Genomic DNA, 72089 nt, shown 5'->3' on the forward strand with positions numbered 1-72089 from the left:
TAGACAACACCAGTCTTGGAGTACATCAGAACTGTTTTTTATTTGAGATATCACACACATTTATACACCAGGCTGACTCAAAGCTAACCTAATTAACATGAGCTAATTATCTCATCCTTTATACAGCCTAGGTGGCTGAGACATGACCTTTCGCCCAGACTTGTGGTCACCGAGCTTCACACAGGAATATAAACACAATAGCTGGAGCTAATTACAATTAACAATACAAACATAACCTAATTAACCTAATTAACATGAGCTCCAATAGGAGTCGTCCCGTCTCCTACATTGTATAGAGGACAATGTGATCAGCTCATTCAATTAACACACATTACCATAAACATCAACACAGGGTTAATTAGAACAAACAACAATGAGTTGAATACCTTTAGAACCTAGACTAAACTTATTTACATTAAACCCATTATAGCTGACATCAGACAGGTGAGTGGAGATGATGACATTAGCATCTCCTCACAGGATGTGTCCCAAAAGTATAATTCAGTCTTATCATTCTAATATGGCATATAACGGGTTCCAGAGTCTGTGTGTTTTGGGGGGACATGGAGCTGAATCCAAAGTAACACCAACCCCAGGGTCCCCAGGCATACAGCTCACAGAGAGCACCATTCCCCCAAATGCTAGGGCCCATAATCGGTGGGCAACAGGCTTGCATACAGTCCTCTCCAACAGCCTCTGTTCTGGCTAGGTCTGTGACAAATACCAGCTCTTCTGCTGGAGGCTCATCAGGTTGTTCTTCCTCAGCAGAAAAGTCTATTAAATCCCCTATTTCTATAACTGGTGTCTGGGGATAGAGGTTCACCGTCTCCTGTTCATGGAACCCAGAAGATGTTATCAGTGCTGGACAGAGGTTAGCAGAACTCTGCCCTGTGGTCAGCACTTCAGGTTTGGGGACGGCAATCTTCAGATTTTCCACTGCTGATTCTCTGGCATGCTGCTGAACGTGTTCTAGCAGTTTCCTGTATGCCCTTTCCAGATGCTGTTCCTCCTTAGCAAATGGTCCAGATCAGGTTTGAGCTCTGAGACCCCTGCAAGACTGAGCATAGCCTCTCTATATTCTCGCAGGTCCTCAAGGTCAGGTTCCCCTTCATCACCAAACATAAAATGATCTGTAAGGCTCTCCCACAGCAATCCAGGGCCTCCAAAGTCATATCCCTCTGGAGAGCATTCTGTTGTCTCCCCTAAATATCCCTCCTCTGCGTGCCATTGCAGAGCCCGATAACGAATGTCCAGCTCTATCTCCTGCTGGACCAGCCTGTCCAACTCAGTCACCCATTGCTCCTGGGGCCGCTCTCCCAGGAATGCCATCCGCAATGCCCATTGGTCACTGGCCCGTTGCTCTTGGGTTGGAAAGCACTTGCCCTGTTTTATACCAGAGAGCTGAAGGGCTCCAATACAGAGCTTCACCCGAATCAGCTGCCTGAGCTCCAGGTATTCATCCTCAGACACCATTCTGGTGTATGTTGAAAGGATGATCCGCAGCAGCCCAGGAACTCTGATGCCAGGTCCATATCTCCGCTGGGGTGACTGAAGTCTGCTATGCTGATCTTGGATCCAGTTGGAGGTTTGGATGTCCCAGACTGCAGGAAGCTTTCCCGCTGCTTGCCACCAATGTCACAGAACGTCCCACTATCTGTTTGAGTGCTTCCGTCAGTATACTGCTTCCTAAGTTCTGGAACACAAGTCCAATGGATCTGGCTATAGGAACCCCCAAGAACTAGACAACACCAGTCTTGGAGTACATCAGGACTCAATCTTTATTTGAGATCTCACACACATTTATACAGCAGGCTGACTCAAAGCTAACCTAATTAACATGAGCTAATTTACTAAAAAATTTACCCAGACCAGATGACAGACTTGTGGGTACTGAGCTTCACACAGTAGTATAAACACAATAGCTGGAGCTAATTACAATTAACAATACAAACAACAATCTTCCCCTTCCTCAGCCTAGACTGTTCATCTCCTAGCCAGTGCTGGTGGCTAATGTGATCAGCTCATTCAATTAACACACATTACCATAAACATCAACACAGGGTTAATTAGAACAAACAACAATGAGTTGAATACCCTTAGAACCTAGACTAAACTTATTTACATTAAACACATTATAGCTGACATCAGAAAGGTGAGTGGAGTTGATGACATTAGCATCTTCTCACAGTATGAGCCCCAACAGTATGGCTCAGTCACTATTGCTACTATGGCAAATACAGGGTCCCCAGAGTCTATGTGTTTTGGGGGGACATGGAGCTGAATCCAAAGTAACACCAACCCCAGGGTCCCCAGGCATACAGCTCACAGAGAGCACCATTTCCCCAAATGCCAGGGCCCATAATCTGTTGGCAAGAGGCTAGCGTTCAGTCCCCTCCAATAGCCTCTGTCTCGGGTGAGTCTGTCACAGCAGGGTTCTGGCATGAGCCATTTACAGAGTGCAGGGTTCTGGGTTGAGCTATGTACAGAGTGCAGGGTTCTGGGTTGAGCTATGTACAGAGTGCAGGGTTCTGGAATGAGCTATGTACAGAGTGCAGGGTTCAGGGATGAGCTATATACAGGGTGCAGGGTTTTGGGATGAGCTATATAAAGGGTGCAGGGTTTTGGGATGAGCTATATAAAGGGTGCAGGGTTCGGGGGTGAGCTATATACAGGGTCCAGGGTTGTGAGATGAGCTATATACAGGGTTCTGGTATGAGCTATATGCAGGGTGCAGGGTTCTGGGATAAGCTATGCACTGAGAGCATGGTTCTAGGATAAGCTTTGTACAGAGTGCAGGTTTCTGGGATGAGCTATGTACAGAGTGCAGGGCTCTGGGATGAGCTATGTATAGAGTACAGGGTTATGAGATGAACTATATACAGGATGCAGGGTTCTGGGATGAGCTATATAAAGGGTGCAAGGTTCTGGGTTGACCTATATACAGGGTCCAGGGTTCTGAGATGAGCTAAATACAGGGTTCTGGGATAAGCTATATACAGGGTGCAGGGTTCTGGGATGAGCTATGTACAGAGTGCAGGGTTCTTGGATGAGCTATTTACAGAATGCAGGTTTCTGGGATGAGCTATGTACAGAGTGCAGGGTTCTGGGATGAGCTATGTATAGAGTGCAGGGTTCTGGGATGAGCTATATATAGAGTGCAGGGCTCTGAGATGAGATATGTACAGAGTGCAGAGTTATGGGATGAGCTATGTACAGAGTGCAGGGTTCTGGGATGAGCATTGTACAGAGTGAAGGGTTCTGGGATGAGCTGCAGTCATAGTGCAGGGTTCTGGGATGAGCTATATAAAGGGTGCAGGGTTCTGGGATGAGCTATATATAGGGTTCTGGGATAAGCTATATACAGGGTGCAGGGTTCAGGGATGAGCTATGTAAAGAGTGCAGGGTTCTTGGATGAGCTATGTACAGGATGCAGGTTTCTGAGATGAGATATGTACAGAGTGCAGAGTTCTGGGATGAGCTATGTACAGAGTGCAGGGTTCTTGGATGAGCTGTATACAGAATGCAGGTTTCTGGGATGAGCTATGTACAGAGTGCAGAGTTCTGGGATGAGCTATGTACAGAGTGCAGAGTTATGAGATGAACAATATACAGAGTGTAGGGTTCTGGGATGAGCTGTGTACAGAGTGCTGGGTTCTGGCATGAGCCATTTACAGAGTGCAGGGTTCTGGGTTGAGCTATGTACAGAGTGCAGGGTTCTGGAATGAGCTATGTACAGAATGCAGGGTTCTGAGATGAGCTGTCTACAGAGTGCAGGGTTCTGGGATGAGCATTGTACAGAGTGAAGGGTTCTGGGATGAGCTGCAGTCATAGTGCAGGGTTCTGTGATGAGCTATATAAAGGGTGCAGGGTTCGGGGATGAGCTATATACAGGGTCCAGAGTTCTGAGATGAGCTATATACAAGGTTCTGGGATGAGCTATGTACAGAGTGCAGAGTTCTGGGATGAGCTACGTACAGAGTGCAGAGTTATGAGATGAACTATATACAGAGTGCAGGGTTCTGGGATGAGCTTTCTACAGAGTGCAGGGTTCTGAGATGAGCATTGTACAGAGTGAAGGGTTCTGGGATGAGCTGCAGTCATAGTGCAGGGTTCTGTGATAAGCTATATAAAGGGTGCAGGGATCTGGGATGAGCTATATACAGGGTCCAGAGTTCTGAGATGAGCTATATACACGATTCTGGAATGAGCTATGTGCAGAGTGCAGAGTTCTGGCATGAGCTATTTGCAGAGTGCAGGGTTCTGGCATTAGCTATGTACAGAGTGCAGGGTTCTGGAATGAGCTATGTACAGAGTGCAGGGTTCTGGGATGAGCTATGTACAGAGTGCATGGTTCTGGGATAAGCTATGTACAGAGTGCAGGGTTCTGGGATGAGCTTTGTGCAGAGTGCAGAGTTCTGGCATGAGCTATGTGCAGAGTGCAGGGTTCTGGAATGAGCTATGTACAGAGTACAGGGTTCTGGAATGAGCTATGTACAGAGTGCAGGGTTCTGGAATGAGCTATGTACAGAGTGCAGGGTTCTGGCATGAGCTGGTACAGAGTGCAGCGTTCTGGGTTGAGCTATGTACAGAGTGCAGGGTTGTGGGATGAGCTATGTACAGAGTGCAGGGTTCTAGGTTGAGCTGTGTACAGAGTGCAGGGTTCTGGGTTGAGCTATGTTTAGAATGCAAGGTTCTGGCATGAGCTGTGTACAGTGTGCAGGGTTCTGGGTTGAGCTATGTACAGAGTGCAGGGTTCTGGTTTGAGCTATGTACAGAGTGCAGGGTTCTGGGATGAGCAATGTACAGAGTGCAGGGTTCTGGGATGATCTATGTTCAGAGTGCAGGGATCTGAGATGAGCTATATACAAGGTGCAGGGTTCTGGGATGAGCTAAATAAAGGGTGCAGGGTTCTGGGGTGAGCTATATACAGGGTCCAGGGATCTGAGATGAGCTATATATAGGGTTCTGGGATAAGCTATATACAGGGTCCAGGGTTCTGGGATGAGCTATATACAGAGTGCAGGGTTTTGGGTTAAGCTATGCACAGAGTGCAGGGTTCTGGGATGAGCTATGTACAGAGTGCAGGGTTCTAGGATGAGCTATGTACAGAGTGCAGGGTTCTGGGATGAGCTATGTACAGAGTGCAGGGTTCTGGGATGAGCTATATACAAGAGTGCAGGGTTTTGGGTTAAGCTATGCACAGAGTGCAGGGTTCTGGGATGAGCTATGTACAGATTGCAGGGTTCTAGGATGAGCTATGTACAGAGTGCAGGGTTCTGGGATGAGCTATGTACAGAGTGCAGGGTTCTGGGATGAGCTATGTACAGGATCCAAGGTTCTGAGCTTTGCTATATACAGGGTTCTTTGATGAGCTATGTTCAGGGTGCAGGGTTCTGGCATTAGCTATCTACAAAGTGCAGGGTTCTAGTTCGAGCCTTGTACAGAGTACAGGGTTCTGGCATGAGCTATATAGAGAGTGCAGGGTTCTGGCATGAGCTACGTACAGACTGGAGGTTTCTGGCATGAGCCATGTACAGAGTGCAGGGTTCTGGGTTGAGCTGTGTACAGAGTGCAGGATTCTGGGTTGAGCTATGTAAAGAATGCAGGGTTTTGGGATGAGCTATCTACAGAGTGCAGGAATCTGAGAAGAGCTATATACAGGGTGCAGGGTTCTGGGATGAGCTATATAAAGGGTGCAGGGTTCGGGGGTGAGCTATATACAGGGTCCAGGGTTCTGAGATGAGCTATATACAGGGTTCTGGGATGAGCTATATGCAGGGTGCAGGGTTCTGGGATGAGCTATGTACTGAGAGTATGGTTGTGGGATGAGCTTTGTACAGAGTGCAGGGTTCTGGGATGAGCTATGTACAGAGTGCAGAGTTCTGGGATGAGCTATGTACAGAGTGCAGAGTTATGAGATGAACTATATACAGAGTGTAGGGTTCTGGGGTGAGCCGTGTACAGAGTGCAGGGTTCTGGCATGAGCCATTTACAGAGTGCAGGGTTCTGGGTTGAGCTATGTACTGAGAGGATGGTTCTGGGATGAGCTTTGTACAGAGTGCAGGGTTCTGGGATGAGCTATGTACAGAGTGCAGAGTTCTGGGATGAGCTATGTACAGAGTGCAGTGTTATGAGATGAACAATATACAGAGTGCAGGGTTCTTTGATGAGCTTTGTTCAGAGTGCATGGTTCTGGGATGAGCTATGTACAGAGTGAAGGGTTCTGGGATGAGCTGCATGCATAGTGCAGGGTTCTGTGATAACCTATTTAAAGGGTTCAGGGTTCTGGGATGAGCTATATACAGGGTCCAGAGTTCTGAGATGAGCTATATACACGATTCTGGAATGAGATATGTGCAGAGTGCAGAGTTCTGGCATGAGCTATTTGCAGAGTGCAGGGTTCTGGCATTAGCTATGTACAGAGTGCAGGGTTCTGGAATGAGCTATGTACAGAGTGCAGGGTTCTGCAATGAGCTATGTACAGAGTGCAGGGTTCTGGCATGAAATGTGTACAATGTGCAGGGTTCTGGGATGAGCTATGTACAGAGTGCAGGGTTCAGGGATGAGCTATGTACAGAGTGCAGGGTTCTGGGATGAGCTATGTACAGGGTCCAGGGTTCTGGGATGAGCTATGTACAGAGTGCAGGGTTCTGGGATGAGCTATGTACAGGGTCCAGGGTTTTGAGCTTTGCTATAAAAATGGTTCTGGCATGAGCTATGTTCAGGGTGCAGGGTTCTGGCATTAGCTATGTACAGAGTGCAGGGTTCTGGCATGAGCTGGTACAGAGTGCAGCGTTCTGGGTTGAGCTATGTACAGAGTGCAGGGTTGTGGGATGAGCTATGTACAGAGTGCAGGGTTCTAGGTTGAGCTGTGTACAGAGTGCAGGGTTCTGGGTTGAGCTATGTTTAGAGTGCAAGGTTCTGGCATGAGCTGTGTACAGTGTGCAGGGTTCTGGGTTGAGCTATGTACAGAGTGCAGGGTTCTGGGTTGAATTATGTACAGAGTGCAGGGTTCTGGGATGAGCAATGTACAGAGTGCAGGGTTCTGGGATGATCTATGTTCAGAGTGCAGGGATCTGAGATGAGCTATATACAAGATGCAGGGTTCTGGGATGAGCTATATAAAGGGTGCAGGGTTCTGGGGTGAGCTATATACAGGGTCCAGGGATCTGAGATGAGCTATATATAGGGTTCTGGGATAAGCTATATACAGGGTCCAGGGTTCTGGGATGAGCTATATACAGAGTGCAGGGTTTTGGGTTAAGCTATGCACAGAGTGCAGGGTTCTGGGATGAGCTATGTACAGAGTGCAGGGTTCTAGGATGAGCTATGTACAGGGTGCAGAGTTCTGGGATGAGCTATGTACAGAGTGCAGGGTTCTGGGATGAGCTATATACAGAGTGCAGGGTTTTGGGTTAAGCTATGCACAGAGTGCAGGGTTCTGGGATGAGCTATGTACAGAGTGCAGGGTTCTAGGATGAGCTATGTACAGAGTGCAGGGTTCTGGGATGAGCTATGTACAGAGTGCAGGGTTCTGGGATGAGCTATGTACAGGATCCAAGGTTCTGAGCTTTGCTATATACAGTGTTCTTTGATGAGCTATGTTCAGGGTGCAGGGTTCTGGCATTAGCTATGTACAAAGTGCAGGGTTCTAGTTCGAGCCATGTACAGAGTACAGGGTTCTGGCATGAGCTATATAGAGAGTGCAGGGTTCTGGCATGAGCTACGTACAGACTGGAGGTTTCTGGCATGAGCCATGTACAGAGTGCAGGGTTCTGGGTTGAGCTGTGTACAGAGTGCAGGATTCTGGGTTGAGCTATGTACAGAATGCAGGGTTTTGGGATGAGCTATCTACAGAGTGCAGGAATCTGAGAAGAGCTATATATAGGGTGCAGGGTTCTGGGATGAGCTATATAAAGGGTGCAGGGTTCGGGGGTGAGCTATATACAGGGTCCAGGGTTCTGAGATGAGCTATATACAGGGTTCTGGGATGAGCTATATGCAGGGTGCAGGGTTCTGGGATGAGCTATGTACTGAGAGGATGGTTCTGGGATGAGCTTTGTACAGAGTGCAGGGTTCTGGGATGAGCTATGTACAGAGTGCAGAGTTCTGGGATGAGCTATGTACAGAGTGCAGAGTTATGAGATGAACTATATACAGAGTGTAGGGTTCTGGGGTGAGCCGTGTACAGAGTGCAGGGTTCTGGCATGAGCCATTTACAGAGTGCAGGGTTCTGGGTTGAGCTATGTACTGAGAGGATGGTTCTGGGATGAGCTTTGTACAGAGTACAGGGTTCTGGGATGAGCTATGTACAGATTGCAGAGTTCTGGGATGAGCTATGTACAGAGTGCAGAGTTATGAGATGAACAATATACAGAGTGCAGGGTTCTTTGATGAGCTTTGTTCAGAGTGCATGGTTCTGGGATGAGCTATGTACAGAGTGAAGGGTTCTGGGATGAGCTGCATGCATAGTGCAGGGTTCTGTGATAACCTATTTAAAGGGTTCAGGGTTCTGGGATGAGCTACATACAGGGTCCAGAGTTCTGAGATGAGCTATATACACGATTCTGGAATGAGCTATGTGCAGAGTGCAGAGTTCTGGCATGAGCTATTTGCAGAGTGCAGGGTTCTGGCATTAGCTATGTACAGAGTGCAGGGTTCTGGAATGAGCTATGTACAGAGTGCAGGGTTCTGCAATGAGCTATGTACAGAGTGCAGGGTTCTGCAATGAGCTATGTACAGAGTGCAGGGTTCTGGCATGAAATGTGTACAATGTGCAGGGTTCTGGGTTGAGCTATGTACAGAGTGAAGGGTTCTGGGATGAGCTATGTACAGAGTGCAGGGTTCTGGGATGAGCTATGTACAGGGTCCAGGGTTCTGGGATGAGCTATGTACAGAGTGCAGGGTTCTGGGATGAGCTATGTACAGGGTCCAGGGTTTTGAGCTTTGCTATAAAAATGGTTCTGGGATGAGCTATGTTCAGGGTGCAGGGTTCTGGCATTAGCTATGTACAGAGTGCAGGGTTCTGGGATGAGCTATGTACAGAATGCAGGGTTCTGGGATGAGCTATGTACAGAGTGCAGGGTTCTGGGATGAGCTATGTACAGAGTGCAGGGTTCTGGGATGAGCTATGTACAGGATCCAGGGTTCTGAGCTTTGCTATATACAGGGTTCTTTGATGAGTTATGTTCAGGGTGCAGGGTTCTGGCATTAGCTATGTACAAAGTGCAGGGTTCTAGCATGAGCCATGTACAGAGTACAGGGTTCTGGCATGAGCAATGTACAGAGTGCAGGGTTCTAGCATGAGCTATGTACATAGTGGAGGGTTCTGGCATGAGCCACGTATAGAGTGCAGGGTTCTGGTTTGAGCTGTGTACAGAGTGCAGGGTTCTGGGTTGAGCTATGTACAGAATGCAGGATTTTGGGATGAGCTATGTATAGAGTGCAGGGTTCTCGGAAGAGCTATATACAGGGTGCAGGGTTCTGGGATGAGCTATGTACAGAGTGCAGGGTTCTAGGATGAGCTATGTACAGAGTGCAGAGTTCTGGGATGAGCTATGTACAGAGTGCAGGGTTCTGGGATGAGCTATATACAGAGTGCAGGGTTTTGGGTTAAGCTATGCACAGAGTGCAGGGTTCTGGGATGAGCTATGTACAGAGTGCAGGGTTCTAGGATGAGCTATGTACAGAGTGCAGGGTTCTGGGATGAGCTAAGTACAGAGTGCAGGGTTCTGGGATGAGCTATGTACAGGATCCAAGGTTCTGAGCTTTGCTATATACAGGGTTCTTTGATGAGCTATGTTCAGGGTGCAGGGTTCTGGCATTAGCTATGTACAAAGTGCAGGGTTCTAGTTCGAGCCATGTACAGAGTACAGGGTTCTGGCATGAGCTATATAGAGAGTGCAGGGTTCTGGCATGAGCTACGTACAGACTGGAGGTTTCTGGCATGAGCCATGTACAGAGTGCAGGGTTCTGGGTTGAGCTGTGTACAGAGTGCAGGATTTTGGGTTGAGCTATGTACAGAATGCAGGGTTTTGGGATGAGCTATCTACAGAGTGCAGGAATCTGAGAAGAGCTATATACAGGGTGCAGGGTTCTGGGATGAGCTATATAAAGGGTGCAGGGTTCGGGGGTGAGCTATATACAGGGTCCAGGGTTCTGAGATGAGCTATATACAGGGTTCTGGGATGAGCTATATGCAGGGTGCAGGGTTCTGGGATGAGCTATGTACTGAGAGGATGGTTCTGGGATGAGCTTTGTACAGAGTGCAGGGTTCTGGGATGAGCTATGTACAGAGTGCAGAGTTCTGGGATGAGCTATGTACAGAGTGCAGAGTTATGAGATGAACTATATACAGAGTGTAGGGTTCTGGGGTGAGCCGTGTACAGAGTGCAGGGTTCTGGCATGAGCCATTTATAGAGTGCAGGGTTCTGGGTTGAGCTATGTACTGAGAGGATGGTTCTGGGATGAGCTTTGTACAGAGTGCAGGGTTCTGGGATGAGCTATGTACAGAGTGGAGGGTTCTGGCATGAGCCACGTATAGAGTGCAGGGTTCTGGTTTGAGCTGTGTACAGAGTGCAGGGTTCTGGGTTGAGCTATGTACAGAATGCAGGATTTTGGGATGAGCTATGTATAGAGTGCAGGGTTCTCGGAAGAGCTATATACAGGGTGCAGGGTTCTGGGATGAGCTATGTACAGAGTGCAGGGTTCTAGGATGAGCTATGTACAGAGTGCAGAGTTCTGGGATGAGCTATGTACAGAGTGCAGGGTTCTGGGATGAGCTATATACAGAGTGCAGGGTTTTGGGTTAAGCTATGCACAGAGTGCAGGGTTCTGGGATGAGCTATGTACAGAGTGCAGGGTTCTAGGATGAGCTATGTACAGAGTGCAGGGTTCTGGGATGAGCTATGTACAGAGTGCAGGGTTCTGGGATGAGCTATGTACAGGATCCAAGGTTCTGAGCTTTGCTATATACAGGGTTCTTTGATGAGCTATGTTCAGGGTGCAGGGTTCTGGCATTAGCTATGTACAAAGTGCAGGGTTCTAGTTCGAGCCATGTACAGAGTACAGGGTTCTGGCATGAGCTATATAGAGAGTACAGGGTTCTGGCATGAGCAATGTACAGAGTGCAGGGTTCTAGCATGAGCTATGTACATAGTGGAGGGTTCTGGCATGAGCCACGTACAGAGTGCAGGGTTCTGGTTTGAGCTGTGTACAGAGTGCAGGGTTCTGGGTTGAGCTATGTACAGAATGCAGGATTTTGGGATGAGCTATGTATAGAGTGCAGGGTTCTCGGAAGAGCTATATACAGGGTGCAGGGTTCTGGGATGAGCTATATAAAGGGTGCAGGGTTCGGGGGTGAGCTATACACAGGGTCCAGGGTTCTGAGATGAGCTATATACAGGGTTCTGGAATGAGCTATATGCAGGGTGCAGGGTTCTGGGATGAGCTATGTACTGAGAGCATGGATCTGGGATGAGCATTGTACAGAGTGCAGCGTTCTGGGATGAGCTATGTACAGAGTACAGGTTTCTGGGATGAGCTATGTACAGAGTGCAGGGCTCTGGGATGAGCTATGTACAGAGTGCAGGGTTTTGGGATGAGCTATGTACAGAGTGCAGGGTTCTGGGATGAGCTATGTACAGAGTGCAGGGTTCTGGGATGAGCTATGTACAGGATCCAGGGTTCTGAGCTTTGCTATATACAGGGTTCTTTGATGAGTTATGTTCAGGGTGCAGGGTTCTGGCATTAGCTATGTACAAAGTGCAGGGTTCTGGCACGAGCCATGTACAGAGTACAGGGTTCTGGCATGAGCAATGTACAGAGTGCATGGTTCTGGCATGAGCTATGTACATAGTGGAGGGTTCTGGCATGAGCCACGTACAGAGTGCAGGGTTCTAGTTTGAGCTGTGTACAGAATGTAGGGTTCTGGGTTGAGCTATGTACAGAATGCAGGGTTTTGGAATGAGCTATGTTTAGAGTGCAGGGTTCTCGGAAGAGCTATATACAGGGTGCAGGGTTCTGGGATGAGCTATATAAAGGGTGCAGGGTTCGGGGGTGAGCTATATACAGGGTCCAGGGTTCTGAGATGAGCTATATACAGGGTTCTGGGATGAGCTATATGCAGGGTGCAGGGTTCTGGCATGAGCCACGTACAGAGTGCAGGGTTCTGGTTTGAGCTGTGTACAGAGTGCAGGGTTCTGGGTTGAGCTATGTACAGAATGCAGGATTTTGGGATGAGCTATGTATAGAGTGCAAGGTTCTCGGAAGAGCTATATACAGGGTGCAGGGTTCTGGGATGAGCTATATAAAGGGTGCAGGGTTCGGGGGTGAGCTATATACAGGGTCCAGGGTTCTGAGATGAGCTATATACAGGGTTTGGGGATGAGCTATATGCAGGGTGCAGGGTTCTGGGATGATCTATGTACTGAGAGCATGGAACTGGGATGAGCATTGTACAGAGTGCAGCGTTCTGGGATGAGCTATGTACAGAGTACAGGTTTCTGGGATGAGCTATGTACAGAGTGCAGGGCTCTGGGATGAGCTATGTACAGAGTGCAGGGTTTTGGGATGAGCTATGTACAGAGTGTAGGGTTCTGGGATGAGCTATGTACAGAGTGCAGGGTTCTGGGATGAGCTATGTACAGGATACAGGGTTCTGAGCTTTGCTATATACAGGGTTCTTTGATGAGTTATGTTCAGGGTGCAGGGTTCTGGCATTAGCTATGTACAAAGTGCAGGGTTCTAGCACGAGCCATGTACAGAGTACAGGGTTCTGGCATGAGCAATGTACAGAGTGCAGGGTTCTGGCATGAGCTATGTACATAGTGGAGGGTTCTGGCATGAGCCACGTACAGAGTCCAGGGTTCTGGTTTGAGCTGTGTACAGAATGCAGGGTTCTGGGTTGAGCTATGTACAGAATGCAGGGTTTTGGGATGAGCTATGTATAGAGTGCAGGGTTCTCGGAAGAGCTATATACAGGGTGCAGGGTTCTGGGATGAGCTATATAAAGGGTGCAGGGTTCGGGGGTGAGCTATATACAGGGTCCAGGGTTCTGAGATGAGCTATATACAGGGTTCTGGGATGAGCTATATGCAGGGTGCAGGGTTCTGGGATGAGCTATGTACTGAGAGCATGGATCTGGGATGAGCATTGTACAGAGTGCAGCGTTTTGGGATGAGCTATGTACAGAGTACAGGTTTCTGGGATGAGCTATGTACAGAGTGCAGGGCTCTGGGATGAGCTATGTACAGAGTGCAGGGTTTTGGGATGAGCTATGTACAGAGTGCAGGGTTCTGGGATAAGCTATGTACAGAGTGCAGGGTTCTGGGATGAGCTATGTACAGGATCCAGGGTTCTGAGCTTTGCTATATACAGGGTTCTTTGATGAGTTATGTTCAGGGTGCAGGGTTCTGGCATTAGCTATGTACAAAGTGCAGGGTTCTAGCACGAGCCATGTACAGAGTACAGGGTTCTGGCATGAGCAATGTACAGAGTGCAGGGTTCTGGCGTGAGCTATGTACATAGTGGAGGGTTCTGGCATGAGCCACGTACATAGTGCAGGGTTCTGGTTTGAGCTGTGTACAGAATGCAGGGTTCTGGGTTGAGCTATGTACAGAATGCAGGGTTTTGGGATGAGCTATGTATAGAGTGCAGGGTTCTCGAAACAGCTATATACAGGGTGCAGGGTTCTGGGATGAGCTATATAAAGGGTGCAGGGTTCGGGGGTGAGCTATATACAGGGTCCAGGGTTCTGAGATGAGCTATATACAGGGTTCTGGGATGAGCTATATGCAGGGTGCAGGGTTCTGGGATGAGCTATGTACTGAGAGCATGGATCTGGGATGAGCATTGTACAGAGTGCAGCGTTCTGGGATGAGCTATGTACAGAGTACAGGTTTCTGGGATGAGCTATGTACAGAGTGCAGGGCTCTGGGATGAGCTATGTACAGAGTGCAGGGTTTTGGGATGAGCTATGTAAAGAGTGCAGGGTTCTGGGATGAGTTATGTACAGAGTGCAGGGTTCTGGGATGAGCTATGTACAGGATCCAGGGTTCTGAGCTTTGCTATATACAGGGTTCTTTGATGAGTTATGTTCAGGGTGCAGGGTTCTGGCATTAGCTATGTACAAAGTGCAGGGTTCTAGCACGAGCCATGTACAGAGTACAGGGTTCTGGCATGAGCAATGTACAGAGTGCAGGGTTCTGGCGTGAGCTATGTACATAGTGGAGGGTTCTGGCATGAGCCATGTACAGAGTGCAGGGTTCTGGTTTGAGCTGTGTACAGAATGCAGGGTTCTGGGTTGAGCTATTTACAGAATGCAGGGTTTTGGGATGAGCTATGTATAGAGTGCAGGGTTCTCGGAAGAGCTATATACAGGGTGCAGGGTTCTGGGATGAGCTATATAAAGGGTGCAGGGTTCGGGGTGAGCTATATACAGGGTCCAGGGTTCTGAGATGAGCTATATACAGGGTTCTGGGATGAGCTATATGCAGGGTGCAGGGTTCTAGGATGAGCTATGTACTGACAGCATGGATCTGGGATGAGCATTGTACAGAGTGCAGCGTTCTGGGATGAGCTATGTACAGAGTACAGGTTTCTGGGATGAGCTATGTACAGAGTGCAGGGCTCTGGGATGAGCTATGTACAAAGTGCAGGGTTTTGGGATGAGCTATGAACAGAGTGCAGGGTTCTGGGATGAGCTATGTATAGAGTGCAGGGTTATGAGATGAACTATATACAGGGTGCATGGTTCTGGGATGAGCTATATACAGGGTCCAAGGTTCTGAGATGAGCTATATACAGGGTTCAGGAATGAGCTATATACAGGGCGCAGGGTTCTGGGATGAGCTATGTACAGAGTGCAGGGTTCTGGGATGAGCTATGTACAGAGTGCAGAGCTCTGGGATGAGCTATCTACAGAGTGCAGGGTTTTGATATGAGCTATGTACAGAGTGCAGGGTTCTGAGATGAGCTATATACAGGGCGCATGGTTCTGGTATAAGCTATATAAAGGGTGCAGGGTTCTGGAAAGAGCTATAAACATGGTCCAGGGTTCTGAGCTTTGCTATATACAGGGTTCTGGGATGAGCTATGTACAGGGTGCAGGGTTCTGGCATTAGCTATGTACAAAGTGCAGGGTTCTGGTACGAGCCATGTACAGAGTACAGGGTTCTAGCATGAGCTATGTACAGAGTGCAGGGTTCTGGCATGAGCTACGTACATAGTGGAGGGTTCTGGCATGAGCCACGTACAAAGTGCAGGGTTCTGGCATAAGCCACTTAAAGAGTGTAGGGTTCTGGCATGAGCTGTGTACAGAGTGCAGCGCTCTAGGATGAGCTGTGTACAGAGTGCAAGGCTCTGGGATGAGCTGTGTACAGAGTACAAGGTTATGGGAAGAGCTGTGTTCATAATGCAGGGTTCTGGGATGAGCTGTTTACAGAGTGCAGGGTTCTGGGATGAGCTATGTACAGAGTGAAGGGTTCTTGAATGAGCTGCATGCATAGTGCAGGGCTCTGGGATGAGCTGTGTACAGAGTGCAGGACTCTGGGATGAGCTGCGTACAGAGTGCAGGGTTCTGGGATGAGCTATGTACAGAGTGCAGAGTTCTGGGATGAGCTATGTACAGAGTGCAGAGTTATGAGATGAACTATATACAGGGCGCAGGGTTCAGGAATGAGCTAAATAAAGGGTGCAGGGTTCTGGGATGAGCTATATACAGGGTCCAGAATTCTGAGATGATCTATATACAAGGTTCTGGGATGACCTATCTACAGAGTGCAGGGTTCTGGGATGAGCTATGTATAGAGTGCAGGGTTATGAGATGAACTATATACAGGGTGCAGGGTTCTGGGATGAGCTATATAAAGGGTGCAAGCTTCTGGGGTGAACTAATTACAGGGTCCAAGGTTCTGAGATGAGCTATATATAGGGTTCTGGGATGAGCTATATACAGGGTGCAGGGTTCTGGGATGAGCTGTGTACAGAGTGCAGGGCTCTTGGATGAGCTATGTACAGAGTGCGGGTTTCTGGGATGTGCTATGTACAGAGTGCAGGGTTCTGAGATGAGCTATGTACAGAGCGCAGAGTTCTGGGATGAGCTATGTACAGAGTTCAGAGTTATGGAATGAACTATATACAGAGTGTAGGGTTTTGTGATGAGCTGTGTACAGAGTGCAGGGTTCTGGCATGAGCCGTGTACAGAGTGCTGGGTTCTGGGTTGAGCTATGTACAGAGTGCAGGTTTCTGGAATGAGCTATGCACAGAATGCAGGGTTCTGGGATGAGCTATGTACAGAGTGCAGGGTTCTGAGATGAGCTATATACAAGGTGCAGTGTATTGGGATGAGCTATATAAAGGGTGCAGTGTTCGGGGGTGAGCTATATACAGGGTCCAGGGTTGTGAGATGAGCTATATACAGGGTTCTGGTATGAGCTATATGCAGAGTGCAGGGTTCTGGGATAAGCTATGTACTGAGAGCATGGTTCTAGGATGAGCTTTGTACAGAGTGCAGGTTTCTGGGATGAGCTATGTACAGAGTGCAGGGCTCTGGGATGAGCTATGTATAGAGTGCAGGGTTTTGAGATGAACTATATACAGGGTGCAGGGTTCTGGGATGAGCTATATAAAGGGTGCAAGGTTCTGGGTTGACCTATATACAGAGTCCAGGGTTCTGAGATGAGCTAAATACAGGGTTCTGGGATAAGCTATATACAGGGTGCAGGGTTCTGGGATGAGCTATGTACAGAGTGCAGGGTTTTTGGATGAGCTATGTACAGAATGCAGGTTTCTGGGATGAGCTATATACAGAGCGCAGGGTTCTGGGATGAGCTATGTACAGAGTGCAGGTCTCTGAGATGAGATATGTACAGAGTGCAGAGTTCTGGGATGAGCTATGTACAGAGTGCAGAGTTATGAGATGAACAATATACAGAGTGCAGGGTTCTGGGATGAGCTGTCTACAGAGTGCAGGGTTCTGGGATGAGCATTGTACAGAGTGAAGAGTTCTGGGATGAGCTGCAGTCATAGTGCAGGGTTCTGTGATGAGCTATATAAAGGGTGCAGGGTTCTGAGATGAGCCATATACAGGGTCCAGAGTTCTGAGATGAGCTATATACAAGGTTCTGGGATGAGCTATGTACAGAGTGCAGGGTTCTGGGAGGAGCTATGTACAGAGTGTAGAGTTCTGGCATGAGCTATGTGCAGAGTGCAGGGTTCTGGAATGAGCTATGTACAGAGTGCAGCGTTCTGGGTTGAGCTATGTACAGAGTGCAGGGTTCTGGCATGAGCTGTGTACAGTGTGCAGGATTCTGGGTTGAGCTATGTACAGAGTGCAGGGTTCTGGTTTGAGCTATGTTTAGAGTGCAGGGTTCTTGCATGAGCTGTGTACAGTGTGCAGGGTTCTGGGTTGAGCTATGTACAGAGTGCAGGGTTCTGGGTTGAGCTATGTAAAGAGTGCAGGGTTCTGGGATGAGCTATGTACAGATTGCAGGGTTATGGGATGAGCTATGTACAGATTGCAGGGTTATGGGATGAGCTATGTACAGAGTGCAGGGTTCTGGGATGATCTATGTTCAGAGTGCAGGGATCTGAGATGAGCTATATACAGGGTGCAGGGTTCTGGGATGAGCTATATAAAGGGTGCAGGGTTCTGGGGTGAGCTATATACAGGGTCCAGGGTTCTGAGATGAGCTATATATAGCGTTCTGGGATAAGCTATATACAGGTTGCAGCGTTCTGGGATGAGCTATGTACAGAGTGCAGGGTTCTTGGATGAGCTATGTTTAGAGTGCAGGGTTCTTGCATGAGCTGTGTACAGTGTGCAGGGTTCTGGGTTGAGCTATGTACAGAGTGCAGGGTTCTGGGTTGAGCTATGTAAAGAGTGCAGGGTTCTGGGATGAGCTATGTACAGATTGCAGGGTTATGGGATGAGCTATGTACAGAGTGCAGGGTTCTGGGATGATCTATGTTCAGAGTGCAGGGATCTGAGATGAGCTATATACAGGGTGCAGGGTTCTGGGATGAGCTATATAAAGGGTGCAGGGTTCTGGGGTGAGCTATATACAGGGTCCAGGGTTCTGAGATGAGCTATATATAGCGTTCTGGGATAAGCTATATACAGGTTGCAGCGTTCTGGGATGAGCTATGTACAGAGTGCAGGGTTCTGGGATGAGCTATGTACAGAGTGCATTTTTCTGGGATGAGATATGTACAGAGTGCAGAGTTCTGGGATGAGCTGTGTACAGAGTGCAGAGTTATGAGATGAACAATATACAGAGTGCAGGGTTCTGGGATGAGCTGTCTACAGAGTGCAGGGTTCTGGGATGAGCATTGTACAGAGTGAAGAGTTCTGGGATGAGCTGCAGTCATAGTGCAGGGTTCTGTGATGAGCTATATAAAGGGTGCAGGGTTCTGTGATGAGCTATATACAGGGTCCAGAGTTCTGAGATGAGCTATATACAAGGTTCTGGGATGAGCTATGTACAGAGTTTAGGGTTCTGGGAGGAGCCATGTACAGAGTGCAGAGTTCTGGCATGAGCTATGTGCAGAGTGCAGGGTTCTGGAATGAGCTATGTACAGAGTGCAGCGTTCTGGGTTGAGCTATGTACAGAGTGCAGGGTTGTGGGCTGAGCTATGTACAGAGTGCAGGGTTCTGGCATGAGCTGTGTACAGTGTGCAGGGTTCTGGGTTGAGCTATGTACAGAGTGCAGGGTTCTAGGTTGAGCTATGTTTAGAGTGCAGGGTTCTGGCATGAGCTGTGTACAGTGTGCAGGGTTCTGGGTTGAGCTATGTACAGAGTGCAGGGTTATGGGATGAGCTATGCACAGAGTGCAGGGCTCTGAGATGAGCTTTGTACAGAGTGCAGAGTTCTGGGATGAGCTATGTACAGAGTGCAGAGTTATGGGATGAACTATATACAGAGTGTAGGGTTCTGTGATGAGCTGTGTACAGAGTGCAGGGTTCTGGCAAGAGCCGTGTACAGAGTGCAGGGTTCTGGGTTGAGCTATGTACACAGTGCAGGGTTCTGGAATGAGCTATGCACAGAATGCAGGGTTCTGGGATGAGCTATGTACAGAGTGCAGGGTTCTGGGATGAGCTATATACAGGGTGCAGTGTTTTGGGATGAGCTATATAAAGGGTGCAGTGTTCGGGGGTGAGCTATATACAGGGTCCAGGGTTGTGAGATGAGCTATATACAGGGTTCTGGTATGAGCTATGTGCAGAGTGCAGGGTTCTGGGATAAGCTATGTACTGAGAGCATGGTTCTAGGATGAGCTTTGTACAGAGTGCAGGTTTCTGGGATGAGCTATGTACAGAGTGCAGGGCTCTGGGATGAGCTATGTATAGAGTGCAGGGTTTTGAGATGAATTATATGCAGGGTGCAGGGTTCTGGGGTGAGCTATATAAAGGGTGCAAGGTTCTGGGTTGACCTATATACAGAGTCCAATGTTCTGAGATGAGCTAAATACAGTGTTCTGGGATAAGCTATATACAGGTTGCAGGGTTCTGGGATGAGCTATGTACAGAGTGCAGGGTTTTTGGATGAGCTATGTACAGAATACAGGTTTCTGGGATGAGCTATGTACAGAGTGCAGGGCTCTGAGATGAGATATGTACAGAGTGCAGAGTTCTGGGATGAAGCTATGTACAGAGTGCAGAGTTATGAGATGAACAATATACAGAGTGCAGGGTTCTGGGATGAGTTGTCTACAGAGTGCAGGGTTCTGGGATGAGCATTGTACAGAGTGAAGAGTTCTGGGATGAGCTGCAGTCATAGTGCAGGGTTCTGTGATGAGCTATATAAAGGGTGCAGGGTTCTGAGATGAGCTATATACAGGGTCCAGAGTTCTGAGATGAGCTATATACAATGTTCTGGGATGAGCTATGTACAGAGTGCAGGGTTCTGGGAGGAGCTATGTACAGAGTGCAGAGTTCTGGCATGAGCTATGTGCAGAGTGCAGGGTTCTGGCATGAGCTGTGTACAGTGTGCAGGGTTCTGGGTTGAGCTATGTACAGAGTGCAGGGTTCTGGGTTGAGCTATGTACAGAGTGCAGGGTTCTGGGTTGAGCTATGTTTAGAGTGCAGGGTTCTGGCATGAGCTGTGTACAGTGTGCAGGGTTCTAGGTTGAGCTATGTACAGAGTGCAGGGTTCTGGAATGAGCTATGCACAGAATGCAGGGTTCTGGGATGAGCTATGTACAGAGTGCAGGGTTCTGGGATGAGCTATATACAGGGTGCAGTGTTTTGGGATGAGCTATATAAAGGGTGCAGTGTTCGGGGGTGAGCTATATACAGGGTCCAGGGTTGTGAGATGAGCTATATACAGGGTTCTGGTATGAGCTATATGCAGAGTTCAGGGTTCTGGGATAAGCTATGTACTGAGAGCATGGTTCTAGGATGAGCTTTGTACAGAGTGCAGGTTTCTGGGATGAGCTATGTACAGAGTGCAGGGCTCTGGGATGAGCTATGTATTGAGTGCAGGGTTTTGAGATGAACTATATACAGGGTGCAGGGTTCTAGGATGAGCTATATAAAGGGTTCAAGGTTCTGGGTTGACCTATATACAGAGTCCAGGGTTCTGAGATGAGCTAAATACAGGGTTCTGGGATAAGCTATATACAGGGTGCAGGGTTCTGGGATGAGCTATGTACAGAGTGCAGGGCTCTGAGATGAGATATGTACAGAGTGCAGAGTTCTGGGATGAGCTATGTACAGAGTGCAGAGTTATGAGATGAACAATATACAGAGTGCAGGGTTCTGGGATGAGCTTTGTTCAGAGTGAAGAGTTCTGGGATGAGCTGCAGTCATAGTGCAGGGTTCTGTGATGAGCTATATAAAGGGTGCAGGGTTCTGAGATGAGCTATATACAGGGTCCAGAGTTCTGAGATGAGCTATATACAAGGTTCTGGGATGAGCTATGTACAGAGTGCAGGGTTCTGGGATGAGCTATGTACAGAGTGCAGGGTTCTGGGAGGAGCTATGCACAGAGTGCAGAGTTCTGGCATGAGCTATGTGCAGAGTGCAGGGTTCTGGAATGAGCTATGTACAGAGTGCAGCGTTCTGGGTTGAGCTATGTACAGAGTGCAGGGTTGTGGGATGAGCTATGTACAAAGTGCAGGGTTCTGGGTTGAGCTGTGTACAGAGTGCAGGGTTCTGGGTTGAGCTATGTTTAGAGTGCAGGGTTCTGGCATGAGCTGTGTACAGTGTGCAGGGTTCTGGGTTGAGCTATGTACAGAGTGCAGGGTTCTGGGTTGAGCTATGTACAGAGTGCAGGGTTCTGGTTTGAGCTATGCTTAGAGTGCAGGGTTCTGGCATGAGCTGTGTACAGTGTGCAGGGTTCTGGGTTGAGCTATGTACAGAGTGCAGGGTTCTGGGTTGAGCTATGTACAGAGTGCAGGGTTCTGGGATGAGCTATGTACAGATTGCAGGGTTATGGGATGAGCTATGTACAGAGTGCAGGGTTCTGGGATGATCTTTGTTCAGAGTGCAGGGATCTGAGATGAGCTATATACAGGGTGCAGGGTTCTGGGATGAGCTATATAAAGGGTGCAGGGTTCTGGGGTGAGCTATATACAGGGTCCAGGGTTCTGAGATGAGCTATATATAGCGTTCTGGGATAAGCTATATACAGGGTGCAGCGTTCTGGGATGAGCTATGTACAGAGTGCAGGGTTCTTGGATGAGCTATGTACAGAATGCAGGTTTCTGGGATGAGCTATGTACAGAGTGCAGGGTTCTGGGATGAGCTATGTACAGAGTGCAGGTTTCTGGGATGAGATATGTACAGAGTGCAGAGTTCTGGGATGAGCTATGTACAGAGTGCAGAGTTATGAGATGAACAATATACAGAGTGCAGGGTTCGGGGATGAGCTGTCTACAGAGTGCAGGGTTCTGGGATGAGCATTGTACAGAGTGAAGAGTTCTGGGATGAGCTGCAGTCATAGTGCAGGGTTCTGTGATGAGCTATATAAAGGGTGCAGGGTTCTGAGATGAGCTATATACAGGGTCCAGAGTTCTGAGATGAGCTATATACAAGGTTCTGGGATGAGCTATGTACAGAGTGCAGAGTTCTGGCATGAGCTATGTGCAGAGTGCAGGGTTCTGGAATGAGCTATGTACAGAGTGCAGCGTTTTGGGTTGAGCTATGTACAGAGTGCAGGGTTGTGGGATGAGCTATGTACAGAGTGCAGGGTTCTGGCATGAGCTGTGTACAGTGTGCAGGGTTCTGGGTTGAGCTATGTACAGAGTGCAGGGTTCTGGGTTGAGCTATGTACAGAGTGCAGGGTTCTGGGTTGAGCTATGTTTAGAGTGCAGGGTTCTGGCATGAGCTGTGTACAGTGTGCAGGGTTCTGGGTTGAGCTATGTACAGAGTGCAGGGTTCTGGGTTGAGCTATGTACAGAGTGCAGGGTTCTGGGATGAGCTATGTACAGATTGCAGGGTTATGGGATGAGCTATGTACAGAGTGCAGGGTTCTGGGATGATCTATGTTCAGAGTGCAGGGATCTGAGATGAGCTATATACAGGGTGCAGGGTTCTGGGATGAGCTATATAAAGGGTGCAGGGTTCTGGGGTGAGCTATATACAGGGTCCAGGGTTCTGAGATGAGCTATATATAGGGTTCTGGGATAAGCTATATACAGGGTGCAGGGTTCTGTGATGAGCTATGTACAGAGTGCAGGGTTCTTGGATGAGCTATGTACTGAATGCAGGTTTCTGGGATGAGCTATGTACAGAGTGCAGGGTTCTGGGATGAGCTATGTACAGAGTGCAGGTTTCTGGGATGAGCTATGTACAGAGTGCATGGTTCTGGGATGAGCTTTGTACAGAGTGCAGAGTTCTGGGATGAGCTATGCACAGAGTGCAGAGTTATGAGATGAACTATATACAGAGTGCAGGGTTCTGGGATGAGCATTGTACAGAGTGAAGAGTTCTGGGATGAGCTGCAGTCATAGTGCAGGGTTCTGTGATGAGCTATATAAAGGGTGCAGGGTTCTGGGATGACCTATATACAGGGTCCAGAGTTCTGAGATGAGCTATATACAAGGTTCTGGGATGAGCTATGTACAGAGTGCAGGGTTCTGGGAGGAGCTAGATACAGAGTGCAGGGTTGTGGGATAAGCTATGTACAGAGTGCAGGGTTCTGGGATGAGCTATGTGCCGAGTGCAGAGTTCTGGCATGAGCTATGTGCAGAGTACAGGGTTCTGGAATGAGCTATGTACAGAGTACAGGGTTCTGGAATGAGCTATGTACAGAGTTCAGGGTTCTGGAATGAGCTATGTACAGAGTGCAGGGTTCTGGCATGAGCTGGTACAGAGTGCAGCGTTCTGGGTTGAGCTATGTACAGAGTGCAGGGTTGTGGGATGAGCTATGTACAAAGTGCAGGGTTCTGGGTTGAGCTGTGTACAGAGTGCAGGGTTCTGGGTTGAGCTATGTTTAGAGTGCAGGGTTCTGGCATGAGCTGTGTACAGTGTGCAGGGTTCTGGGTTGAGCTATGTACAGAGTGCAGGGTTCTGGGTTGAGCTATGTACAGAGTGCAGGGTTCTGGTTTGAGCTATGCTTAGAGTGCAGGGTTCTGGCATGAGCTGTGTACAGTGTGCAGGGTTCTGGGTTGAGCTATGTACAGAGTGCAGGGTTCTGGGTTGAGCTATGTACAGAGTGCAGGGTTCTGGGATGAGCTATGTACAGATTGCAGGGTTATGGGATGAGCTATGTACAGAGTGCAGGGTTCTGGGATGATCTTTGTTCAGAGTGCAGGGATCTGAGATGAGCTATATACAGGGTGCAGGGTTCTGGGATGAGATATATAAAGGGTGCAGGGTTCTGGGGTGAGCTATATACAGGGTCCAGGGTTCTGAGATGAGCTATATATAGCGTTCTGGGATAAGCTATATACAGGGTGCAGCGTTCTGGGATGAGCTATGTACAGAGTGCAGGGTTCTTGGATGAGCTATGTACAGAATGCAGGTTTCTGGGATGAGCTATGTACAGAGTGCAGGGTTCTGGGATGAGCTATGTACAGAGTGCAGGTTTCTGGGATGAGATATGTACAGAGTGCAGAGTTCTGGGATGAGCTATGTACAGAGTGCAGAGTTATGAGATGAACAATATACAGAGTGCAGGGTTCGGGGATGAGCTGTCTACAGAGTGCAGGGTTCTGGGATGAGCATTGTACAGAGTGAAGAGTTCTGGGATGAGCTGCAGTCATAGTGCAGGGTTCTGTGATGAGCTATATAAAGGGTGCAGGGTTCTGAGATGAGCTATATACAGGGTCCAGAGTTCTGAGATGAGCTATATACAAGGTTCTGGGATGAGCTATGTACAGAGTGCAGAGTTCTGGCATGAGCTATGTGCAGAGTGCAGGGTTCTGGAATGAGCTATGTACAGAGTGCAGCGTTTTGGGTTGAGCTATGTACAGAGTGCAGGGTTGTGGGATGAGCTATGTACAGAGTGCAGGGTTCTGGCATGAGCTGTGTACAGTGTGCAGGGTTCTGGGTTGAGCTATGTACAGAGTGCAGGGTTCTGGGTTGAGCTATGTACAGAGTGCAGGGTTCTGGGTTGAGCTATGTTTAGAGTGCAGGGTTCTGGCATGAGCTGTGTACAGTGTGCAGGGTTCTGGGTTGAGCTATGTACAGAGTGCAGGGTTCTGGGTTGAGCTATGTACAGAGTGCAGGGTTCTGGGATGAGCTATGTACAGATTGCAGGGTTATGGGATGAGCTATGTACAGAGTGCAGGGTTCTGGGATGATCTATGTTCAGAGTGCAGGGATCTGAGATGAGCTATATACAGGGTGCAGGGTTCTGGGATGAGCTATATAAAGGGTGCAGGGTTCTGGGGTGAGCTATATACAGGGTCCAGGGTTCTGAGATGAGCTATATATAGGGTTCTGGGATAAGCTATATACAGGGTGCAGGGTTCTGTGATGAGCTATGTACAGAGTGCAGGGTTCTTGGATGAGCTATGTACAGAATGCAGGTTTCTGGGATGAGCTATGTACAGAGTGCAGGGTTCTGGGATGAGCTATGTACAGAGTGCAGGTTTCTGGGATGAGCTATGTACAGAGTGCATGGTTCTGGGATGAGCTTTGTACAGAGTGCAGAGTTCTGGGATGAGCTATGCACAGAGTGCAGAGTTATGAGATGAACTATATACAGAGTGCAGGGTTCTGGGATGAGCATTGTACAGAGTGAAGAGTTCTGGGATGAGCTGCAGTCATAGTGCAGGGTTCTGTGATGAGCTATATAAAGGGTGCAGGGTTCTGGGATGACCTATATACAGGGTCCAGAGTTCTGAGATGAGCTATATACAAGGTTCTGGGATGAGCTATGTACAGAGTGCAGGGTTCTGGGAGGAGCTAGATACAGAGTGCAGGGTTGTGGGATAAGCTATGTACAGAGTGCAGGGTTCTGGGATGAGCTATGTGCCGAGTGCAGAGTTCTGGCATGAGCTATGTGCAGAGTACAGGGTTCTGGAATGAGCTATGTACAGAGTACAGGGTTCTGGAATGAGCTATGTACAGAGTTCAGGGTTCTGGAATGAGCTATGTACAGAGTGCAGGGTTCTGGCATGAGCTGGTACAGAGTGCAGCGTTCTGGGTTGAGCTATGTACAGAGTGCAGGGTTGTGGGATGAGCTATGTACAGAGTGCAGGGTTCTGGGTTGAGCTGTGTACAGAGTGCAGGGTTCTGGGTTTAGCTATGTTTAGAGTGCAGGGTTCTGGCATGAGCTGTGTACAGTGTGCAGGGTTCTGGGTTGAGCTATGTACAGATTGCAGGGTTCTGGGTTGAGCTATGTACAGAGTGCAGGGTTCCGGGATGAGCTATGTACAGAGTGCAGGGTTATGGGATGAGCTATGTTCAGAGTGCAGGGATCTGAGATGAGCTAAATACAGGGTGCATGGTTCTGGGATGATCTATATAAAGGGTGCAGGGTTCTGGGGTGAGCTATATACAGGGTCCAGGGTTCTGAGATGAGCTATATATAGGGTTCTGGGATAAGCTATATACAGGGTGCAGGGTTCTGGGATGAGCTATGTACAGAGTGCAGGGTTCTTGGATGAGCTATGTACAAAATGCAGGTTTCTGGGATGAGCTATGTACAGAGTGCTGGGTTCTGGGATGAGCTATGTACAGAGTGCAGGGCTCTGAGATGAGATATGTGCAGAGTGCAGAGTTCTGGGATGAGCTATGTACAGAGTGCAGAGTTATGAGATGAACTATATACAGAGTGCAGGGTTCTGGGATGAGCTGTCTGCAGAGTGCAGGGTTCTGGGATGAGCATTGTACAGAGTGAAGGATTCTGGGATGAGCTACAGTCATAGTGCAGGGTTCTGTGATGAGCTATATAAAGGGTGCAGGGTTCTGGGATGAGCTATATACAGGGTCCAGAGTTCTGAGATAAGCTATATACAAGGTTCTGGGATGAGCTATGTACAGAGTGCAGAGTTCTGGGATGAGCTATGTCACGGAACGTCCCACACTATGCTTGAGTGCTTTCGTCATATACCACTTCCTCCCAGTCTGTATACAGATATCAGATATTCCAACCTCTCTGAGCACAAAACAAGGCGACACTTGCTTGTTGCTAACATAAACTGACTTTATTCAGAACCAGAATACAGTCTTGTATACAGGAGAAGATTACTCTAACAATACAAACGTAACCTAATTAACCTAATTAACATGAGCTAATTAACTAATCCTTTATACAACCTGCCACGGAACGTCCCACACTCCGCTTGAGTGCTTCCGTCATATACCACTTCCTCCCAGTCTGTATACAGATATCAGATATTCCAACCTCTCTGAGCAGAAAACAAGGCGACACTTGCTTGTTGCTACCATGAACTGTTTTATTTAGAATCAAAATTACAAGACTTTATATGCCATTGGAACCTCCTCTAACAATACAACTGTAACCTAATTAACCTAATTAACATGAGCTAATTAACTAATCCTTTATACAGCCTAGGTGATTGAGACATGACCTTTTGCCCAGACTGAGTTAATTATCACAGGACACCTTCTCACAATAGCAGCAGCTCCAATAGGAGTCGTCCCGTCTCCTACATTGTATAGAGGACAATGTGATCAGCTCATTCGATTAACATAAACACAGGTAGTTGGAGTGGATGACACCAGCATCTCCTCACAGGATGTGTCCCAACAGTATAATTCAGTCTTATCATTCTAATATGGCATATAAAGGGTTCCCAGAGTCTGTGTGTTTTGGGGGGACATGGAGCTGAATCCAAAGTAACACCAACCCCAGGGTCCCCAGGCATACAGCTCACAGAGAGCACCATTCCCCCAAATGCTAGGGCCCATAATCAAAAGGCAACAGGCTTGCATTCAGTCCTCTCCAACAGCCTCTGTCCCAGCTAGGTCTGTCACACAGCCTAGGTGACTGAGACATGACCTTTTGCCCAGACTGAGTTAATTATCACAGGACATTTTCTCACAATAGCAGCAGCTCCAATAGGAGTCGTCCCATCTCCTACATTGTATAGAGGACAATGTGATCAGCTCATTCAATTAACATAAACACAGGTAGTTGGAGTTGATGACACCAGCATCTCCTCACAGGATGTGTCCCAACAGTATGAATCAGTCTTATCAGCAGGGGGCTGCTGGAGGAATTCCCCCTCCCTCTTCAGGGACACAAATCCAAAATGACCACAGCAAGGAGTCCCCAACAGAATCAAACAACATACAATATATACATATATACACGACTGAGTCCGATTAGTACAGGTCAGACTGGATTTCTAATTCACCTCACAAAGAGTATTGTTCCATTGAAAATCCAGGGCCCATAATCAAAAGGCAAGAGGCTTGCATTCAGTCCTCTCCAGCAGCCTCTGTCCTGGCTAGGTCTGTCACAAGCTATGTACAGAGTGCAGAGTTATGAGATGAACTATATACAGAGTGCAGGGTTCTGGGATGAGCTTTCTACAGAGTGCAGGGTTCTGGGATGAGCTGCAGTCATAGTTCAGGGTTCTGTGATGAGCTATATAAAGGGTGCAGGGTTCTGGGATGAGCTATATACAGGGTCCAGAGTTCTGAGATGAGCTATATACAAGGTTCTGGGATGAGCTATGTACAGAGTGCAGGGTTCTGGGATGAGCTATGTGCAGAGTGCAGAGATCTGGCATGAGCTATGTGCAGAGTGCAGGATTCTGGAATGAGCTATGTACAGAGTACAGGGTTCTGGAATGAGCTATGTAAAGAGTGCAGGGTTCTGGAATGAGCTATGTACAGAGTGCAGGGTTCTGGGATGAGCTACGTACAGAGTGGATGGTTCTGGCATGAGCCATGTACAGAGTGCAGGGTTCTGGCATGAGCCACATACAGAGTGTAGGGTTCTGGCATGTGCTGTGTACAGAGTGCAAGGCTCTGGGATGAGCTGTGTACAGAGAGCAAGGTTATGGGATGAGCTGTGTATAGAGTGCAGGGTTCTGAGATGAGCTGTGTAAAGAGTGCAGGGTTCTGGGATGAGCTGTGTACAGAGTGCAGGGTTCTGGGATGAGCTATGTACAGAGCGAAGGGTTCTTGGATGAGCTGCATGCATAGTGCAGGGCTCTGGGATGAGCTGTGTACAGAGTGCAGAGCTCTGGGATGAGCTGTGTACAGAGTGCAGGGTTCTGGGATGAGCTATGTACAGGGTGCAGGGTTCTGGGATGAGCTACATAAAGGGTGCAGTATTCTGGGGTGAGCTATATACAGGGTCCAAGGTTCTGAGATGAGCTATATATAGGGTTCAGGAATGAGCTATATACAGGGCGCAGGGTTCTGGGATGAGCTAGGTACTGAGTGCAGGATTCTGGGATGAGATATGTACAGAGTGCAGAGTTCTGGGATGAGCTATGTACAGAGTGCAGGGTTGTGATATGAGCTATGTACAGAGTGCAGGGTTCTGAGATGAGCTATATACAGGGTGCATGGTTCTGGGATAAGCTATATGAAGGGTTCAGGGTTCTGGGATGAGCTATATACAGGGTCCAGGGTTCTGAGCTTAGCTATATACAGGGTTCTGGGATGAGCTATATACAGGGTGCAGGGTTCTGGGATGAGCTATATACAGGGTGCAGGTTTCTGGGATGAGCTGTGTACAGAGTTCAGAGTTCTGGGATGAGCTATGTACAGAGTGAAGGGTTCTGGGATGAGCTGCATGCATAGTGCTGGGTTCTGTGGTGAGCTGCATGTAGAGTGCAGGGTTCTGGGATGAGATATTTCAGAGTGCAGGGTTTTGAGATGAGAAATGTACAGAGTGCAGGGTTCTGGGATGAGCTATGTGCAGAGTTCTAGCATGAGCTGTGTGCAGAATGCAGGGCTCTTGCATGAGCTATGTACAAACTGCAGGATTCTGGAATGAGCTATGTTCAGAGCGCAGGGTTCTGGAATGAGCTATGTACAAAGTGCAGGGTTCTGGAATGAGATATGTACGGAGTGCAGGGTTCTGGGTTGAGCTGTGTACAGAGTGCAGGGTTCGGGCATGAGCTGTGTACAGTGTGCAGGGTTCTGGGTTGAGCTATGTACAGAGTGCAGGGTTCTGGGATGAACTATGTACAGAGTGCAGGGTTCTGATATGAGCTATGTACAGAGTGCAGGGTACTGAGATGAGCTATATATAGGGTGCATGATTCTGGGATAAGCTATATGAAGGGTTCAGGGTTCTGGGATGAGCCATATACAGATCCAGGGTTTTGAGCTTAGCTATATACAGGGTTCTGGGATGAGCTATATACAGGGTGCAGGGTTCTGGCATGAGCTATGTGCAGAGTGCAGGGTTCTGGCATGAGCTATGTACAGAGTACAGGGTTTTGGCATGAGCTATGTATAGAGTGCATGGTACTGGCATGAGGTACGTTCAGAGTGCAGCGTCCTGGCATGAGCAACGTACAGAGTGCAGGGTTCTGGCATGATCCTCGTACAGAGTGCAAGGTTCTGGCATGAGCTGTTTACAGAGTGTAGGGCTCTGGGAAGAGCTGTGTACAGAGAGCAGGGCTCTGGGATGAGCTGTGTACAGAGTGCAGGGCTCTGGGATGAGCTAGATACAGAGATGAGCTATATACAGGGTGCCGGGTTCTGGGATGAGGTACATAAAGGGTGCAGGATTCGGGGATGAGCTATATACAGGGTCCAAGGTTCTGAGATGAGCTATATAAAGGGTTCAGGAATGAGCTATATACAGGGTGCAGGGTTCTGGGATGAGCTAGGTACTGAGTGCAGGGTTCTGGGATGAGATTTGTACAGAGTGCAGAGTTCTGGGATGAGCTATGTACAGAGTGCAGGGTTGTGATATGAGCTATGTACAGAGTGCAGGGTTCTGAGATGAGCTATATACAGGGTGCATGGTTCTGGGATAAGCTATATGAAGGGTTCAGGGTTCTGGGATGAGCTATATACAGGGTCCAGGGTTCTGAGCTTAGCTATATACAGGGTTCTGGGATGAGCTATATACAGGGTGCAGGGTTCTGGGATGAGCTATATACAGGGTGCAGGTTTCTGGGATGAGCTGTGTACAGAGTTCAGAGTTCTGGGATGAGCTATGTACAGAGTGAAGGGTTCTGGGATGAGCTGCATGCATAGTGCTGGGTTCTGTGGTGAGCTGCATGTAGAGTGCAGGGTTTTGGGATGAGATATGTGCAGAGTTCTGGCATGAGCTGTGTGCAGAGTGCAGGGCTCTGGCTTGAGCTATGTACAAAGTGCAGGGTTCTGGAATGAGCTATGTTCAGAGCGCAGGGTTCTGGAATGAACTATGTACAAAGTGCAGGGTTCCGGAATGGGATATGTACGGAGTGCAGGGTTCTGGGTTGAGCTGTGTACAGAGTGCAAGGTTCTGTGATGAGCTGTGTACAGAGTGCAGAGCTCTGGGATGAGCTATGTACAGAGTGCAAGGTTCTGTGATGAGCTGTGTACAGAGTGCAGAGTTCTGGGATGAGCTATGTACAGAGAGCAGGGTGCTGGGATGAGCTGTGTACAGAATGCAGGGTTCTGGGATGAGCTGTGTACAGAGTTCAGGGTTCTGGGATGAGCTATGTAAAGAGTGAAGGGCTCTGGGATGAGCTGTGTACAGAGTGCAGAGCTCTGGGATGAGCTGTGTACAGAGTGCAGGGTTCTGGGATAAGCTATGTACAGAGTGCAGGGATCTGAGATGAGCTATATACAGGGTGCAGGGTTCTGGGATGAGCTACATAAAGGGTGCAGGATTCTGGGATGAGCTATATACAGGGTCCAAGGTTCTGAGATGAGCTATATATAGGGTTCAGGAATGAGCTATATACAGGGCGCAGGGTTCTGGGATGAGCTAGGTACTGAGTGCAGGGTTCTGGGATAAGATTTGTACAGAGTGCAGAGTTCTGGGATGAGCTATGTACAGAGTGCAGGGTTGTGATATGAGCTATGTTCAGAGTGCAGGGTTCTGAGATGAGCTATATACAGGGTGCATGGTTCTGGGATAAGCTATATGAAGGGTTCAGGGTTTTGGGATGAGCTATATACAGGGTCCAGGGTTCTGAGCTTAGCTATATACAGGGTTCTGGGATGAGCTATATACAGGGTGCAGGGTTCTGGGATGAGCTATATACAGGGTGCAGGTTTCTGGGATGAGCTGTGTACAGAGTTCAGAGTTCTGGGATGAGCTATGTACAGAGTGAAGGGTTCTGGGATGAGCTGCATGCATAGTGCTGGGTTCTGTGGTGAGCTGTATGTAGAGTGCAGGGTTTTGGGATGAGATATGTGCAGAGTTCTGGCATGAGCTGTGTGCAGAGTGCAGGGCTCTGGCTTGAGCTATGTACAAAGTGCAGGGTTCTGGAATGAGCTATGTTCAGAGCGCAGGGTTCTGGAATGAACTATGTACAAAGTGCAGGGTTCCGGAATGGGATATGTACGGAGTGCAGGGTTCTGGGTTGAGCTGTGTACAGAGTGCAAGGTTCTGTGATGAGCTGTGTACAGAGTGCAGAGCTCTGGGATGAGCTATGTACAGAGTGCAAGGTTCTGTGATGAGCTGTGTACAGAGTGCAGAGTTCTGGGATGAGCTATGTACAGAGAGCAGGGTGCTGGGATGAGCTGTGTACAGAATGCAGGGTTCTGGGATGAGCTGTGTACAGAGTTCAGGGTTCTGGGATGAGCTATGTAAAGAGTGAAGGGCTCTGGGATGAGCTGTGTACAGAGTGCAGAGCTCTGGGATGAGCTGTGTACAGAGTGCAGGGTTCTGGGATAAGCTATGTACAGAGTGCAGGGATCTGAGATGAGCTATATACAGGGTGCAGGGTTCTGGGATGAGCTACATAAAGGGTGCAGGATTCTGGGATGAGCTATATACAGGGTCCAAGGTTCTGAGATGAGCTATATATAGGGTTCAGGAATGAGCTATATACAGGGCGCAGGGTTCTGGGATGAGCTAGGTACTGAGTGCAGGGTTCTGGGATAAGATTTGTACAGAGTGCAGAGTTCTGGGATGAGCTATGTACAGAGTGCAGGGTTGTGATATGAGCTATGTTCAGAGTGCAGGGTTCTGAGATGAGCTATATACAGGGTGCATGGTTCTGGGATAAGCTATATGAAGGGTTCAGGGTTTTGGGATGAGCTATATACAGGGTCCAGGGTTCTGAGCTTAGCTATATACAGGGTTCTGGGATGAGCTATATACAGGGTGCAGGGTTCTGGGATGAGCTATATACAGGGTGCAGGTTTCTGGGATGAGCTGTGTACAGAGTTCAGAGTTCTGGGATGAGCTATGTACAGAGTGAAGGGTTCTGGGATGAGCTGCATGCATAGTGCTGGGTTCTGTGGTGAGCTGTATGTAGAGTGCAGGGTTCTGGGATGAGATATGTACGGAGTGCAGGGTTTTGAGATGAGCAATGTACAGAGTGCAGGGTTCTGGGATGAGCTGTGTGCAGAGTTCTGGCATGAGCTGTGTGCAGAGTGCAGGGCTCTGGCATGAGCTATGTACAAAGTGCAGGGTTTTGGAATGAGCTATGTTCAGAGCGCAGGGTTCTTGAATGAGCTATGTATAAAGTGCAGGGTTCCGGAATGAGATATGTAGGGAGTGCAGGGTTCTGGGTTGAGCTGTGTACAGAGTGCAAGGTTCTGTGATGAGCTGTGTACAGAGTGCAGGGCTCTGGGATGAGCTATGTACAGAGTGCAAGGTTCTGTGATGAGCTGTGTACAGAGTGCAGAGTTCTGGGATGAGCTATGTACAGAGAGCAGGGTGCTGGGATGAGCTGTGTACAGAATGCAGGGCTCTGGGATGAGCTGTGTACAGAGTTCAGGGTTCTGGGATGAGCTATGTACAGAGTGAAGGGCTCTGGGATGAGCTGTGTACAGAGTGCAGAGCTCTGGGATGAGCTGTGTACAGAGTGCAGGGTTCTGGGATAAGCTATGTACAGAGTGCAGGGATCTGAGATGAGCTATATACAGGGTGCAGGGTTCTGGGATGAGCTACATAAAGGGTGCAGGATTCTGGGATGAGCTATGTACAGAGTGCAAGGTTCTGTGATGAGCTGTGTACAGAGTGCAGAGTTCTGGGATGAGCTATGTACAGAGAGCAGGGTGCTGGGATGAGCTGTGTACAGAATGCAGGGCTCTGGGATGAGCTGTGTACAGAGTTCAGGGTTCTGGGATGAGCTATGTACAGAGTGAAGGGCTCTGGGATGAGCTGTGTACAGAGTGCAGAGCTCTGGGATGAGCTGTGTACAGAGTGCAGGGTTCTGGGATAAGCTATATACAGAGTGCAGGGATCTGAGATGAGCTATATACAGGGTGCAGGGTTCTGGGATGAGCTACATAAAGGGTGCAGGATTCTGGGATGAGCTATATACAGGGTCCAAGGTTCTGAGATGAGCTATATATAGGGTTCAGGAATGAGCTATATACAGGGCGCAGGGTTCTGGGATGAGCTAGGTACTGAGTGCAGGGTTCTGGGATAAGATTTGTACAGAGTGCAGAGTTCTGGGATGAGCTATGTACAGAGTGCAGGGTTCTGAGATGAGCTATATACAGGGTGCATGGTTCTGGGATAAGCTATATGAAGGGTTCAGGGTTCTGGGATGAGCTATATACAGGGTCCAGGGTTCTGAGCTTAGCTATATACAGGGTTCTGGGATGAGCTATATACAGGGTGCAGGGTTTTGGGATGAGCTATATGCAGGGTGCAGGTTTCTGGGATGAGCTGTGTACTTAGTTCAGAGTTCTGGGATGAGCTATGTACAGAGTGAAGGGTTCTGGGATGAGCTGCATGCGTAGTGCTGGGTTCTGTGGTGAGCTGCATGTAGAGTGCAGGGTTCTAGGATGAGATATGTATGGAGTGCAGGGTTTTGAGATGAGCAATGTACAGAGTGCAGGGTTGTGGGATGATATGTGTACAGAGTGCAGGGTTCTGGGATGAGCTATGTACAGAGTGCAGGGTTCAGGGATGAGCTGTGTAGAGAGTGCAGGGTTCTGAGATTTGATATGTACAGAGTGCAGGGTTCTGGGATGAGCTATGTACAGAGTGCAGGGTTCTGGGATGAGCTATGTACAGTTTGCAGGATTCTGGGATGAGCTATGTACAGAGTGCAGGGTTCTGGAATGAGCTATGTGTAAAGTGCAGAGTTCTGGCATTAGCTATATGCAGAGTGCAGAGTTGTGGCATGAGCTATATACAGAGTGCAGGGTTCTGGAGTGAGCTATGTACAGATTGCAGGGTTCTGTGTTGAGCTGTGTACAGAGTGCAGGGTTCTGGGTTGAGCTGTGTACAGAGTGCAGGGTTCTGGGTTGAGATATGTAGAGCGCAGGGTTCTGGAATGAGCTATGTACAAAGTGCAGGGTTCTGGGATGAGCTATGTACGGAGTGCATGGTTCTGGGATGAGCTTTATACAGAGCGCAGGGTTCTGGGATGAGCTATGTACAGAGTGCAGGTTTCTGGGATGAGCTATGTACAGAGTGCAGGGCTCTGGGATGAGCTATGTATAGAGTGCAGGGTTATGAGATGGACTATATACAGGGTGCAGGATTCTGGAATTAACTATATAAAGGGTGCAGGGTTCTGGGATGAGCTATATACAGGGTCCAGGGTTCTGAGATGAGCTATATCCAGGGTTCTGGGATGAGCTATATACAGGGTTCTGGGATGAGCTATGTACAGAATGCAGGGTTCTGAGATGAGCTATGTACAGAGTTCAGGGTTCTGTAATGAGCTATATACAGAATGCAGGGTTCTGGCATGAGTGAAGTACAGAGTGCAGGGTTCTGAGATGAGCTATATACAGGGTGCAGGGTTCTGGGATGAGCTATATAAAGGGTGCAGGGTTCTCAGGTGAGCTATATACAGGGTCCAGGGTTCTGAGATGATCTATATCCAGGGTTCTGGGATGAGCTATGTACAGGGTGCAGGGTTCTGGGATGAGCTATGTACAGAGTGCATAGTTCTGGGATGAGGTTTGTACAGAGTGCCACGGTTCTGGGATGAGCTATGTATAGAATGCATTGCTCTGGGATGAGCTATGTACAGAGTGCAGGGTTATGAGATGAACTATATACAGGGTGAAGGGTTCTGGAATGAGCTATATAAAGAGTGCAGGGTTCTGGGATGAGCTATATACAGGGTCTAGGGTTCTGAGATGAGCTATATACAGGGTTCTGGGATGAGCTATATACAGGGTTCTAGGATGAGCTATGTAGAGAGTGCAGGGTTCTGAGATGAGCTATGTACAGAGTTCAAGGATCTGGAATGAGCTTTATATACAGGGTTCTGGGATTGAGCTATGTACAGAATGCAGGGTTCTGGGATGAGCTATGTACAGAGTGCATGGTTCTGGGATGAGCTATGTACAGAGTGCAGGGTTTCTGGGATGAGCTATGTACAGAGTGCAGGGTTCTGGAATGAGCTATGTACAGAGTGCAGGGTTCTGGGATGAGGTATGTGCAGAATGCAGGGTTCTGGGATGAGCTATATAAAGGGTGCAGGGTTCGGGGGTGAGCTATATACAGGGTCCAGGGTTCAGAGATGAGCTATATACAGGGTTCTGGGATGAGATATATGTAGGGTGCAGGGTTCTGGGATGAGCTATGTACTGAGAGCATGGTTCTGGGATGAGCTATGTACAGAGTGCAGGGTTATGGGATGAGCTGTGTACAGAGTGCAGGGTTATGGGATGAGCTGTGTACAGAGTGCAGGTTTCTGGGATGAGCTATATACAGAGTGCAGGGTTATGGGATGAGCTGTGTACAGAGTGCAGGGTTATGGAATGAGCTATATAAAGGGTGCAGGGTTGTGAGATGAGCTATATAAAGGGTGCAGGGTTCTGGGATGAGCTATATACAGAGTTCAAGGTTCTGAGATGAGCTATATATAGGGTTCAGGGATGAGCTATATATACATCGCAGGGTTCTGGGATGAGCTATATACAGAGTGCAGGGTTCTGGGATGACCTATGTACAGAGTGCGGGGTTCTGAGGTGAGCTATATAAAGGGTGCATGGTTCTGAGATAAGCTATATAAAGGGTACAGGGTTCTGGGATGAGCTATATACAGGGTCCAGGGTTCTGAGATGAGCTATGTACAGAGTACAGGGTTCTGAGGTGAGCTATATAAAGGGTGCATGGTTCTGGTATAAGCTATATAAAGGGTCCAGGGTTCTGAGATGAGCTATGTACAGAGTACAGGGTTCTGAGGTGAGCTATATAAAGGGTGCATGGTTCTGGTATAAGCTATATAAAGGGTTCAGGGTTCTGGGATGATCTATATACAGGGTTCTGGGATGAGCTATATGCAGGGTGCAGGGTCCTGGGATGAGCTATGTACTGAGAGCATGGTTCTGGAATGAGCTTTGTACAGAGTGCAGGGATCTGGGATGAGCTGTGTACAGAGTGCAGGTTTCTGGGATGAGCTATGTACAGAGTCTAGGGCTCTGGGATGAGCATAGTATAGAGTGCAGAGTTATGAGATGAACTATATACAGGGTGCAGGGTTCTGGGATGAGCTATATAAAGGGTGCAAGGTTCTGGGGAGAGCTATATACAGGGTCCAGGGTTCTGAAATGAGCTATATACAGGGTTCTGGGATGAGCGATATCGTGCAGGGTTCTAGGACGAGCCATGTAGAGAGTGCAGGGTTCTTGGGTGAGCTATGTAAAGAGTGCAGGTTTCTGGGATGAGCTATGTATAGAGAGCAGGGTTCTGGGATGAGCTATGTACAGAGTGCAGGGCTCTGAGATGAGCTATGTACAGAGTGCAGAGTTCTGGGATGAGCTATGTACAGAGTGCAGAGTTATGAGATGAACTATATGCAGAGTGCAGGGTTCTGGGATGAGCTGTGTATAGAGTGCATGGTTCTGGGATGAGCTATGTACAGAGTGAAGGGTTCTGGGATGATCTGCATGCATAGTGCAGAGTTCTGAGATGAGCTATATACAAAATTCTGGGATGAGCTATGTACAGAGTGCAGGGTTCTGGCATGAGCTATGTACAGAGTACAGGGTTCTGGCATGAGCTATGTACAGAGTGCAGGGTACTGTCATGAGCTACATACAGAGTGCAGGGTTCTGGCATGAGTCATATACAGAGTGCAGGGTTCTGGCATGAGCCACGTACAGAGTGTAGGGTTCTGGCATGAGCTGTTTACAGAGTGCAGGGCTCTGGGATGAGCTGTGTACAAAGTGGAGGGCGCTAGGATGAGCTATGTACAGATGCAAGGTTCTGGGATGAGCTGTGTACAGAGTGCAGGGTTCTGGGATGAGCTATGTACACAGTGAAGGGTTCTGGGATGAGCTGCATGCATAGTGCGGGGTTCTGTGGTGAGCTGCATGCATGGTGCAGGGTTCTGGCATGAGCTATGTACAGAGTGCAGAGTTCTGAGATGAGCTATGTATAGAGTGCAGAGTTATGAGATGAACTATATACAGAATTCATTCTGGGATGAGCTGTGTAGAGAGTGCAGGGTTCTGGAATGAGCCGTGTACAGAGTGCAGGGTTCTGGCAAGAGCCGTGTACAGAGTGCAGGGTTCTGGGTTGAGCTATGTATAGATTGCAGGGTGCTGGAATGAGCTATGTACAGAATGCAGGGTTCTGGGATGAGCTATGTACAGAGTGCAGGGTTCTGGGATGAGCTATATTTACAGGGTGCAAAGTTTTGGGATGAGCTATATAAAGGATGCAGGATTCGGGGGTTAGCTATATACAGGGTCCAGGGTTCTGAGATGAGCTATATACAGGGTTCTGGGATGAGCTATATGCAGGGTGCAGGGTCCTGGGATGAGCTATGTACTGAGAGCATGGTTCTGGAATAAGCTTTGTACAGAGTGCAGGGTTCTGGGATGAGTTATGTACAGAGTGCAGGTTTCTGGGATGAGCTATGTACAGAGTGTAGGGCTCTGGGATGAGCAATGTATAGAGTGCAGGGTTATGAGATGAACTATATACAGGGTGCAGGGTTCTGGGATGAGCTATATAAAGGGTGCAAGGTTCTGGGGTGAGCTATATACAGAGTCCCGGGTTCTGAGATGAGCTATGTAAAGGGTTCTGGGATGAGCAATATCGTGCAGGGTTCTGGAATGAGCCATGTACAGAGTGCAGGGTTCTTGGGTGAGCTATGTAAAGAGTGCAGGTTTCTGGGATGAGCTATCTACAGAGTGCAGGGTTCTGGGATGAGCTATGTACAGAGTGCAGGGCTCTGAGATGAGCTATGTACAGAGTGCAGGGCTCTGAGATGAGCTATGTACAGAGTGCAGAGTTCTGGGATGAGCTATGTACAGAGTGCAGAGTTATAAGATGAACTATATACAGAGTGCAGGGTTCTGGGATGAGATGTGTACAGAGTGCATGGTTCTGGGATGAGCTATTTACAGAGTGAAGGGTTCTGGGATGAGCTGCATGCATAGTGCATGGTTCTGGGATGAGCTATATAAAGGGTGCAGGGTTCTGGGTTGAGCTATATACAGGGTCCAGAGTTCTGAGATGAGCTATATACAAAATTCTGGAATGAGCTATGTACAGAGTGCAGGGTTCTGGGATGAGCTATGTACAGAGTGCAGGGTATTGGGATGAGCTATGTGCAGAGTGCAGAGTTCTGGCATGAGCTATTTGCGGAGGGCAGGGTTCTGGCATTAGCTATGTACAGAGTGCAGGGTTCTGAATGAGCTATGTACAGAGTGCAGGGTTCTGGAATGAGCTATGTACAGAGTGCAGGGTTCTGGCATGAGCTGTGTACAATGTGCAGGGTTCTGGATTGAGCTATGTACAGAGTGCAGGGTTCTGGGATGAGCTATGTACAGAGTGCAGGGTTCTGGGATGAGCTATGTACAGGGTCCAGGGTTCTGAGCTTTGCTATAAACATGGTTCTGGGATGAGCTATGTTCAGGGTGCAGGGTTCTGGCATTAGCTATGTACAGAGTGCAGGGTTCTGAGATGAGCTATGTATAGAGTGCAGGGTTCTGGGATGAGCCATGTATAGAGTGCAGGGTTCTGGGATGAGCTATGTACAGGGGGTCCCCTACTTACAAACATCCGACTTATAAACGACTCCTACTTACAAACGGAGGGAGACAACAGGAAGTGAGAGGAAATCTACCCCTAGGAAGGGAAATTCACTCTTATAAGAGTTAATATGGGAAAAAGGTGTCTCCACTGATGCTTTATCACCTATCCTTATTTCCCTAATAACCCCAAATTTTCAAAATCCAATTGTCATTGGGACAGAGAGTGAGGTGAAATCTTCTGAACAGGGGCACAGACAGCAAAACAAATGTTACAGATGTGATAACCCTTCCTTATGCTATCTACAAAACTTAAAAATAGATTTTTTTGGCTGGAGCTACACTTAAAAAATGTACCTGTTCCGACTTACAAACAGATTCAACTTAAGAAAAAACCTATAGTCCCTATCTTGTTTGTAACCCGGGGACCCCCTGTACAGGATCCAGGGTTCTGAGCTTTGCAATATACAGGGTTCTTTGATGAGCTATGTTCATTGTGCAGGGTTCTGGCATGAGCTATGTACAGAGTGGAGGGTTCTGGCATGAGCCATGTACAGAGTGCAGGGTTCTGGGTTGAGCTGTGTACAGAGTGCAGGGTTTTGGGATGAGCTATGTACAGAATGCAGGGTTTTGGGATGAGCTATGTACAGAGTGCAGGGTTCTGGGAAGAGCTATATACAGGGTGCAGGGTTCTGGGATGAGCTATATAAAGGGTGCAGGGTTCGGGGGTGAGCTATATACAGGGTCCAGGGTTCTGAGATGAGCTATATACAGGATTCTGGGATGAGCTATATGCAGGGTGCAGGGTTCTGGGATGAGCTATGTACTGAGAGCATGGTTCTGGGATGAGCTTTGTACAGAGTGCAGGGTTCTGGGATGAGCTATGTACAGAGTGCAGGTTTCTGGGATGAGCTATGTACAGAGTGCAGGGTTATGGGATCAGCTGTGTACAGAGTGCAGGGTTCAGGGATGAGCTATGTACAGATTGCAGGGTTCTGAGATGAGCTATATACAGGGTGCAGGGTTCTGGAATGAGCTATATAAAGGGTGCAGGGTTGTGAGATGAGTTATATAAAGGGTGCAGGGTTCTGGGATGAGCTATATACAGGGTCCAAGGTTCTGAGATGAGCTATATACAGGGTTCAGGGATGAGCTATATACATAGCGCAGGGTTCTGGGATGAGCTGTGTACAGAGTGCAGAGTTCTGGGATGAGCTATGTACAGAGTGCAGGGTCCTGGGGTGAGCTATGTATAGACTGCAGAGTTCTGGGATGAGCTATGTACAGAGTGCAGGGTTCTGAGATGAGCTATGTACACAGTGCAGAGTTTTGAGGTGAGCTTTATACAGGGTGCATGGTTCTGGGATAAGCTATATAATGGGTTCAGGGTTCTGGGATGAGCTATATACAGGGTCCAGGGTTCTGAACTTAACTATATTCAGGGTTCTGGGATGAGCTATTCACAGGGTGAAGGGTTCTGGGATGAGCTATATACAGAGTACAGGATTCTGGCATGAGCTACGTACAGAGTGCAGGGTACTGTCATGAGCTACATACAGAGTGCAGGGTTCTGGCATGAGCCACGTACGGAGTGCAGGGTTCTGGCATGAACTGTGTACAGAGTGCAGGGCTCTGGGATGAGCTATGTACAGAGTGCAAGGTTCTGGGATGAGCTGTGTACAGAGTGCAGGGTTCTGGGATGAGCTATGCACAGAGTGCAGAGTTATGAGATGAACTATATACAGAGTGCAGGGTTCTGGGATGAGCTGTGTACAGAGTGCAGGGTTCTGGCATGAGCCGTGTACAGAGTGCAGGGTTCTGGCATGAGCCGTGTACAGAGTGCAGGGTTCTGGGTTGAGCTATGTACAGAGTGCAGGGTTCTGGGATGAGCTATGTACAGAGTGCAGGGTTCTGGGATGAGCTATATACAGAGTGCAGGGTTCTGGGATGAGCTATATACAGGGTGCAAAGTTTTGGGATGAGCTATTTAAAGGATGCAGGATTCGGGGGTGAGCTATATGCAGGGTCCAGGGTTCTGAGATGAGCTATATACAGGGTTCTGGGAACAGCTATATGCAGGGTGCAGTGTCCTGGGATGAGCTATGTACTGAGAGCATGGTTCTGGAATGAGCTTTGTACAGAGTGCAGGTTTCTGGGATGAACTATGTACAGAGTGCAGGTTTCTGGGATGAGCTATGTACAGAGTGTAGGGCTCTGGGATGAGCAATGTATAGAGTGCAGGGTTATGAGATGAACTATATACAGGGTGCAGGGTTCTGGGATGAGCTATATAAAGGGTGCAAGGTTGTGGGGTGAGCTATATACAGGGTCCAGGGTTCTGAGATGAGCTATATACAGGGTTCTGGGATGAGCGATATCGTGCAGGGTTCTGGGATGAGCCATGTACAGAGTGCAGAGTTCTTGGGTGAGCTATGTAAGAGTGCAGGTTTCTGGCATGAGCTATGTACAGAGTGCAGGGTTCTGGGATGAGCTATGTACAGAGTGCAGGGCTCTGAGATGAGCTATGAATAGAGTGCAGAGTTCTGGGATGAGCTATGTACAGAGTGCAAGGTTCTGGGATGAGCTTTGTACAGAGTACATGGTTCTGGGATGAGCTATGTACATAGTGAAGGGTTCTGGGATGAGCTGCTTGCATAGTGCAGGGTTCTGTGATGAGCTATATAAAGGGTGCAGGGTTCTGGGATGAGCTATATACAAGGTCCAGAGTTCTAAGATGAGCTGTATACAAGATTCTGGGATGAGCTATGTACAGAGTGCAGGGTTCTGGAATGAGCTATGTACAGAGTGCATGGTTGTGGAATGAGCTATGTACAGAGTGCATGGTTCTGGCATGAGCTGTGTACAATGTGCAGGGTTCTGGGTTGAGCTATGTACAGAGTGCAGGGTTCTGGGATGAGCTATATACAGAGTGCAGGGTTCTAGGATGAGCTATGTACAGAGTGCAGGGTTTTGGGATGAGCTATGTACAGAGTGCAGGGTTCTGGGATGAGCTATGTACAGGATCCAGGGTTCTGAGCTTTGCTGTAAACATGGTTCTGGGATGAGCTATGTTCAGGGTGCAGGGTTCTGGTATTAGCTATGTACAAAGTGCAGGGTTCTGGCATGAGCCAATGGATAGAGTACAGGGTTCTGGCATGAGCTACGTCCAGAGTGGTGGGTTCTGGCATGAGCCACGTACAGAGTGCAGGGTTCTGGCATGAGCCACATACAGAGTTTAGGGTTCTGGCATGTGCTGTGTCCAGAGTGCAGGTTTCTGGGATGAGCTGTGTACAGAGTGCAAGGGTCTGGGATGAGCTGTGTACAGAGCGCAAGGTTATGGGATGAGCTGTGTACAGAGTGCAGGGTTCTGGGATGAGCTGTGTACAGAGTGCAGGGTTCTGGGATGAGCTGTGTACAGAGTGCAGGGTTCTGGGATGAGCTCTGTACAGAGTGAAGGGTTCTTGGATGAGTTGCATGCATAATGCAGGGCTCTGGGATGAGCTGTGTACAGAGTGCAGAGCGCTGGGATGAGCTGTGTACAGAGAGCTAGGTACTGAGTGCAGGGTTCTGGGATGAGATATGTACAGAGGGCAGACTTCTGGGATGAGCTATGTACAGAGTGTAGGGTTGTGATATGAGCTATGTACAGAGTGCAGGGTTCTGAGATGAGCTATATACAGGGTGCATGGTTCTGGGATAAGCTATATGAAGGGTTCAGGGTTCTGGGATGAGCTATATACAGGGTCCAGGGTTCTGAGATGAGCTATATACAGGGTGCAGGGTTCTGCGATGAGCTATATACAGGGTGCAGGGTTCTGCGATGAGCTGTGTACAGAGTTCAGAGTTCTGGGATGAGCTATGTACAGAGTGAAGGGTTCTGGGATGAGCTGCATGCATAGTGCTGGGTTCTGTGGTGAGCTGCATGTAGAGTGCAGCATTCTGGGATGAGATATGTACAGAGTGCAGGGTTTTGAGATGAGCAATGTACAGAGTGCAGGGTTCTGGGATGAGCTATGTGCAGAGTTCTGGCATGAGCTATGTGCAGAGTGCAGGGTTCTGGTATGGGCTATGTACAAAGTGCAGGGTTTTGGAATGAGCTATGTTCAGAGCGCAGAATTCTGGAATGAGCTATGTACAAAGTGCAGGGTTCTGGAATGAGATATGTACGGAGTGCAGGGTTCTAAGTTGAGCTGTGTACAGAGTGCAGGGTTCGGGCATGAGCTGTGTACAGTGTGCAGGGTTCTGTGTTGAGCTATGTACAGAGTGCAGGGTTCTGGGATGAACTATGTACAGAGTGCAGGGTTCTGATATGATCTATGTACAGAGTGCAGGGTTCTGAGATGAGCTATATATAGGGTGCATGGTTCTGGGATAAGCTATATGAAGGGTTCAGGGTTCTGGGGTGAGCTATATACAGGGTCCAGGGTTTTGAGCTTAGCTATATACAGGATTCTGGGATGAGCTATATATAGGGTGCAGGGTTCTGGGATGAGCTTATATACAGGGTGCAGGGTTCTGGCATGAGCTATGTGCAGAGTGCAGGGTTCTTTCATGAGCTATGTACAGAGTACAGGGTTCTGGCATGAGCTATGTACAGAGTGCAGGGTAATGGCATGAGCTACGTTCAGAGTGCAGGGTCCTGGCATGTGCCACGTACAGAGTGCAGGGTTCTGGCATGATCCACGTACAGAGTGCAGGGTTCTGGCATGAGCTGTTTACAGAGTGCAGGGCTCTGGGAAGAGCTGTGTAAAGAGTGCAGGGCTCTGGGATGAGCTGTGTACAGAGTGCAGGGCCCTGGGATGAGCTGTGTAGAGAGTGCAGGGCTCTGGGATGAGCTATGTACAGAGTGCAAGGTTCTGTGATGAGCTGTGTACAGAGTGCAGGGTTCTGGGATGAGCTATGTACAGAGAGCAGGGTGCTGGGATGAGCTGTGTACAGAATGCAGGGTTCTGGGATGAGCTGTGTACAGAGTGCAGGGTCCTGGGATGAGCTGCATTCATAGTGCAGGGTTCTGTGGGGAGCTGCATGCAGAGTGCAGGGTTCTGGGATGAGCTATGTACAGAGTGCAGGGTTCTGGGATGAGCTATGTACAGAGTGCAGGGTTCTGGGATGAGCTATGTACAGAGTGCAGGGTTCTGGGATGAGCTATGTACAGAGTGCAGGGATCTGAGATGAGCTATATACAGGGTGCAGGGTTCTGGGATGAGCTATATAAAGGGTGCAAGGTTCTGGGGTGAGCTATATACAGGGTCCAGGGTTCTGAGATGAGCTATATACAGGGTTCTGGGATGAGCTATATACAGGGTGCAGGGTTCTGGGATAAGCTATGTACAGAATGCATGGTTCTGTGATGAGCTATGTACAGAGTGCAGGTTTCTGGGATGAGCTATGTACAGAGTGCATGGTTCTGGGATGAGCTTTGTACAGAGTGCAGAGATCTGGGATCAGCTATGTACAGAATGCAGAGTTATGAGATTAACTATATACAGAGTGCAATGTTCTGGGATGAGCTGTGTACAGAGTGCAGGGCTCTGGGATGAGCTATGTACAGAGTGCAAGGTTCTGGGATGAGCTGTGTACAGAGTGCAGTGTTCTGGGATGAGCTGTGTATAGAGTGCAGGGTTCTGGGATGAGCTATGTACAGAGTGAAGTATTCTGGGATGAGTTGCATGCATAGTGCAGGGTTCTGTGGTGAGCTGCATACAGAGTGGAGGGCTCTGGGATGAGCTATGTACAGAGTGCAGGGTTCTGAGATGAGCTATGTACAGAGTGCAGGATACTGAGATGAGCAATATACAGGGCGCATGGTTCTGGGATAAGCTATATAAAGTGTGCAGGGTTCTGGGATGAGCTATATACAGGGTCCAGGGTTCTGAGCTTAGCTATATACAGGGTTCTGGGATGTGCTATATACAGGGTGCAGGGTTCTGGTATGAGTTATATACAGAGTGCAGGGTTGTGGCATGAGCCATGTACAGAGTACAGGTTTCTGGTATCTGTTCCGACTTACAAACAGATTCAACTTAAGAAAAAACCTAAAGTCCCTATCTTGTTTGTAACCTGGGGACCCCCTGTACAGGATCCAGGGTTCTGAGCTTTGCAATATACAGGGTTCTTTGATGAGCTATGTTCATTGTGCAGGGTTCTGGCATTAGCTATGTAGAAAGTGTAGGGTTCTAGCACGAGCCATGTACAGAATGCAGGTTTCTGGCATGAGCTACGTATAGAGTGCAGGGTTCTGGCATGAGCCACGTACAGAGTGCAGGGTTCTGGCATGAGCCACGTACAGAGTGCAGGGTTCTGGCATGAGCCACGTACAGAGTGCAGGGTTCTGGCATGAGCCACGTACAGAGTGCAGGGTTCTGGCATGAGCCACGTACAGAGTGCAGGGTTCTGGCATGAGCCACGTACAGATTGCAGGGTTCTGGCATGAGCCACGTACAGAGTGCAGGGTTCTGGCATGAGCCAAGTACAGAGTGCAGGGTTCTGGCATGAGCCACGTACAGAGTGTAGGGTTCTGGCATGAGCCGTGTACAGAGTGCAGGGCTCTGGGATGAGCTGTTTACAGAGTGCAAGGTTATGGGATGAGCTGTGTACAGATTGCAGGGTTCTGGGATGAGCTGTGTACAGAGTGCAGGGTTCTGGGATGAGCTATGTACAGAGTGCAGGGTTCTGGGATGAGCTGTGTACAGAGTGCAGGGTTCTGGGATGAGCTATGTATAGAGTGCAGGGTTCTGGGATGAGCTATGTACAGAGTGAAGGGTTCTGGGATGAGCTGCATGGATAGTGCAGGGTTCTGTGGTGAGCTGCATGCAGAGTGTAGGGTCCTGGGATGAGCTATGTACAGAGAGCAGGGTTCTGAGATTTGATATGTACCGAGTGCAGGATTCTGGGATGAGCTATGTACAGAGTGCAGGGATCTGGAATGAGCTATGTACAGAGTGCAGGGTTCTGCGTTGAGCTGTGTACAGAGTGCATGGTTCTGGGTTGAGCTGTGTATAGAGTGCAGGTTTCTGGGTTGAGCTATGTACAGAGTGCAGGGTTCTGGATTGAGCTATATACAGAATGCACGCTTCTGGGATGAGCTAAGTACAGAGTGCAGGGTTCTGGGATGAGCTATATAAAGGGTGCAGGGTTCTGGGTTGAGCTATATACAGGGTCCAGGGTTCTGAGATGAGCTATATACAGGGTTCTGGGATGAGCTATATACAGGGTGCAGAGTTCTGGGATGAGCTATGTACTGAGTGCATGGTTCTCTGATGAGCTTTATACAGAGTGCAGGATTCTGGGATAAGCTATGTACAGAGTGCAGGTTTGTGGGATGAGCTATGTACAGAGTGCAGGGCTCTGGGATGAGCTATGTATAGAGTGCAGGGTTATGAGATGAACTATATACAGGGTGCAGGGTTCTGGACTGAGCTATATAAAGGGTGCAGGGTTCTGGGATGAGCTATATACAGGGTCCAGGGTTCTGAGATGAGCTATATCCAGGGTGCTGGGATGATCTATATACAGGGTTCTGGGATGAGCTATGTACAGAGTGCAGGATTCTGAGATGAGCTATGTACAGAGTTCAGGGTTCTGTAATGAGCTATATACAGAATGCAGGATTCTGGCATGAGCGAAGTACAGAGTGTCGGGTTCTGTAATGAGCTATATACGAGTGCAGGGTTCTGAGATGAGCTTTATACAGGGTGCAAGGTTCTGGGATGAGCTATATAAAGGGTGCAGGGTTCTGGGGTGAGCTATATACAGGGTCCAGGGTTCTTAGGTGATCTACATTCCGGGTTCTGGGATGAGCTATATACAGGGTGCAGTGCTCTGGGATGAGCTATGTACAGAGTGCATGGTTCTGGGATGAGCTTTGTACAGAGTGCCACGGTTCTGGGATGAGCTATGTACAGAGTGCAGATTTCTGGGATGAGCTATGTACAGAGTGCATTGCTCTGGGATGAGCTATGTACAGAGTGCAGGGTTATGAGATGAACTATATACAGGTTGCAGGGTTCTGGAATGAGCTATATAAAGAGTGCAGGGTTCTGGGATGAGCTATATACAGGGTCCAGGGTTCTAAGATGAGCTATATACAGGGTTCTGGGATGAGCTATATACAGGGTTCTGGGATGAGCTATGTACAGAGTGCAGGGTTCTGATATGAGCTATGTACAGAGTTCAGGGATCTGGAATGAGCTATATACAGGGTTCTGGGATGAGCTATGTACAGAGTGCATGGTTCTGGGATGAGCTATGTATAGAGTGCAGGGTTTCTGGGATGAGCTATGTATAGAGTGCAGGGTTCTGGAATGAGCTATGTAGAGAGTGCAGGATTCTGGGATGAGGTATGTACAGAATGCAGGGTTCTGGAATGAGCTAGGTACAGAGTGCAGGGTTCTGGGATGAGCTATGTACAGAGTGTAGGGTCCTGGGGTGAGCTGTGTACAGAGTGCATGGTTTTGGGATAAGCTGTGTACAGAGGGGGAGGCAGTGGAAGGCAGTATGATGGGAGGGGAGGTAGTTGAGGGCAGGATTATGGGGTGGAGGACAGTATGATGGGAGGGGAGGTAGTGGAGGGCAGTATGATGGGAAGAGGCGGTAGTGGAGGGCAGTATGATGGGAAGAGGCGGTAGTGGAGGGCAGTATGATGGGAGGGGGGTTAGTGGAGGGCAATATGATGGGAGGGATGGTAGTGGAGGGCAGTATAATGGGAGGGGGGTTAGTGGAGGGCAGTATGATAGGGGGTTGGTAGTGGAGGGCAGTATGATGGGAGCGAGAGTAGTATGATGGGAGGGGTGTTAGTGGAGGGCAGTATGATGGGAGGGAGGTTAGTGGAGGGCAGTATGATGGGAGGGGTGGTAGTGGAGGGCAGTATAATGGGAGGGGGCAGTGGAGGGCAGTATAATGGGAGGGAGGCAGTATGATGGGAGGGGTTGGTAGTGGAGGGCAGTATAATGGGGGGGTTATTGGAGGGCAGTATAGTAGGAGGGGTGGCAGTGGAGGACAGTATAATAGGAGGGGTGGCAGTGGAGGGCAGTAAAATGGGAGGGGGGCAATATGATGGGAGGGGGTGGTAGTGGAGGGCAGTATAATAGGAGGGTTTGCAGTGGAGGGCAGTATAATAGGAGGGGTGGCAGTGGAGGGCAGTATGATGGGAGGGAGTGGTAGTGGAGGGCAGTATAATAGAAGAGGTGGCAGTGGAGGGCAGTATAATGGGAGAGGGGCAGTATGATGGGAGGGGGTGGCAGTATAATGGGGGGTTAGTGGAGGGCAGTATGATGGGGGGGTTAGTGGAAGGCAGTATAATAGGAGAGGTGGCAGTGGAGGGCAGTATAATTGGAGGGGGCAGTATGATGGGAGGGGGTGGCAGTGGAGGGCAGTATAATGGGGGTTTAATGGAGGGCAGTATAGTAGGAGGGGTGGCAGTGGAGGGCAGTAAAATGGGAGGGGGGCAATATGATACCTCTCAGCAAATAGCTTGGGGTGTCTACTTTCCAAAATAGGGTCATTTGGGGGGGAGGGTTTGTGCCACCTGGGCATTCCATGGCCTCCGAACCTGTGATAGGCAGTGAAGAGTGAAATCAAAAATTTACGCCCTTAGAAAGCCTGAAGCCGGTGCTTGGTTTTCGGGGTCCCGTACGTGGCTAGGCTCCCAAAAAGTCTCACACATGTGGTATCCCCGTACTCAGGAGAAGCAACAGAATGTGTTTTGGGATGTAATTTCACATATTCCCATGGCATGTTTGAGCAATATATCATTTAGTGACAACTTTGTGCAAAAAAAAAAAAAAATTTGTCTTTTTCCCGCAACTTGTGTCACAATATAAAATATTCCATAGACTCAACATGCCTCTCAGCAAATAACTTGGGGTGTCTACTTTCCGAAATAGGGTCATTTGGGGGGGGGTTTGAACTGTCCTGGCATTTTATGCACAACATTTAGAAGCTTATGTCACACATCACCCACTCTTCTAACCACTTGAAGACAAAGCCCTTTCTGACACCTTTTGTTTACATGAAAAAAAAAAAATTTTTTTTTGCAAGATTTCTTTGAACCCCCAAACATTATATATTTTTTAAAGCAAATGCCCTACAGATTAAAATGATGGGTGTTTCATATATTTTTTTTCACACTATATTGCCCAAATGTTTGATGAAATAAAAAAGATGATCTTATGCCGCGTACACACGGTCGGACTTTCCGGCATACTTGGTCCGGCGGACCAGAGTGTGCCGGACAATCCGCCCGTGTGTGGGCGGCGGCGGACTTTTCCGGCGGACTTCTTCCCAAAAGCCCGCCGGACCTAGATTTGAAACAAGTTTTAAATCTTTCCGTAGGACTCAGTTTCGGGCGGAAAGTCCGCTCGTGTGTGTGCTGGTCCGACGGAAAGCCCGCTCGTGTGTAGGCTGGTCCGACGGACCAGATACGACGCGAGGGCAGGGTATTGCATCTCGCGCTCTCTGCAATAGGAAAAACAAATTTTCCTATTGCGGTGAGCGCGGTGCATGCCAGGCCCTTAGGTCTGGTATGGATTATAAAGGGAACCCCCTACGCCGAAAAAACGGCGTGGGGTCCCCCCTAAAATCCATACCAGACCCCGATCCGAGCACGCAGCCTGGCCGGTCAGGAAAGGGGGTGGGGACGAGCGAGCGCCCCCCCCCCTCCTGAACCGTACCAGGCCGCATGCCCTCAACATGGGGGGTGGGTGCTTTGGGGGAGGGGGGCGCCCTGCGGGGCCCCCCCACCCCAAAGCACCTTGTCCCCATGTTGATGAGGACAAGGGACTCTTCCCGACAACCCTGGCCGTTGGTTGTCGGGGTCTGCGGGCGGGGGCTTATCGGAATCTGGGAGCCCCCTTTAATAAGGGGGCCCCCAGATCCCGGCCCCCCACCCTATGTGAATGAGTATGGGGTACATGGTACCCCTACCCATTCACCTAGGGAAAAAGTGTAAGTAATAAAACACACTACACAGGTTTTTAAAATATTTTATTAAACAGCTCCGGGGGGGGGATCTTCCTCCGGCTTCGGGGGTCTTCTTCCGGCTTCGGGGGTCCCTCCGCTTCATCTTCTCCCGGCGTCCGGTTGGTTCTTCTCCGCTCTCTTCTCCCGGTGTTCCTGTTCTTCGGCCGGCTCCTCTGCTGTCTTCAAGTAGCTCTCTTGCCAGCAGAGGTCCGGACTTCTGGGCTTCTGGGCTTCTGGGCTTCTGGGCTTCTCTTCCCCAGATGTTGACACGACGCTCTCTCCTGCTGGACTGCTCTCCGAGGGCTGCGTTGTGACTTATATAGGTGGAGACCCCGCCCCCTTTTGATGTCACAGTCCCTGGGCATGCTGGGACTGTGACGTTTTAGGGGGCGTGGTCACTGGGTGATGTTGACCACGCCCCCTAAAACGTCACAGTCCCAGCATGCCCAGGGACTGTGACATCAAAAGGGGGCGGGGTCTCCGCCTATATAAGTCACAACGCAGCCCTCAGAGAGCAGTCCAGCAGGAGAGAGCGTCGTGTCAACATCTGGGGAAGAGAAGCCCAGAAGCCCAGAAGCCCAGAAGTCCGGACCTCTGCTGGCAAGAGAGCTACTTGAAGACAGCAGAGGAGCCGGCCGAAGAACAGGAACACCGGGAGAAGAGAGCGGAGAAGAACCAACCGGACGCCGGGAGAAGATGAAGCGGAGGGACCCCCGAAGCCGGAAGAAGACCCCCGAAGCCGGAGGAAGATCCCCCCCCCCCGAGCTGTTTAATAAAATATTTTAAAAACCTGTGTAGTGTGTTTTATTACTTACACTTTTTCCCTAGGTGAATGGGTAGGGGTACCATGTACCCCATACTCATTCACATAGGGTGGGGGGCCGGGATCTGGGGGCCCCCTTATTAAAGGGGGCTCCCAGATTCCGATAAGCCCCCGCCCGCAGACCCCGACAACCAACGGCCAGGGTTGTCGGGAAGAGGCCCTTGTCCTCATCAACATGGGGACAAGGTGCTTTGGGGTGGGGGGGCCCCGAAGGGCGCCCCCCTCCCCCAAAGCACCCACCCCCCATGTTGAGGGCATGCGGCCTGGTACGGTTCAGGAGGGGGGGGCGCTCGCTCGTCCCCACCCCCTTTCCTGACCGGCCAGGCTGCGTGCTCGGATCGGGGTCTGGTATGGATTTTAGGGGGGACCCCACGCCGTTTTTTCGGCGTAGGGGGTTCCCTTTATAATCCATACCAGACCTAAGGGCCTGGTATGCCCCGCGACGGGGCTCGCAAGGTGTCAATCTCGCCGATAAAAGCGGCAAGATTGACATCCTTTTCTAGTCCCGTCGCACCTGAGTCACGTTCAAAATGAACGGACTTGTCCGTGTGTGGGCAAGTCCGTTCATTCTGAAAGTCCGCCGGAACTCCGGCGAAAGTCCGTCGGAAAGACGGGCGGACTTAGCCCGCCGGAAAGTCCGGGTGTGTGTGGGCAAGTCCGTCCGTTTTAAAGTCCGGCGCACCTGGCGGACAAAGTCCGTCGGAAAGTGTGCCGGACCAAGTAGGATAGAAAGTCCGACCGTGTGTACGCGGCATTAGGCCGAGTACATGGATACCAAACATGACATGCTTTAAAAATGCGCACAAATGTGAAGTGGCGACAAACTAAATACATTTTTAAAAGCCTTTAAAAGCCTTTACACGTTACCACTTTAGATTTACAGAGGAGGTCTACTGCTAAAATTACTGCCCTCGATCTGACCTTCGCAGTGATACCTTACATGCATGGTGCAATTGCTGTTTACATTTGACGCCAGACCGACGCTTGTGTTTGCCTTAGTGCGAGAGCAGGGGGGGAGGGGGGGACAGGGGTGCTTTTTTTTTTTTTCTTTTCTTTATTATTATTTTGCTTTTTTATCTTATTTTTAAACTGTTCCTTTCATTTTTTTTTTTTTTAAATCATTTTTATTGTTCTCTCAGGGAATGTAAATATCCCCTATGATAGCAATAGATAGTGACAGGTACTCTTTTTTGAAAAAATTGGGGTCTATTAGACCCTAGATCTCTCCTCTGCCCTCAAAGCATCTGACCACACCAAGATCGGTGTGATAAAATGCTTTCCCAATTTCCCAATGGCGCTGTTTACATCCGGCGAAATCCAAGTCATGAAATGCTCGTAGCTTCCGGTTTCTTAGGCCATAGAGATGTTTGGAACCACTCTGGTCTCTGATCAGCTCTATGGTCAGCTGGCTGAATCACCGGCTGCATTCTCAGATTCCCTGTTATTATTATTATTATTATTATTATTCAGGATTTATATAGCGCCAACAGTTTACGCAGCGCTTTACAATATAAAAGGGAGACAATACAGTTATAATATAATACAATACAATACAATAGGATTAAGAGGGCCCTGCTCAGAAGAGCTTACAATCTAATAGGGTGGGGCAGGTGGTACAAAAGGTTGTAACTGTGGGGAATGAGCTGGTGGAAGTGGTAGGAGATTAGTTGGAGACGTGATAGGCTTTCCTGAAGAGATGAGTTTTCAGGGATTGCCTGAAGGTAGCAAGAGTAGGGGCTAGCCGGATAGATGGAGGTAGCGAGTTCCAGAGGATGGGAGAGGCTCTGGAGAAATCCTGGAGACGAGCATGGGAGGAGGAGATGAGAGAGCTTGAAAGCAGGAGGTCTTGAGAGGAGCGGAGAGGTCGATTTGGGTGATATTTGGAGACAAGATTAGTGATGTAGCTTGGGGCAGAGTTGTGAATGGCTTTGTATGTTGTGGTTAGAATTTTGAATTTAATTCGCTGGGTGATTGGGAGCCAGTGTAGGGATTGAAGTAGAGGGTTGGCAGACACTGAGCGGTTGGTAAGGTGGATAAGTCTGGCAGCAGCATTCATGATAGACTGAAGAGGGGATAGCCTATGGAGCGGTAGGCCAATGAGAAGGGAGTTGCAATAGTCAAGGCGAGAGATAACAAGGGAGTGAATGAGGAGCTTGGTGGTTTCATTTGTTAAAAAAGGGCGAATTTTAGAGATGTTACGGAGGTGAATTCTACAAACTTTTGACAATGATTGGATTTGAGGCTGAAATGACAAGTCGGAGTCTAGGATTACACCTAGTACCCTGGCGTGAGGGGAGGGACTGATGGTTGCATTGTTGATTTTGATGGAAAAGTCATGGAGGGGGGCACGGGCGGGGGGGAATATTAATAGCTCAGTTTTAGAGAGATTTAGTTTAAGGAAGTGGTGCGACATCCATGCTGATATGTCAGTTAGTAAGTTAGTAATGCGAGAGGAGACTGAAGGAGTGAGGTGAGGAGTAGACAGATAGATTTGGGTGTCATCAGCGTATAAGTGGTATTGGAAGCCGTGGGCAGTTGAGACGGGAGAGCCAGAGAAAAACACAGAAGACGGTGGGGGGCATTCCCTCCCACTGCTTGTAAAAGCAGTCTAGAGGCTAATTAGCCACTAGGATTGCTTTTACATGAAAGCTGACTGCTGGCTGAAAAGAATGATACCAAGGTGATACCTAAACTTGCAGGAATCATTCTGGTATAACCACTCAAAGTCGTGAATGGCGTACCTCAAGACAAAAAAATGGTTAACAATAAAACACAGTAAACGGTAAAGTATAAAAAATTGCATACCTGAAAAGCAAACATGATAAAACATAATAACAATAAAACATTGCAGAATAGAATACAGTAAAAAAGAGCAGAACAATAAAGAGAGAATAGAGAGAGAGAGAACAATAAAACGACAACTTTTTTTTTATTCTATATATTTTTTTTTTTTTTTTTTTACACTTTTTTTTGTAACTGTAACTTTTATAAATGTAACCGGTTCCAGGTTCGGGTCTCTCAAAATGTGATGGCATCTTGGGAGACCCTGTGAAAGTGTGCCTAGTCTGTACAATGCTGTACCCTACGCTAATACTCAACTAGTGAATGGTAGCGTTCAAAACATTCACCAATGCAAAGACCAGGATTCTCAGGACAGGAGGGAAAATAATAGCGGGTGTCACGCCTATATCCGCACTTGCTGCAGACACAACATATTTTTTTGGGGGGTTCGTTGGGTAGGGGTACTCGGGAGGACATAAAGAAAATGCCTCTCATGCAGCCGACTGCATTTGGTTGGGGATGTGAATGGGGGAAGTACGGGTGCTGCAGAAGTGGTGGGTTTCCAATTATTAGGATTGGCGAATGCAGCAGGAAGGGCACTATGGGCACGACGGGCCTGTGTTTGTCTTCTTCTTGGTGGCAGCGGGACACTACTTGTGCTTGCCACCTCACCAGCTTGAGCTGCACTTATGGGACTCGCCACGTCACCAAGTGTTACTGCAGTGCTGATTTGACTATAACCGGGGTGTACCAGGCCGCTGGTGCTTGCCAGTTCACCTAAACGCTACCAAAAAAACTGTTAGCGATCGCAGGGATCAGGCCTGATTCGGCGAATGCTGCAGTTATGCGTTTAGTGTTTTGTAAGTGACAGTGATCGATCGATACTGCACTTGGATGGGCTGGGCTGGGCTTGGCGGAGGGGCAAAACGCAGGTGCTAGCAGGTATCTGGGCTGACCCAGCTAACATTGCGTTTTTGGGAACCCTAAACTGCTGGGGATGCTAGTATAGATCTGATCGAATCAGATATTGATCCGTTCAGATACTATACCACTAAGGGAGGTGTACGGTGCGTGCGTGGGTGTTATCGCTACTGGCACTAACCTGACGCTGCCTGGGGCTGGTGCTTGCCAGTTCACCAAAACGCTACCAAAAAAACTGTTAGCGATCGCAGGGATCACGCCTGACTCTGCGAATGCTGCAGTTATGTCTGTTTAGTGTTTTGTAAGTGACGCTGATCGATCGATACTGCACTTGGGTGGGCTGGGCCGGGCGGAGGGGCAAAACGCAGGTGCTGGCAGGTATCTGGGCTGATCCCACTAACACTGCGTTTTTGGGAACCCTAAACTGCTGGGGACGCTAGTATAGATCTGATCGGATCAGATACTATACCACTAAGGGAGGTGTATGGTGCGTGCGTGGGTGTTAGCGCTACTGGCACTAACCTGATGCTGCCTGGGGCTGGTGCTTACCAGTTCACCAAAACTCTACCAAAAAAACTGTTAGCGATCGCAGGGATCTGGCCTGACTCTGCGAACGCTGCAGTTATGCGTTTAGTGTTTTGTAAGTGACAGTGATCGATCGATACTGCACTTGGGTGGGCTGGGCTGGGCCGGGCGGAGGGGCAAAACGCAGGTGCTAGCAGGTATCTGGGCTGATCCCGCTAACACTGCGTTTTTGGGAACCCTAAACTGCTGGGGACGCTAGTATAGATCTGATCGGATCAGATATTGATCCTTTCAGATACTATAACACTAAGGGATGTGTATGCTGCGTGCGTGGGTGTTAGTGGTACTGGCACTAACCTGACGCTGCCTGGGGCGACGCAGACCCTATCTGACCCTAAAACCTAACCTATATCACCGCCGGGCGATCAGGGGGCTAAACCTTTATTCGGAAATAAATGGCGGGTGCCCTGACACTATAAAAAATAAACTAACTAACCAGTGTCACCCGTAACAGTTATACGGTGATCACTGGTGAAAGGGTTAACTAGGGGGCAATCAAGGGGTTAAAACCTTTATTGGGTAGTATATGGGGGTCCCTGATGCTATAAAACGCTGACGGCGGACCTAAATATTTACCTCCCTTACTAGCGTCACCAGTGACACTAATACAGCGATCAGAAAAATTATCACTTAGTGACACTGGCCACGGGGGGTGATCAAGGGGTTAAAACTTTATTAGGGGGGGTTAGGGGGGTACCCTAGACCTAAAAGGGGCTTACACTAACTGCCCTACCACACTAACTGTCACAAACTGACACTAATGCAGTAATTAGAAAAAGAACAAAACTGCTTGGTGTCAATGTGACGGGGGAGGGGTGATTGGGGGTGATCAGGGGATGATGGGGGGTGTAATGTATGCCTGGCGTGTTCTACTGTGTGTGTAGTGTTTGTGCACTCACTCAGATGTCTTCTCTTCTCGGCGCCGGAACAGAAAATACCGAGCCGAGGAGAGATGACATCATTTCCTCTGCTGCTGTTTACTATACAGCAGCAGAGGAAGAATCTGATTGGTTGGGAGCGATCGCGAGGGGGGGGCACGTATGGATGGTCTCCCCCTCACCTCTCATCGCTCCCAGACACAAGCCGACCGCCTCGCCCCACGGGAGGCAGATCACATACCAGGTACGTGATTTTTCCTGCCCGTGCCATTCTGCCGCAGTATATCTGCGTGAGGCGGTCAACAACTGGTTAAAAGGGGTTGTAAACCCTCATGTTTTTTCACCTTACTGCATCCTATGCATTAGTGTGAAAAAACTTCTGTCACTCAGCAGCCCCCCAGCCCCCCATTTTACCCACCTGAGCCCGTTCGTTCCCACACCGGAGACACGCTCTACCTCTCTGGCCGGGGGTTCTCGGCTCTTGACTGGATAGATTTATAGCAGCCCAGCCATTGGCTTCTGCTGCTGTCAATCAAATCCAATGACGAGGGGGCGGGGCTGAGTCCGGAATTCTGTGTCTATGGATGCAAATGCTGGAAAAGGGAGCGTGCCCACAAGGTAACCTACAGGGAGAGCACTTCTCCTAGGTGGTTTCCCAATGCGGGGAGGAGCCGCGAATGCCATTGGGGGACCCCAGAAGAGGATGTTTGTTCAAAAACAAACTGCACAGTGGAGGTAAGTATATGTTTGTTATTTTTGTTTTTTTTTTTAAACAAGGGTTTACAACCCCTTTAATGCTACTTTTTAAATGTTTTTATAACACAGCTCGCTGATCATGCCAATGTTCCGTGAGCTGTAGATCTGACCACTACAGGTTACAGCACACCTAAATTGTTAGCCCCACTCCTGAATTCCCAATGATTGCCTTACCCATACCCCAGTTCATTTTTAGTATTTTTCCCATTATGGGCGTGAGTGGGGCCTCGTGTCCAAGTTTTGCATAAGGCCTCTCAAAGGCTAGAGCCGCCTCTGTGGGGGGGTAGTGGAGGGCAGTATAATGGGAGGGGGGCAGTATAATGGGGGGGTGGTAAATGGCAGTATGGGGGGACTGTACAGCATGACTGGAGAGGGGCAGTGTATGGGAGGGAGCAGAGTGGCCATGAGCGTACTCAGAGTCAGGGCAGTGCAGGGAGCATTTCTCCTACCTTTCTTCCAGCGCAGGAATAGCCTTCAGGGAAGACCCTGAGTCGGGGGTGGAGCCGGGGCGGAGCTTAGGCGCGAGGAGGAATCCTCCTCCGGCTCGCTCTGAATGCTGGGGCTCCACTCTCCTCCTCGTCGTGACGTCACTGGTTGTTAGACGCCAGGTGGGCCATGCCTAGCAACCAGTTGTTTTGGCAGTGAGCCAGGCAGTGTCTGGGGGTGAAATGAAGCAGTCTCGGCCAGAACTACAGTAGTACAGCAGGCAGTAAGGGACAGCGGCAATGCGGCGGCAATTTTTAGGGGGCATTAGATCGGCCAATGGGGCAATTCTGGGACATTGTATTGTCTTGGAATGAAGGTGCCCAGGACGCGGGACAGACCTCCCACAGCGGGACTTTCACGGGCAATCCTGGACGGTTGGGAGGTATGGTGTCAGTGTGCTCTCAGCGCTGGTGTCAGTGTGCTCTCAGCGCTGGTGTCAGTGTGCTCTCAGCGCTGGTGTCAGTGTGCTCTATTTCAGCGCTGGTGTCAGTGTGCTCTGTCTCAGCGCTGGTGTCAGTGTGCTCTGTCTCAGCGCTGGTGTCAGTGTGCTCTGTCTCAGCGCTGGTGTCAGTGTGCTCTATCTCAGCGCTGGTGTCAGTGTGCTCTATCTCAGCGCTGGTGTCAGCATTCTCTCAGCGCTGATGTCAGTGTGCTCTCAGTGCTGGTGTCAGTGTGCTCTCAGTACTGGTGTCAGTGTGCTCTCAGTACTGGTGTCAGTGTGCTCTCAGTACTGGTGTCAGTGTGCTCTCAGCGCTGATGTCAGTGTGCTCTCAGCGCTGATGTCAGTGTGCTCTCAGTACTGGTGTCAGTGTGCTCTCATGGCTGGTGTGATGGAGCACACTGACACCAACGCTGAGAAAGAGAGCACTGACACCAGTACTCTTAATATATGCAATTAATTTTTATTGCTTGAATTATTATTTTTTTCGCATTCTAGATGTGAGTGGGGCCTCATGTCTAGGTTATGCCTAAGGCCTCACAAAGCCTAGAGCCGACTCTGCCCATCAATGCTGCCTTTCATTGCTCATCAGTACATCTTCCTCAGTGCTCATCAGTGCAGCCTATCAGTGCCCATCAGTGCAGCCTCATCAGTGCACATCAGTGAAAAAGAAAAATTACTTGTTTGCAAAATGTTTTGTCTTTTTTTGTTTGCTTCGCACACAAATGCTTTGGAGATGTTACACACAGATGTTAAGAGCCCGAGCCAAGCTTTCTGTTTCTTATGTCTATGTCTAACATAGACATAAGAAGTCATGAAGCATTTATTTCCTGGATTCCATCTGCCCTTAGCTCAAGCATGCATGTAGGATAGTGTGCTTAGCTGAGAAACCCCCTCCTCCCCTTTCCTCTCATGAAGACTCTTGGGATGTTTCATATCATTTGCCAGGGCAAGAAACCAAAAAGTAACTGAAGAAATGCCAAAAGAATATAAAAAAATACAAAAAAGTTTAAACAAGTAAATATTATATACTTTCCTATCTACAGTGCATCCGGAAAGTATTCACAGCGCTTTACTTTATCTTCATTTTGTTATGTTATAGCCTTATTCCAAAATGGATTAAACTTTCCTCAAAATTCTACAAACAATACCCCATAATGACAGTGTGAAAGAAGTTTGTTTGAAATCGTTGCAAATTTATTAAGGATAAAAAAACAAAAAAATCACATGTAGATAAATATTCACAGCCTTTGCCATGACACTCAAAAATGCATCCTGTTTCCACTGATCATCCTTTATATGTTTCTACAACTTGAGTTGATTGGACATGATTTAGAAAGGCACACACCTGTCTATATAAGGTCCCACAGTTAACAATGCATATCAGAGCACAAACCAAGCCATAAAGTCAAAGGAATTGTCTGTAGACCTCTGAGACAGGATTGTGTCGAGTCACAGATCTGGGGAAGGATACAGAAAAATGTCTGCAGCATTAAAGGTCCCAATGAGCACAGTGGCCTCCATCATCCATAAATGGAAGAAGTTTGGAACCACCAGGACTCTTCCTAGAGTGGGCCTCCCGACCCAGACTTGAACCTGATTGAACATCTCTGTAGAGATCTGAAAATGGCTGTGCTCTGACGCTCCCCATCCAACCTAATGAAGCTTGAGAGGTCCTTCAAAGGAGAATGGGAGAAACTGCCCAAAAATAGGTGTGCCAAGCTTGTAGCATCATACTCAAAAAGACTTGAGGCGGTAATTGATGCCAAAGTTGCTTCAACAAAGTATTGAGCAAAGGCTGTGAATACTTATGTACATGGGATTTGTTTCATTTTTTATTTTTAATAAATTATCAAAGATTTCATACAAACTTCTTTTGCCTTGTCATTATGGGGTATTTTTTGTAGAATTTTGAGGAAAATAATGAATTTAATCCATTTTGGAATAAGGCTGTAACATAACAAAATGTGGAAAAAGTGAAGTGCTGGGAATACTTTCCAGATGCAGTGTATTTACTAATGCTATCAGCATGAATATTAAAATAATCAATGTTGATTGGGAGAGTGAAGTTCCACTTTAACACATGCACAATATTTCATGCATTTAAGGAAGCCTATTCATTTTGAATGGACTGTTAACACATCAGAGCAGACGGAAAAATGTAGCTGCAGTTGTTTTCTGACACATTGCATTCTGATGTGCATGCATCGGTGTGAGAGTGGGCCCTTATGCCGAGCACACACGACCGGTTTAGCCGTCGTAATAAACTCCGACGGTTTCTCTGACGTAACTCAGACGGAATTCCATTCAAGCGGTCTTGCCTACACACGGTCAACCCAAAGTCCGACCGTCCAGAACGCGGTGACGTACAACACTTCCAATGGGGCTAGAAAAAGGAAGTTCAATAGCCAGTAGCCAATAGCTTCCGTCTCATACTTGCTTCAGAGCATGTGTCTTTTTTGGTCCGTCGGACCAGCATATAGACAATCGGTTTTCCCGATAGGAATTGGGTCCGTCGGAAAGATTTAAAACATGTTCCATTTCTAGGTCTGTCAGATTTTTTGAAAAAAAAAGTCCGATGAGGCCTACACACGATCGGTATATACGATGAAAAGCTTCCATCTGACTTTTTCTGTCGGACAGTCCGCTTGTTTGTACGCGGCATTAGTGTATCTGGTTCTGCCTGAACAAAGAAGCAGTGAATAAAGAGGGGGCATTTAGAAGAGGGTTAGGTGAATACTGTATTGGATTGGCTCTAAGCCAATCAGTGGGGAGGTGCTGTGGTAATTTCACCCCTGCATGTAGACATTTTTAGAGTAAATTTTGTCTAAATGTTATAATATATTAAATGCATTAAATAATATTTTATGAAAATAAAAAGAGGAAAAAATATTTTATACTTACTACTACTTTGCTTTTTTTTTTCAAACTTGATCTTCCTGTCTTTTTTCCTTTTTTATTGTATTTGCCTCCATTCTATTGTGACTGGCTATCTGTGTATCTATTTGTAGTTAATTTAAAACTCATTCAAAACATTCATGTTTTTACATATTATAGGAGGATTAGAAAATAAGTCATAGAGCTTTCCCGTCTATGATTTGATCCTCATCATTTTAAAACCAGTGGTCTCATTATATTTCAGTATTTGTGTACAGCATTCACATATCATAAAGCTTTGCTTTTTGTGATCTATTATGTCTTGTCTTGGATCCTAAGACAACATCACATTTCTGTAGAATATGTCATTAGTAGAAAAGCATTTAATTGAAACATTGCAAATGTTGATTTTTTTTATTTCACTTATGAATGAATGATGATTTGACTGGCTCAAGAGTAGTAATATTACATTTAATTTCATTTAGAGGGGTGTAACTGACCTTTGGCACACATGGGCAAATTATATATTCCACTACTTCCAACTGCTGTTGACCTTTACTTACAGTTAATTCCAAATATTATACAGAATTATTTTCAATCATTTGCGGAAAACATTTTTTATAATGTGCTATACCTTCTTCTTAGAAGAATGGATTCTTAGGAAGACATAATCTCCCATTTGCTGTTTTTTTTTGTGCCAGAGAATTTATTAACTACATAATTCTATAATGTTATACTGTGATCTAGTTTATTTATTAAATGTACTTATATAGCACCAACAATTTATGCAGCACTTATTATACATTCACATCAGTCCCTGACCTCAAGGAGCTTACAATCTAAGCCCCCCCCTCCTGCCGCTTTCCGGCCAATTTCCCGATTACCGGAGCCTTTGGTAAAGGGGGAAATGATCTGAACCCCTGGAGCGATGGGCAGGAAGTCGAGTGAGGGTAAGATGGCTCCCACTCGACTCTATGCCCTTGAAGGACCGTCAAACGTCACTTCCGCCCTCCAGCCTTATAGGGCCCATTTTTCTTTTCTTTTTTTTTGTGTAAAAGTAAAATTACTTTTTTATTTACATTTTTTTTTGCTTTTAAGTGTAAATGTGAGAGCTGAGGTTTTTTTGACTCAGATCTCGCATTCAAGTGGAGTTCCAGACACATTTTATTTTTTTTTATTTTATTTTTTTATTGACTCGAGCATAATGCATTGTTAAATTAAAAAACGATTATACAAGATTAATAGTGGATGTTGCTAAAATATAAATTTAATACTCACAAGTTTGTCCCTCCTGTTGTGGCTGTTGCCATCATGATTGTGGGCATGTGAAGCCCAATCGATAACTCTTCTGGGATAATCGTTGGAGAGGTGGATGCTGGGTAACCAGCATGCATCTCTCGCTCTCGCGCATGAGCGATTCACCGGCGGCCGTATCGATTTTTCATCAAGTACTGCCCACAGACAATGACCTGTTGCTATGTAGTCCTCCTAATTTGCCACTTCCTGGTCTGCGGAGCTCCTCGTCACTTTCTCCTTCGCTTGTGCTCCTGGGAAATGATGTTTCATCATTTCCCAGGAGCACAGGTGAGGGAGGAAGTGACGAGCAGCCCTGCAGACCAGGAAGTGGCAGATTAGGAGAACTACATAGCAACAGGGCGTTTCTGGTAAGTATGAAAAAATGTTTTCCTCCAAATGTTTCTTTCCTGACAAACTCCATGGCAGCCTACGTGTGGGTTAACCCTGCCTCCTCTCCAATGCTATAAGATCCCACTCCCATAAATTTGAGCTTACCGCTAGAGACTGCGTTCCTTTTTTGTCCTCCTCATTTGGACCTACAATGAGTGCACTTACGTTTATGGACGTCCAATCGAGGTTGATGCCGGGCAAACCTTTAACGGTGTCAATATAGCCCAGGGCCCAGCCATGGGCGGGTGTGTGGCTTCAGGCCTCTGTGTCCGTTGGTGGGGACGGCCTCCCTATGCCCAGGCACAGATTGGCTGGTAGGTCTGAAGATTTTTTTTTCCATGGCAGCTAGTTTGTGTTTGTACATTTGTCCTGTTTGCCTTCCCTCTCTTCCCCTCTCTATCCTCTATGGTGCCTGGAACGCAGGTACGTTCCAGGACACGGCTTCCTATTCCGGGTCGCGGCTCTAATGCGTTTTGCGCATGCGTGATCCTCGGATGAAACCGAGGCTTGGTTTCACGCATGCCCAGTACGACCGGGGGCCTCGACGGTCGCGCAGGTGCACTAGACATAGCGGTGATGTCATTACGGCGGGATAGTTAAATCCCTGTGAGCCCCTGTCACACTGGGGATCACTGTGGGCACCTTGCGACAGCTTCTTCATGCACCATGTTTCCCAGGTTAAGGTAAGCTGGCCTGGGGGTTTATGGTGCAGGTTGATGGGGGGGGGGGCGGAGATGGCTCTTAAAGGGCAAGCTACATGCTATTTGCTATCCTTCTCCAGGACATTCGTGTGTTCATGCAAGCTGCAGGATCATCACCTATTGTCAGCCAGGGTGCCATGGACAAGTCACCGCCTCCATGCGGCCAGCCCTCACGCTCTAGGTACGTGGAGTGTGTGAGGGGAGGGGGCCAGGTTCACGTTGGATGGTTGTATCCCCTAACATGATGTGTTTTATTCCCTTCTCCTTTTTAACCCTTCCAGGTCAGATCACCAGTTTATTATCCAAGACAAAAGGGACCTTGCCAGGCCACAACGTCAACCTTCCTCATCTAGGTCCATCAGCAGAGGAGATGTTTCCATTCCTCCCCCAGACACTACACCCACCGCCACGACAGTGGCTCTGATCGCAGAGCCTGCTGGGGATGTGGGACAAGAGTCCCGGAGGGCAAATCACTGTGTGATCCATGTCATGCCCAGGCAGTTGGGGAGAAAGAGACAGAAAACCAATAGATGGAGTCTCTTGTTAAGCGTGTGGTGCAGCAAACCCTAAAGGAGTGGGGTACAACCCGCACGCAGAGCCAGTCCACCACTCTGGCTCCTTGGCTGACGAGAGCTGGGCAGGGGCTCGGCAGTTCAGCAATTGAAGCTGGCAACGGCCTTCCTGGGGGAAGCTTCAATCGACCTTATCCACCTGTTGGCCCGGACTATGCTATCCTCGGTCACGGCTAAGGGCCTTATGGTTGTGCCCTTGGCTGATCCAGCATCTAAGCAAGCCTGGTGTAGGATTCCCTTTGAAGGGCCCTTGTTGTTTAGTAACAGGCTGGATAGTGCTATAACCTGAGCCATGGGTGGGAAGTCAGGCTTCCTACCCTAGGATAGGTGTCTGTTTGGTCAGTAGAAGCCCCAGCGCAGAAGACGCAGTACTGAGCGTTCAAGGGAAGCACGCTCCTACAGGCCCGGCTGGGATTTTGGAAGGAACTGGAGCAGAGGTCAGTCTTCCTTCTGAAAATCTGCTAAGAGCCAGGCATCCAGTGGATGAGAGCCAGCTAAGTCATTTTGAGATTGGGCCCGCCCAGGCGGGTTGGGTGGGGGCACATCTACTTCTCTTCTGGCACGTCTGGGTGGCCTCAATCTTGGATTACTGGACCAATAAGACGTTCTCCGCAGGCCACACATGGTCCTTCATCAGTACTCCTCCCCCCAGATTTATTTCTACCCTGCTACCACCGTCAGAAGAAAAGAAGCAGGTGTTACTGTCCTACGTGGATTCACTGCTAGTACAGGGCCAGTGCCTGTTCCAAAAAATGAAGAGTTTCAGGGGGTATATTCCCCTCTCTTTCTTCTGCAGAAGAAAAACGGTTCATGGCGCCCGGTGATAGACTTAACTTACCTAAACAAGTTTATAATATCCAAAAGATTCAAATGGAGACTTTGTCTACCATCCAACAAGCAGTGCAGCCAGGCGATAGGCATCTTTAAAATCGATTGAGATTAGCCAATTTTCATGTGCTTGTGACGAAAGAATTCCACAAATACCTCCGGTTCAGAGTCGGGCAAGGACATCTACAGTTAATCTGCCTTCCTTTCAGGCTGACAACCTCACCCAGAGTCTTTTTGAAAGTTCTTCTGGCCGTGGTAGCCCTCATCAGAACAAAGGGGATACGCTTGTACCACTATCTCGATGACCTCCTGTTACTGTCCCAGGACAAGGAGCGGCTGTTGATACACAGGGAGCAAGTTATCTCCACTCAGTCTGAATTCGGGGTGGCTCCTAAACTTGGAAAAAAGCCATCTGGAACCAGCCCAATGCCTGGTATACTTAGGGGCCCAGTTCGACACGGTGGAAAACACCATCTCTCTCCAACTGGACAAGATCCCAATCATCCGAGGGAAAATCTCACGGGCTCTCAGCTCCTCACACCTAAGGGTCTCACAGTGCTTAAGAATCATCGGCACGATGGTCTCTGCGACCCCCACGGTCAAATGGTCTCTGTGGAGGTTACGCCGTTTTCAAACAGGGTTTCCTGAACAATGGAATTCAGGGGACGTCATTCAGTCCATTCACATATCCTCAGTGATGAGGAACAGTCTCTTCCGGTGGCTCCAGCGCAGAAATCTGCTCACCTGTCACTCCATTGCCCTTGTCTCATGGGTCACTGTCACGATCGATGCCAGCGGTGCCAGATGGAGAGCCCTTTGCAGGTCAGAGCTTGCTTGGGGCAAGTGGGATGCCTGTCTTTGCAATCCGGGCTCAAACGTCCTGGAACTATGGGCAGCCTGGTGTGCCCTCCAATCTCACTCATCTCCTCAAAGGGGAGTTTGTTTTACTAAAGATGGACAACACCACAGCGGTCTCCTATGTGAAGAGGCAAGGAGGTACCCGGAGTGCCACCCTGCTCCAAGAAGTCAAGCCCATCATGTCCTGGGTGCAGAAAAACCTGGCCAACATTTCAGAGGTTTTCGTCCCAGAGTTCAGAACATCCAAGCGGACTGCCTGTCTCGCACACAGTTGGACAACTCAATCCCAAAGTGGACCTATTTGCATCCCCCTTCAACTTTAGGATTGAGAAGTATTACACTCAGGACCATTGCAGCCAGGCCTTCGGAGCGGATGCTCTGTTGGATCAGTGGAACTTCAACAGGGCATATGCCTTTCCCCCGCTCCCGATCATCTTCAAGTTTCTTCAGAGACTCCAAACAAAAGCGGTCGAAGTGGTGGTGATAGCACCTTACTGGCCGAACAGGCCATGGTTTCCCCTCCTGATTCAGCTCAGCTTTCGAGACCCACTGCCTCTCCCTCTCAGGCCAGACCTTCTCTCTCAGGGGGCAGTCCTGCACCCTTGTCCCGCGATATTGAGACTGATGGTCTGGTTCTTGAGAGGAAGAGGCTGGAATCTCTCAGGTGCGCATCAAGAGTGATTTCCACCCTCATGAGCTCAAGGAAGGTGAGCACCAATAAGGTTTATGGGAGAATATGGGCTAAGTTCGTAGGATTCTCATCCTCTATGGGCTGATCGTTCAGAGATCCAGGAGTTCAGGATATCCTCCAATCGAGCCTAGATCTGCCTCTATCCATCAGCTCCCAAAGGGTCCAAGTCTCTGCCTTGTCGGCCTTCTCTGGAACGTCATGGGCCGTTCATCCTCTAATCTGGCAGTTCTTCAGTGGGATGTCGTGGATAAACCACCCATACTCTTTTGCGCTAATAAGCGCCCATTTCGTCTAATGGTATAATCCATCTTACCTACACTAATACGTGCCCTTTCAGTATGATGCATCTGGGATTTTAAACCATGTCTCCCGCATTTCCCCAGTAAGGCCCCATGTACACGGGACGTGTCCAATCACGGACGATCACGATGTAAATAGGAAGAGCCGTTGATCAGCTTTTCCTCACTTGCGTCTGACAAACGAGAGTAGAGGAGAGCCGATCGGCGGCTCTCCTGACAGGGGAGGTCTGTGCTGATTGTTTATCCGCACAGCCCCCCTCGGATGCCCACTTCAGACCACCAGGAAAGCCGCCAGGACCGCCAGGGAAGCACATAATATGTGGATGGCCAGGTACATCCCCCATGGCCATCCACATGTGCCAACATATGCCCAATCAGTGCCCACAAATGGGCACTGACTGGCAGCATTATGAAAACAAAAAAATTCAGTGATGCCCAGCAATGCCACCCAACAGTGTCATCAGTGCCACCTATCAGTGCCCATAAGTGCCCACTTATCAGTGCCCCTCAGTGCCCATCCGTGCCACCTATAAGTGCCACCTATAAGTACCCATCAGTGCCACCCATAAGTACCCATCAGTGCCGCCTACAAGTGCCCATCAGTGCCGCCTATGAGTGCCCATCAGTGCCACCTATGAGTGCCCATCAGTGCTGCATACCAGTGCCACCTATCAGTGCCCGTCAGTGCCACCTCATCAGTGCCACCTCATCAGTGCCCATCAGTGCCCATCAGTGCAGCCATATCAGTGCCCGTCATTGAAGAAGAAAGCTTACTTATTTACAAAAAATTTAACAGAAACAAAGAAAAACTTTTTTTTTCAAAATTTCTGGTCTTATTTTATTTGTTGCAGAAAAAATAAAAATTGCAGAGGTGATCAAATACCACCAAAAGAAAGCTCTATTTGTGGGAACAAAATGATAAAAAATTTGTTTGGGTACAGTGTAACATGACTGCGCAATTGTCATTCAAATTGCAACAGCGCTGAAAGGTGAAAATTGGCTTGGGCAGGAAGGTGTATAAGTGCCTGGTATTGAAGTGGTTAAAGGTGCCTTATATTTTAAACCTGAAAAGACAAAAAAATTATGGAAACAATGAAAAAACATTAAAATATATAGTTAACCCTTTCATGACTAAGCCTATTTTTGAAATTTGGTGTTTACAAGTTAAAATCCGTATTTTTTGCTAGAAAATGACTTAGAACCCCCAAACATTATATATATATATATTTTTTAGCAGAGAATCTAGAGAATAAAATGGCGATTGTTGCAATATTTTTTATCACACGGTATTTGTGCAGCGGTGTTTTAAACGCAAATTTTTGGAAAAGTGACACTTTCATGAATTTTAAAAAATCCAAACAGTAAAGTTACCCCAATTTTTTTGTATAATGTGAAAGATGATGTTACGCCGAGTAAATAGATACCAAACATGTCACCCTTTATAATTGCACGCACTCGTGGAATGGCGACGAACTACGGTACCTTTGAATTTCCATAGGCGACGATTTAAAATTTTTTTTATGGTTACCAGGTTTGAGCTACAGAGGAGGTCTAGGGCTAGAATTATTGCTCTTGCTCTGACGATCGCGGCGATACCTCACATGTGTGGTTTGAACACCGTTTACATATGCGGGCGCGACTTCCGTATGCGTTTTCTTCGCTGCGCGAGCTCGCGGGGACAGGGGCACTTTAAAAATTTTTTTTTATTTAATTTATTTATTTTTGTACTTTATAAATTGTGTTTAAAATTTTTTTTTTTTTTTTTTACTTTTATTGCTGTCACAAGCAATGTAAACATCCCTTGTGACAGTAATATGTGGTGACAGGTACTCTTTATGGAGGGATGGGGGGTCTAAAAGACCCCCCATCCCTCCTTTACACTTCAAAGTATTCAGATCGCCGAAAACGGCGATTCTGAATACTGTGTACTTTTTTAAATTCGGCGCCATTGGCAGCCGAGTAAACGGGAAGTGATGTCATGACGTCGCTTCCGCATTTACAACAAGAAGGCTGGAACGAAGCCGCTCGCAGCTTCGTTCCAGCCGCCCCCAGCCGCCGAAGGCAGCCGAACGGACACCGGGCCTGCCGATCGCACGGGAGGCCCGGTAACAGCGGCGGGAGGCGGCGGGAGGGGGGGGATGTCCCCTCCCGCTCCTCTGGTATAACAGCCGAGCGGCTTTTAGCCGCATCGGTTGTTATACACGGGTAGCCGATCGCCCGCTGTAAACAACGGTGCCGGGATGATGCCTGCAGCTGCGGGCATCATCCCGGTAAAACCCCGGAAAGCCGAGTACGCATATGTGCGTTCGGTCGGCGGAATGGGGTTAAAAATGTTTTAATTACTTGCGATGATTCATAGACCATATATAGCCATATATAGTCCATATATAGACCATATATAGTCGTACTTTTTCAAGTAGAAGGTCAAATGTGGCAATGGACATGCGTGTGAAATTAAAAAATTTGTCGGGGTAGGTACGCAGCTGTACGTACATGTTTACAATATATCCTGCGCAATTAAAGGATGGGTCCAATAGCGAAGAGCTCTGACTCTGGACCTCTCACGCAATTTTCTACGTCGTTCTAGCCTCATCAAGAGCAATGTCAGGAGCATTTCCTCACATATGCTCATTATGGGATCCATTGCAAAAAAAAGCACAGAAATAGAGGAAAATACAAGTAGACAACTGCTCTCTGTGCTGCTACTCACTCTGGTCAAAATGGCTGAAATAGTTAACTACAATGTTTTTTGAGCTTGGGGAGGGTCTTAAATGAGGTAATCTTAATAAACATTTCTAGACGCAAAGGCGGTTAAACGCGGCTAAACGCGGCATGCAAACACGGCTAAACGGGCGTTTTAAACGCAGGTTTCAAGGTGTCAAAAAATTCGTTTAGAGGACTTTGCCTCAGCTTCCCATGTACATGGGGCCTAAACAGACATAATCACTATCTTAGCTCCATCGTTCCTTTATCTGCTCTCATCCCTTCCTGGGAGCCAACTTTATTCATATAAACAATAGAGCCTCATGGTTTCACAATCGACCAATAAAGCACAGGCATTCCCTCAAACAGGAGGGGTTATACAACAACCAATGAACAATGACTAGGGGAGTCCTATGGGCGTATCTGGGCGGGGGCAGCATGTACCATCTCCAGCCCCCTGTCTCTGTAAGCGCCCATTTCATCTAATGGTATAATCCATCTTACCTACGCTAATACGCGCCCTTTCAGTATAATGCATCTGGGATCTTAAACCATGTCTCCCGCATTTCCCCAGTAAACAGACATAATCACCATCTTAGCTCCATCGCTCCTTCATCTGCCCTCATCCCTTCCTGGGAGCCAACTTTATTCATATAAACAATAGAGCCTCATGGTTTCACAATCGACCAATCAAGCACAGGCATTCCCTCAAACAGGAGGTGTTATACAAAACTAATGAACAATGACTAGGGGAGTCCTATGGGTGTGTCTGGGCGGGGGCAGGGTGTACCATCTGTCTCTGTAAGCTTTCTTCAGCTAGAAACAGGAAGGTTGAGATCATGAACTCTGCCCCCGACCACAACGACTCAAAGACTCCCGTTTTTACTGTTTGTTCATGAATCCTTATTCTGCTTTGTTAAGAGAACAAAGCATACCGGACTATACTACTGTTTCTGTGGATGGGAGATTATCTGCAGGTGTATGCCGTGGCACCCCAAATATGTTGATCAGGCATACAGGGGTGACACAAGCGCACATCTGCTAATATGATAATGTCTTTGCAGAGCGAACACATCCCCCCCAGATGATCGTTCTGTGCATTGCACAGGGGCCCTTCACTGGCGGACATATCCCCACTCTGCAAACACTTCTCTACATCCCCAAGGAGCTTTTCACTACCAAACGGATCTCAACCAGAGCCAGTCTGCCCCAGTCAGCTCTTCAGAGCAGGCTGTGGGAGAACTAACACTGGGAGACAATATGACAATACATATTAAAATACATCTTCATAAAATTTCCACAACAGGGGCAGCAAGACTTAGGCTCCAAAGAAGACCGAGATTCCCCAAATGGGATCTTCCTCTTGCTCTTGACTCACTGTCTGACTCCAGTACCTTAGGATCTGCTCCGCTTTCTGTCAAGGACCTTTCTGCAAAAGTTGCCTTCCTAGTTGCCATCACTTCGGCCAAAAAGGTTTCTGTGATCGGGTCCTTGGGTCATGAAGAACCATTTCTAACTTTCTTCCCGGACCGAGTGGTCCTCATCCCTATGCTCAGCTCAAACCGGAAAGTCACCTCAGTGTTCCATGAAAACCGCGAAATTGTCCTACTTATATTTAGGACCCAAGGGTCCACTGAAGCACATCCTCTGGATGTAGGTGAATTACTGAAGGAATACCTGCAAACTACTTCCTCCTTTAAATGCTCCGACTCCCTGTTTGTCTTGCACTATGGCAGTAACAAAGGGACGCATGCTTCGGCCAGAACAATTGCGGCCTGGATCATTCAGTCCATAAAGCAGGCTTATAGGGCTAAGGGCTTGGGTCCTCCAGAGGCGGTGACAGCACATTCCACCAGGGGTATGGTGGCTTCTTGGGCAGCAGCCCGGCATGTGGCTCCAGATGTCATCTGCAAAGCGGCTTCATAGGCCTCCATTAATACCTTTATGTCACATTACTGTATAGAGCCTGCGTCTCTATCTTCTGTGAACTTTGGTTTAAGAATCCTGTCAGTTGACGGCTAAAATTACATTTTTTCTTTGATCAGCATACCCACCCATGTGAACTGGCTAGTTATTTCCCATACATAGGCTGCCATGGAGTCTGTCAGGAAAACTGAAAATTTATTATCAAATACTTACTGTAATTTTCCTTTCTTGATGGACTCCATGGCAGACGGAGGTCCCACCCGTTGGCTAATTACGGAACGCAGTCTCTAGCGGTAAGTTCAAAATTATGGAAGGGGTGTCCTATAGCATTGGAGAGGAGGCGGGGTTAACCCACACGTAGGCTGCCATGGAGTCCATCAGGAAAGGAAAATTACGGTAAGTATTTGATAATAAATTTTCCATTTTATAGGTTTAGAGGAGTCTGATTATGGAAAAAAAAATTTCAGGGTGGAACTCCGCTTTAAAGAGGCCTTATCCGGCTTATTTTTATTACAAGGGATGTTTACATTCCTTGTAATAGTAATAAAAGTGATCAATTTTATTTTTTTTTAAAGGACCGTGTAAAAAAATAAAATAAAAGTAAAATAAATAAGAATTTTTTTTTTTAAAGCGCCCCATCCCCCCAAACTCATGCGCAGAAGCGAACGCATATGCAAGTCGTGCCCACATATGTAAACGGTGCTCAAACTACACATGTTAGGAATTGCGATCGTTAGGGCAAGAGTAATAATTCTAGCACTAAACCTCCTCTGTAACTCTAAACAGGTAACCTGTAAACATTTTTAAACCGTCGCCTATGGAGATTTTTAAGTACAGTAGTTTGTCGCCATTTCACATATGTGAAAT

This window comes from Aquarana catesbeiana, linkage group LG04 (genome assembly GCF_042186555.1).
Source record: "Aquarana catesbeiana isolate 2022-GZ linkage group LG04, ASM4218655v1, whole genome shotgun sequence".
Lineage (NCBI taxonomy): Eukaryota > Metazoa > Chordata > Amphibia > Anura > Ranidae > Aquarana > Aquarana catesbeiana.